The sequence below is a fragment of the Talpa occidentalis genome, unplaced genomic scaffold, assembly GCF_014898055.3.
Source record: "Talpa occidentalis isolate TD23 unplaced genomic scaffold, MPIMG_talOcc4v2.1 talOcc4.5, whole genome shotgun sequence".
Taxonomy (NCBI): Eukaryota; Metazoa; Chordata; class Mammalia; order Eulipotyphla; family Talpidae; genus Talpa; species Talpa occidentalis.
This window is the reverse complement of record NW_023604861.1, coordinates 35,557,444-35,629,532: the sequence shown is the minus strand read 5'-3', so window position 1 is coordinate 35,629,532 and position 72,089 is coordinate 35,557,444. Positions and strand designations below refer to the sequence as shown.

Below are 72,089 nucleotides of genomic sequence, written 5' to 3'. Positions count from 1 at the left end.
AAGAAAATAACAGCGATTCAGGATGCAAATAACTCAACAAATGAGATCAAGAAATAGAAAGGAAGTAATGGATGCAGAATAGACTAAATGGAAAATAAAATCAGTAACAAGGAGAGAGTAAAGCAGAGGACTGTGGTAAGAGAAGTCCACGATATAAGGTGTAAAATAAAATGAAGAAAAACTTTGAGAACTATCCAACTCCTTCAGAAAAGGATAATGATAATGAATATTCCAGAAGGGGAAGATAGAGAGAAGGGAACAGGAAATTATTCAAAGAAATAGTAGAGAACAATTTACCAAACCTGGGGAAGAAATTGAATACACCAGTCCATCAAACTCTTGGAGTATCTGATTATCTAAATGCAATGAGAACTACACTAAGACACATTATAATGAAACTATGCAGAGATCAAGACAAAGGAAGGCTATTGAAGGTGGATTGAAGAAGCAAAGCAAGTAATTTATAAAGGTACCCCCATGAAGTATTCATTGGAATTGTGAGAAGAGGCTCTACAGTTCAGTAGAGACTGACATGACTTACTCAAAATATTCAAAGATAAAAATTATCAGGCAAGAATGTGATATCCTGCAATATTCTCTCTCAGATATGAAGACAAAATCTGAAGAGGCTAGCTAACACTAGACCTCCTCAACAAGCAATGTTGGAAGGAGCTTTCCCATAAAAAATTGAAGTAAATAAAGTCCATAAATCAGATACCATGTGCACAGATATGCCTATTGTCTTCTCCTATCTTTTTCTTCCTCATCTAGCTACATTGGTTTGCCCATTCCTATTGCTATTATAGACATGAATCAAAGGTTCCTTTATAAATGTTTTAACATTCCTGTCACTAGTCTGAGGCAGGATAGGAAAAGGATGCTTCAATACATGTGACAGTATTTTTATCCATTTACTACACTCTGCTTTTAAAGGAGTAGCACCTTTTATAACAGCCCTAGAAAACACCTGTTACTTAATTACTGTAACAATTTGTTTCTGGGAATTGCAAAATGAATTATTGTCACTCAGGTTATTTCTCCAAATATCATCACATTTTATTTATAATTTCAATACAAAGAAAAATGAAAAAAACGGATTATGAATAGTAGCCATCAATTCACAGCTATGGAATGCATAATACATTTGTAAGATGTTCAGATTAATACCTTTTCCTATCTCAACGTTAATAACACATTTTAATTGAAACTTTGAAAAACTGTTTGCAAAGTGCTGACCTACAAAGAAGTCCCTAAAAATCATTTACTATGGATTTCTAATAGAACTAAACACACTTTCCTCTGTACTTGCTATCAATTTCTTGTCAGATCCAATTAAAAAATTTGAACCTGATCTTTACAACTTAAGTGAAGCAGATAAGCAGTTAGGCCCCTTACTGAATTCTGCTTTGTTTTTCCTTCATAAAGTCAGTTCTTTAAGAGCACACACACACAGTTTTTAAGTGATGCAAATAGATGAACAATTACACTATTCCTGATTAGAATACAATTTTATAATTTTGTAGAAATTTGCAAAACTGTGACTTCTCATAATGATTTATATGCTGTTTTGCCACAAGAAATTGTATAGCTCTCCTTATGTATTAAAGAATTAAAGTGATTTTTGCATAGAACTGTCTATTACAAAGAACTTTCAACATACATACTTCCATTTAATACATTTTAAATTGTCAGTTTTCACATTGCCATAAATATTCAGCATGATTCCAAATCATTTTGAGTCAAGTGAAAACTGTTCTTCTATAAAATCATACTGAATCCATATGACACCCTGTATCTATTACATATTTCCTTATCTTACAGAGATAATGTGAAAAATGGAGAACATAAATTTTATTAACTTTGAGTTCAATCACTTGCACTGGATTATGTAAGAGCAAGAGTCCATAAAATTGCATGCTAACAAGTCAAAATAATGAAGCTGCATTGATAAAATCTAGTGAGTACTTATTAGAACCAACACAAGCTACATAATTGATGAGACCATAAGCAAAATGAAAATTTGAAACCCCTTGTTAAAAAATATTAAGAATTTCAAGATGATGACAACAAATAATTAAGCGTGGAGTTGTTCTGATGGGGTTCCCTGTGTGGCCACAGATATTATGCCTAGGAAGCTAGTCTTGAGTGAGATAATTTATGTGTAATAGATGAAGATAATAAAAAATACTTGTGAAAATTATCATGTTCCAGACACAAATTGGATTTTCACATCCTTTAACACTTTTATCTCCCAGAAAACTAAAACATGAGGTGTGCTGTTGTCTTACTCTAGAGATGAATAAACTGAGACAGGATTTTGGGAATTAATCCCATGTTTTCAAGAATAAAAAATGTCTCTATACATCATATTTCTTCAAGATGAATTTTTTATTAAATTAGTGATGTAAATCATAACAAATAGGAACTTCAAAGGAGGTTAGTCATGAAATTTAAAAGAGCTGTTGAATTGTTCTGCTGAAAAAAATGTCTACAGTCACTCTTCCTATTCCCAGTTCCAGTAGTCATTTTGTGGCATTTTTAAAGGCTTTTTTCCCCATAATTTTGTATATTTCCACAGGGTTGGACATTTTTCTTTTGCTTTAAAACTTGTTTCAGGTTCTTTATTAGCTAAGTGAAAGGATATAGTATGTAAATAATTTTAGTTTTATCTATTAATGAAAGACTTGGATGAAGATTTGGTTTTCATTTCTTCTACATTTCCTATTAATGTTTCCAAAGTTTAGTGGCAAAATTTATAGTGGTCTCAACTAAAAAGATGTTACAATGTAGTGAAAACCCTGGATCTATACAATAATCCAAATGGAGTCATTTCTGGGATGGAGAAACCTTAACATTTATATTTATGTTCCTGTTGGATTTCCTACAAACAATCATGTCTTTTAATATCTACAACTTATTTTGTCCATAATCTACTTTGGAAAAAATCATATTTGTCATAATATATTATCTTGACAAGTCCTTGGTCAAGACCTCAGTTTTGCATATATGTTTAAGTTTTCTTGATTTTTCATTAGGGAAAAATCTCACAGGAGTAATTTCTGACATAAAGGTTATGTATGTTACTAAAATTAATTATAAAATATATTCCTGATGATAAATAATGTTGCAAGGTTACTTTAGACAATTAGAACCTATTTAAATTATTCAAAATCATTTCAAATTACAATAAGCAGTATTCATCTCTATTATAATTATAGCATAGATATCTTCATTTCAAACTTATTTCTTTTTTTACATCTGATATGCATGTATGTAGGAATGGGAAACACCTATAATATTAATACCTTATATGTAGTGGTTTATTGTGCTTTTCTCATTTCACCTTTTCCTTAGCTATTTTTGGGCTGAATTTGTTTGCAATTAATTTGGAGTATTTTTAATATGAATGTGATTAAGCTGTTTTCTTTTGCTTTGTAAAATTTATTGAGCACTTTGTATTTTTTGCTTTCTCCAAATTAAATTTAAAATAAAGAATCATCAGATTTGTGAAAATTTAAGAATGATCTTATCTACAATCTACAACTTTATGGAGGCAGGCTATTCTGATTCATTTAGTTTAAACATTTTAACATACATTTCATGAAAAATAATCAGCTTTGGGTATGATAAATTACCAAAATGTATTTAATATGAAATAATCTAGTTTATTATGGCTTTCAAAATTTATTAGCATAAATTTTACTAAGTAATATATGCAAGTTTTTTATATATTTCATGTCACTCTTCACTCATTTTCAGTTTTTCTAATCTAACTATAATTTTTACCACTTTTATATAAAAAATCTCTATCTGAGATATGGTTTGGTAAACTTTAAATTTTGTAATCCCTTAACCTCTACCTTTATCATTTTGGTTCTTTCACCTTCTGTTCTAACTTGCTTTTTATTTTTTCTTACTTTGGCGTTAAATGATAGATTTATTTACTCAAATTTTTATTTGCACATTAAAATATGTTTAAGCTAACTATTTTTGATATAATTAATGCAACTGATAACGTATACATTTTGAAATGTAAATTATAAAATATATTTTTGAATATTTTACTTTTAAAAATTTAATATTTTAATTTTAAAAAATTCACCCAGGTTTCCCCTGGTGGTGTAGCGGTTGAGCGCTAGGTTGCGAGGCTGCCCGCAGCCTCTGTAGCGCCAGTTTGATCCCCGACCACCGGCGAGGGTCCCACCCCCCCAAAAAAAAAAAATTCACCCATCTTATTTTAAAAATAGAATTTTATGGGCCTCCCCGGTGGCGCAGCGGTTGAGCGCTGGGTTGCGAACCTGCCCGCGGCCTCTACGGCACTGGTTCGATCCCCGTCTGCTCCCCGGCCACCAGAGGAGGGTCCCACATGGCGCGCAGACCTCTCCTGCCGCCCGCTGCTCCCCTCAGCAGTGTACTTCGGTCCTTCTGCCTGCTCTGCTCCCTTCTCTGGCTCTGGTGAATTCTCTCACCCTCCCGTGCTTCTGGCTGTACCCAGTGCATGTGTAAACAAAACAAACAAATAAATAAACATGCCTCTATAAAATAAAAAAAAAAAAAAATAGAATTTTATTTTCTTTTATAGAAAAAAAAGAACAGTGCCATGCACAGCAATCGAGAGTTTTGCTTTCATTCATGTTACTTTCATTAATGTTACATTAATCTGCTTTCATTAGTTAGAATGTTGCTATCTAGTTTAATAAATATCTAAATTCTATGGTACATCTCAAAAATTTTTCTGACATTACTGTCCATCAAGAATATTTGGTTAAATGCCCAAAAATAGATGACTGGATTAAGAAGATGTAGTACATATATACCATGGAATATTACTCAGCATTCAAAAAAGATAAACACATGCAATTTGCAGCAACATGGATGGCGCTGGAAGGGATCATGCTCAGCGAAATAAGCCAAAAAGAAAAAGAAAAATACCGGATGGTCTCACTCATAGCAGGAATCTAGAAAACTTAAATAAGGGACCAGAAAAATGAATAACTATAAGAAAGCGAAAATCAAAATCAACAAAAAACTATGAACCAGAGACACTTTTTGGGGGGTGAGGGGCGGGAGGGGAGGGATTGGGGTCAGAATGGGGGGGTTGCAATTGTATGGGGAATATAAAAATAAAATTTATTATTTAAAAAAAAATAAAAAAATAAAAAGTACTCTTAGGTCAAAAAAAAAAAAAGAATATTTGGTTAATAATTGACTTTTCTCCACTTTGTGATTTGGGAACATGATTATTCCTTTTCTTTTTCTTTTTTAAAATGGCCAAGACTCAGAATTATTCTTTTTCATGTTTCCATTCTGCAATGACATTAATGTATTACTTATATGCTTTCCATTCTTGTGTCATTTTTTTTTCATTTCAGCCTATTTTTATTTCTTTTGTGATCCATTCTTGTCATCAGTTTTTTGTTTTGTTTTGCAATTGTGTTGTAAAGAAATGATACTGCCAAAAGCCTGCAGCAAAATTATCTTTTTAAAAATATGCAAGTCTGGGTTTCACTTAAGACTTCCTAAATTACACGTCCTACATAATTAAAGTTCTCCAAGTTAATCTGACATGTCATGCTGTTTCAAAACCACTGTTGTAGAAGAAGCCCAAGATTCTACTTCATGGGTCTCCCTAGCCTTTTGGAGAAATGTTAATATGGGTCAATTTAAGATCAAACAGACTATTGAGCTACATACAGTGCTTTGGGTTGGAGCTCACTATCTGAAGAACAAAGAGCTAAAGTATCTTACATTCTCATGTTGCAAACTCTGGGCATGATCCCTTGAGTTTCTTGTCTTGAATTCTTATTACCCTGAAATTGACTCTGGTTTCTTTTAGATGCATTTCCTTTTAGAATCTTACTTGACTAGTGCTTCAAGAGGCCATTTAAGCTACCTGTGATTTTTGGAGGCAATCTCATTCTCAAGCCAAGAAATTACTAAAACCGGTTCCTGAGTAAAGGAGTTAACAGGACAGCTACTGAGTCAGATCTTATCATTGTGGCTCATATTTGGGCCATAACTGCTTACAAGACCAAATTTATTCAAAGGGATTTGAAGTTTATACTAATACATATTGTCTACTTAATCTTGCTAATTATATTAGTGAGTGTTCACTAAAGTAACAGAACCAATTGGATCTATCTATTTATCTATCTGTCTATCTATCTATCTATCTATCATTATCATCTTTTTTAAGGAATTAACTCATGTAATCGTGTGGACCTTGTATGCTCAAAAAGCAGACCGGGTCAGCTGACACAAGGAGGATTTCTGCTCCAGCCCAAAGGCAGTTTGTTGGCAGAGTTATTTCAGAAGAGATTAGTTTTTGTTCTATTAAGGTCTTCATCTGACTTCATCTGAGGTCCACCATGACTTCACTGGAGTCCAGTGACTCAAATACAAATCTCATCTAAAAAACTTTACTGGTCCTCCCTGGTGGCCCTCCCTGGTTAAGGACTGTACTGTGAAGCAATCCGCAGCCTCTGCAGCATGAGTTTGATCCCCGGCTAGCCAGGGAACAACACACATTGTGCAGCAGACCTCTCCTGGCTCGCCCACTGCTCCCCTCAGCAGTGTATTTCAGTCAGTCTGCCTGTTTTGTGCCCTGCTCTGTCTCTGGTGAATCCTCTCACCCCCTGCATCTATGGCCTGTACCCCAGCTCTTGTATGCATAAATAAATCTTTAACAAAACAAACAAACAAAAAAACTTTACAGAAACATCCAGTATAGTATTTGACCAAATACCTGGGACCCAAGTCTAGCAAAGTTGACACATAAAATTAACTATCATATCACCTAACTATATGCCCCACACCTAAAACTCTGGGAGGAAAATACTTGGTTTTCTTCTGCTATATCCATCACACCCAAAGCACAAATCAGCAAGTGCTTATTCTTCTGTTTCCTGCCATATGGCTCCTGGAACAGTCTTCTATTCTTCTCTACATTTTCATTACAATTTTTAGAGGCCTCTGACAAGGCTGACCTCTCCCAATCTTGTTTCCTTATTTTATGGGGCTTGTTCCCACATAGCATCAGTGAAGTTTTTGGGTCTCTTACACTCCACCTGAATGTGCTTTAAAGCCACTTTTCATTTAACATCAAGGACGAGTTAGACACAAATTATCAGGTTAATGATCCAAGAGGCTGTCAGGACTAGGGTCCTGACCCAACAAGATACATTTATTCTAGCATTGTGTTCTTTTAGTGAAAGTGCTGCTCTAAGATATATTTAAAATTAGTTTTCTATTTTGTCTAGGCTCTTCCACAGAGACACTTTGTGGTATAACAGAAATGATGGTAACCTCAGAAAAAGTCCCATCACCTGATGACACTCTCTTCATTGTAGTTGATATAGATTTTGTGAACCCTACAGAAGCTGTTTTCAGGTGCTGTTTATCTCACCAGGAAATGCATTCCAAGTGGAGATGCTATTTGTGCCATGACTATCTCAATTTTCATTACTTACCTTATTAAATTGTGGAAATTCTGCTACAGTTTTGCTTCAAAAAGTCTTTATAAATTTCCATTTAAAAACTATATAGTAATGCATTTCTTCAGGATAAAAGTGATTTTTTGTTCTTATTGAAGAAAAAAAGTAACAGCTCATATTTTTAGGCACTTGTTTCTATACAGCACAGCTCTCCTTTGGTATTTTTTATCTTATTCCCCTGAGATTTATGTCTATTTCTGATTCTGTTCCCCAAGCCCTCTGTGTGGATGGGAAGGCAATGAACTCATTTGATTTTTGTTTTAGCAATGCCTGTCTTTTCAGTCAGTAAATTGCTCTGGCCAGCTGTAAGAAACTCTACTCTCTCTGTCACTGACCTTTTGTTCCTTCCATGCTTGAAAAATGTCTTATTATTTGTCTTAACGTCTTCTGCAATCTTCTTTTCATTTGCCACCTTTCCTTTTCTTATCATATTTTCTTTTACACTTCAAGCTTCGAAATCATGTATATATATATTCATAGATTTTGCATGAACTTTTCCTTATACTCATTTTTGCATTTGGTGTTGGTAGTGCAAGAATTACTTCAGTGTCTATATGTTCATACAGTGCATTTAATGTAAAAAACTTAAATCCTAGTACTTGCTTATTTCTAGCTTCTCTCTCAGACAAGTAGTAAAAAGCAGTATTCATTTAATCAGTTAGTATACAAATTTATACTAAGTATCTACTGTGTTTTAATACTTGCAATTTATCATCATTAAATTCAACCTAAGGAAAAGTACATGCCCTTTGGATTTTTTAATTTAATGTGTTTTATTTTTTTATTTTTAATTTTTTTTGTGATCTGTTCAGTTTTCTGAGGTGTGTGTAGAAATTTTGAGCACTGCAAAATTTAATGGGAACATTTTCATTGTAATGGAATAAGGCAAAGCTCTCTATGTAGGAGTCTACTCTAATATAGGTAGTTGTCAAAACGATAAATGACAAAGTTTCTTAAAACAACTATTTTTCCAATGCTCTCTATTTATGCAAGAGGTGTTTATTCAGTGGGAAAGGCTCTAAAATAACTATCTTGAGGGCATGGAGCTCCTTTGTATAGAGCCGGGAAGCTGTCAAAATTGAGTCAAAACTTCCCGGCTCAGAAAGAAAAAGAAAAATAACGGATGGTCTCACTCATAGCAGGAATCTAGAAAACCTAAATAAGGGACCAGGAAAAAGAACAACTATAAGACAGAAAAAATCAAAACCAACAAACAACTATGAACCAGAGACACACTATGGGGGGGTGGGGGTGGGGAAAGGAGGGATGGGGGTCAAAATAAGGGGGTTGCAATTGTATGGGGAATATAAAATTAAAAATAAAAAACAGGGCCTCCCCAGTGCTGCAGCGGTTGAGCGCTGGGTTGCGAAGCTGCCCGCGGCCTCTGCAGCACCGGTTCGATCCCCGGCTGCTCCCCGGCCACCGGAGGAGGAGGGTCCCACATGGTGCACAGACCTCTCCTGCCGCCCGCTGCTCCCCTCAGCAGTGTACTTCGGTCCTTCTGCCTGCTCTGCTCCCCGCTCTGGCTCTGGTGAATTCTCTCACCCTCCCGCGCTTCTGACTGTACCCAGTGCTTGTATAAATAGATAAAATAAATAAAATAAATAAATAAAAATAAATCTTAAAAAAATTAAAAAAAAATAAAAAACAAACAAAACAAAATAAAAAAAAAAACCCTCCCAGCTCAGGCACTCCAGTGTCTTTAGCATCATGTGAAAACATTTTATTAATTCGAGGTAGAAGAACTCAGAAATTTACAATGTGTAAAGATGTTTATATTATGGTAGTTCTAGACCAAATAATTTCAGACTAAATAATCAAATCTTGAATTTAAAGCCAAATAGAAATGGTTATTAGCTTGACTTAGAAAAAATATTTTGCTATTTATTGAGTGCTTGCAATGTGCTAGGCACTGTCATAAGAAATTTATATGGATCGATTTGTAAAATCTTAAAAAGTAACTAGTAAGGAAAGTATTATTATTGGCTCCATTTTATAGATGAGAAAACTCAAAAATTCAGAAAACACGTATTAAATAACCTTTTAGACTAGGTTAGTATAAAAATATATGGTGATAATAAATAGTGCTACCCTATAGCATTCTGGATATTGAGTTTAACCAACACTTCATTTTAATGCTTTTGGGTATAGTTGCTCCAGGATTTAGACATGTATCCTTAACTTATTAGAGTCTCAATAAAAGCAATATTAAAATAGTCTAGATATGCTATAACCAGTTAAAAATGACATTTTTGCTTTAAACTGTTTTTTAATGAAAATTATGTAAGGAACAAATACAATCTTTAATGTATATCCACATTTCCATTTTATTAATCTCTTCTAACGAGACAAGAATTTCCATCATTTCTAATCAATGTTATTTCCTTTAGATTGAACACTGTAGTATCTCTGTTAGTGGGCAATAAATTATCTGTTCATTTTTAAATGTATGCTTTACTTTCTAATATATACTTAAACACCGTATAGTATCAACAATCTATTATCTTCTGGCCTCAATTATTTCAAACAAGAAGCTAGTCATAATGACTGTTTCTTTGTCTATATTGTGTAAATTTCTCTAGAGGTATTCAAGATTCTGTCTTTATTTTTGATTTTCAGTATTTTGACTATAATGTTCTTTAATATAGTTTGCATTTAATCTGCTTTAGTTTCACTGAGTTTTTTGGTCCTATTAGCAGTTACTTTTCTCTAAACTTTTGGAAAACTCTCAATCATTATTTCTTAAATGCATTTTTTTTTTCTGTCACATTCTCTTTCTCCTCTTTTGGTACTTCAAAAATAAACATGGGGGGGGCCTCCCGGGTGGCACAGCGGTTGAGCACTAGGTTGCGAAGCTGCCCGCAGCCTCTGCAGCGCCCGTTTGCTCCCCGCCCACCGGAGGAGGGTCCCACATGGCGCGCAGACCTCTCCTGCCGCCCGCTGCTCCCCTCAGCAGTGTGCTTCGGTCATGCCTGCTCTGCTTCCCGCTCTGGCTCTGGTGAATTCTCTCACCTTCTCTGCGCTTCTGACTGTACCCAGTGCTTGTATAAAAAAATAAACAAATAAATCTTTAAAAAAAAATAAAATAAACATGGGGCCTCCCTGGTGGCGCAGGCAGTTGAAAGCTGCGCTGTGAAGCTGTCCATGGCCTCTGCAGCGCGGGTTCGAACCCGGCCGGCCAGTGAGAATCCCACATGCCGAAGCAGACCTCTCCTGTCTCGCCTGCTACTCCCCTCAGCAGTGTGTTTTGTCAGTCTGCCTGTTCTGTGCCCAGCTCTGTCTCTGGTGAATCCTCTCACCCTCCCGTGCATCTGGCCTGTACCCTGGTTCTTGTATAAAAATAAATAAATCTTTAAAAAAAAAAAAAACATGTATAAGGCTTTTTGTCCCTGAGTTCCTATGCTTTTGTTTCATTCTTTAGATTGGACCAGTTTTATGAATTTCTCTTCAAGATCAGTAAATTTTCTTTCATCATCATGAATCTTGTGTTAAACTTGTCCAAGGAGCAATCTATTTCTGTTTGTATACTTTCAATTGTAAAAAATTCCATTTTATTATTTTTTTATACTTTTTATTTTTCTTTCCTCACTCAGATTCCTATATGTTAAATCTTAAGATTACATTTTTTTTGGAGTCATAGAACAAAATTATGCAGTTAATATCTGCTAATTCCAACATCTGGCTAACTCAAGACTTTTTTTATTGACTGCTTTTTTTTCTTTTTCTTTTTCTTTTTATGGTCTTTAATAACATACTCCTGATAGTTTCTATTGGTTTTCCTTTCTATGTTGTTTTTGTGGATGGTTTATACTATTGTTGTTTTCTTTAGAGAAACTTAATATTGATTTATTAAAGTTTTATATTTCACTACTTAAACTTGTGTTGATAATTATTTTAACCACAATAGAGTTATTCTAATTACTTTCATATTTGAAGCTGTACATTTAAGCATTTACTATCAGTTCTTAAATAATTAATACTTTGCAATACAATTTTTGATGTCACGAGGGAAAATTTATATTACTATGCAAACAATGCTAAAAACAATGCTAAGAACCACATTTTATGATAAATTAATATTGTTTCAACCAATGCTATATTTTATGAAAATATATCAGTAAAAAATTAAAACATCATCATCTTATAAATTGAATTGCCACTGATAGTTTATTTTAACTAAAATAGTTATATTTATCATTTGATTTTAAGAAACCTATTTCTTTAGGTTAGTTGAAATAGTCAAATACATTTTGGTTGACTCAATTTTCAGTAGTAGGTGGTAATTTTCACAAAGCTCCTGTTTAAAACATTTTTTCTATCTATGCAAGTGACCTGTAATTATACATTATTTTACATTATTTTCTCAAAGAACTTTATAAAATGAGCAAAATAGTAGTCAATATCAATCTATTATGTTCATTATTTTAATGATTTTTAGATATTGGCTCCCTTCTGATATTATATATGAAGTATGCCGAGTAATTTGCTTTCTAGTTACACATGAATAAACTGCCAGGCCTAACTGCCGAGCTGCTTACTACAGTGATCTGGCTTGCTCTTGTTAAGTATGAACAAGGCAGTCCCAGCTAATTGGGCAATTAAAATTAAGGAACATGTAGCACAAAGAGAGTCTCCATATTCAGCTCAACTCAGCATAAAATATTGTTAATTCAATGTTAAAATGAACTATCTTAAATAAATACTAGATTTTTTGTTGATTCTTGCTGCATCTAAGGCTATTTTTTTTAAAAAAAATCTTGCTAAATAAGAGTTTAAATTAGGTGAAGCATCATTAAATAGTAAGTTTGGGTTGTTTTCTCTACCACTAAAATGTCTACTTTTCTGGCATGCATGTACCATGTTTTTTTGGAAGGAGGGATATAGAAAATGCCAAATTCCAAAATAGGTGATATCTGTATTGGAAATTGCTTTGTTTTTCATGAACCTAGTATAAGCTTTGACTTCTCTAGTATTGTAATGTTGATACTTCTATTATTTGATTGAACAGTTTTAATGGTACATAAATTTATTATTGTATATATATGGCTTGAGTCATACTGTATCATTAAAATAATATATGTATAGTTGCAATGCTACAAAATGGCTATATATTATTTGTAAGTCATAATTCTATGATGCTGTCACTCTAAAAGAGAAATCCTTTTTGACTAACCATGGGAAAAGTTCTTTAACCTTTTGTTTCCTTTCCAGTTTTTAAATTAATTCTTTGATTCAGATAATGCTATATTTTATTGTGATAGTATTTATAATAGCTAACAACTTACATCATTTCTACCTGACAAAACCTGCAGTTTTTAGTTTCTTTCATATTATATTTATTATATTTCCACCTCCACTGGCCTTCTGGCCATCACTGGCCTTCTGGCTGGAACATTCACCTTTGGTGCCTCAGGTCTGTTATCTGAGGTCAGCGATTGTTCATTTGTAGCAAGCAATTGTATCTGCTGTATATCTCCTTTTCTGGAATGTTTCTACGAAATCTTCATAAGAAATTACTTTGACATTCTGTAGACATTCCCTTTGGTTTCCTGGGGTCATTTAATTTAAAGTGATTGTGGCTTGGATCACACTGGCATATGTGTTCCTGCATTTTGTACTTTTCTACTCCATTTTAAAAATAACCTTAGCACACTGGATAAGGATGTTGCTTTGCTTAAGGCTTCAAATGCAATGTAAAAGATAAATTGAGGACAGGGATGAAAGAAGACTTATTTGCATAGAAATTTGCCTTTGCTATTTTTGTACATAGCTAAATATGAAGATGATGGTTGAATTGTTGAAGGGCTAGCAATTACAATCAGTATGTGAGTTCATGTAATTTGCTTTCTGCACTACTCAATAATCCATATTTTTCTGAACTTATATGTAATACTTCTTGACTTTCTTTAGTATCTGTAGCCATTTTGATGGGGATGATACATTATCCAATCCATTAGCAAACACCAATGTAGAGAAATATTACTGTAGAAAATATGTAGGCACTGATATTCACATATAACCATGAAAAGGCTGCAAAACATACTAAAAAATTGATTACTGAAACTTATCATGAATCTGTACAACTGTAGAAATTACTGCAATTGAGTAAGACTTTTCATTTTTCCAGGATATACATGCAATGGGCCTGGGTAATGCATGTGTGATTTGGAGCCAAAAATCAATAGAGTCAATCTTAAAAATATACTTTACAATAGATCTACAATATGATGCTAAAATTTCCACATTGGCATTGTATTATACAATGATAGTTGAAGTTTAGAACCAAATCTTGTTTGCTACAGATATTTTGAGAAGGTGATGGAGACAGACATCAAAAGACCAAGCTGATAGTAATTTGGAGGCTTCATGCTTAACCTCATTAATGTCACTTACTGTTATGGAATCATTCTTGTGAAAATGTTCACTGGCTTCAAGGAAGAATAGTAATAAAGTTCCCAGAGGCAGAATTACAAAAAAACAAAGGTTTTGGTCACCACTTCCTCCTCTAACTTTGCTTTTGACATAGATATCAGAGCATAGTCTTCAAGTGAGGCGATGTGTAATTTCTACTATCTAATTAAACATTTTTTATAAGAAAGTCAATAGCAACTGAATTCCAATTCTGTTCCACATAGTGTGGCAGAGCTTAAAAATGCAGAATCTGAGGTCTCTCCTGTGACCCACTATATCATATTTTGCGTTTTAACAAAATGCAATTAGAATATTCTTATTCATATTCAAGTATTTCTCTAAAATGCCCTTTGTTAGCCACCAGGTAAATACTGTTTATAATGGCACAATAATTCATGTTTCTATATGTTTCAAGAAAATGGTAAGATCCAAATTTGACAAGTATTATATAAAGTGCTGAAGCATATCAAATGTATATGAATATGTGTAAAAACATGTTATGGCCTATTTTGGCTAAAATGTTCTAACTGTCCTAGATCTCTTGGAAATTCCTTTTGAGTATCCACACTGTTCATTTCTTTTTTTGAGAGCAAATGTGTATGTTGCTACCTCAAGATGCTAAGCCACATGATCTTCACAAGTTAAATTCTGATTGGTCCAGGTCTCAGTGATACCTTAAGTATAGCACAGCACCAATAATAAAAATAAAAGTTACCTTTTTCCTCTAGAGATTGAGGAAGAACTTGAAATTCGTATTACAAAATGATTTACGGTTCTTGGGAACAAATTTTATTGCAAATATGAATATGGTAGTAGAATTTCTCAGGCTTATACTTTTGAATTTCTGGTGTTTTCTTGGGAAATTGGGGGGCAGGGATGAAATGTCTGCATTATCTGTCCAACTTGTTTTGAGTTGTACTATTATTGTTTTATTTAGTAATAAACCTGGATATTTTCTGGCAAAGACATATCTCTGAGTTACCAAAAAGAAAATATTCTGCAGGATATAAAAATATTAATAACAGAAAGAGTTAATTCTATTTCTAAAAGTGTCTTGTGGAGCCTAAAAGTAGCTGAGACTATTGGGATAATCTGAGTCAATTATATTGAATTCACATAGGGTGATTATGTAGTTCTCAGCTCCTCCCTCTACCAGCTGTTCTTAATCAGTCTTGATTCCTTAGTTCAACTAATGCCCCCTACAGAGCTGAAGCAAGACTCCTCTCCTGCTCAAGCAAGACTCCTTAATAAATGCTCACTCATTTGGATCAAGTTCCCCTATCTCCCGCTTTTCTACTTTTTGCTTCCTCTCATTTATTTCTGACTTTCTTATATCAAATATTAACAATTTCTTGTTTTCTTTTAGCCAAAATGTAAAATTTCCATAAAAAGGGAAATTCACAATACCTGATTTTTTTATTTGGACATCAGAGTGGAGGTCCAGAGAAGTGTAAGAATTTCATATTTATTCACTAGTTGTGGCCAATTGTTAGACCTAAAAAATATTTAAGAAATAGATATCTATAGTCTCATTTAAAAATTATTTCTTGAACTGTGTCTGTCATCTGTGGTACTATTTCCTTACCCATCTGTCTTGAATGCTATTTAGGTCTAAGAGTGATGTATTTACTAAATGGAAATGAATAATTTGCTTATATCCATCACACATTGACTTTTTCTTAGCATCTATTTTCAGACAACTAACCCTACATCTTCTGAGACCACATTTCTGTATTTGCACAAGACATTATTTCAAACAGGGCAAAATTTAATAATTCTATGGAAGGACGGGGCCTCCCTGCTGGTGCAAGAGGTTGGGGCACAGATCTGAAGCTATCCGCAGCCACTGAAACACAAGTTTGATCCCTGGCCAGGGAGGTCACCCACATGACACAGCAGACCTCTTCTGACTTGCCTGCTGCTCCCCTCAGCAGTGTAGTTCAGTCAATCTGCGTGTTCTGTTTCCCACTCTGTCTCTGATGAATCCTCTCCGCAACTCCCCCGCCCCCGCACCTCTGGCCTGTACCTCAGTTCTTGTATGCATAAATAAATAAATCTAAAAAAAATTTTATGGAAGGACATAACTTTACTAATCATGTAATACCAAATTGCCACATGTATAGCACACATGTTACCTTACATGTAAAAATATAAGTTGTATATAATTTGATATCTCTGAATATGTCAATATAAGCCATCAACGAATACTGAATTTTCAGCTCTACTTAAAGTAGCTACTACTTGCCGTATATGATAACATATTCAAATATTTTGAAAACATTATTTAATTCAGATTATTTATTTTTTAAGTTGTATTATTTTTTATTGAGGCAAGGTTGGTTTACAATGCTGCATATGATTTAGTGGTATAGGTTTACAACTCTTCACATGTGTGTTATCACACTATGCCTACTGTGCAGTACCCTCATTTCTTCACCATTTTTCCTTGGACCCCTCAACCTTTTGCATCCCATCACTCAACCCTTTCTACTGGTAATCTCAATTCTGTAGTCATATTTGTAGGGATTTTTTTGGGGGGGGTTGTTTTTGTCTGTTTTGTTTTGTTTCTTTATATGCCTCATGGGAGTGAAATAATTTTGTATTTATCTTTCTCATTCTGACTCATTTAACTAAGATTTATTAACTAAGATTTAGTCACTCCAGTTGCATTCACTCCAGTTGCATCCAGTTGCAAATTATAGGATTTCACCTTTTTTATAGCTGAGAAGTATTCCACCATGTACATATACAACCTCTTCCTAATCCACTGATCTCTCTTTGAACCCTTAGGTTATTTCCATAACTTAGTTATTGTAATACTGTAATGAACATAAGCATGTATAAATGCTTTCTAATAATTAGGTTTTTTTTTCATTTTTTTGCTTTCTCTGGGATTAAACTTCAATAGTATTTTCCATAGGGACTAGACTAGTTGATATTTCTATCAACAGTGTACATATTACTTTTTCTCTCCACATCTTTACCAGGACTGTTGGTTCTGGAAATTTAATTCAGATTTTAATAGATTTTCAGTATAAGAATCTATAAGTCTGGTTTCCAGGTTACTGATATGCAACATAACATTCCTATATTGAATTCTCTGTTTTAATATGGATTTGCATACACTCTGAGAACAAAACGAGTCTTTCTCCATCAGTTCAATCCATTGCAGTCCAATTTCCCTACCTATATAAGAATGACATAGATGCTATGTACTCTATCAACCATGTGATGTCTTTCTTTAATCACAACTATATCCATAGACTTCCTTTATCCTGCAGTGGTTCAGTCATTTCTGCCCAGGTATTGTCACATTTTCAAAATTATGCCTTTCCATTCCCCACCTGAAAAACCCCATTTTCAGTGAATTCTTGGGAAATATTTATGGAAGCAAAATATTGATGATCTTATTATAATGTACTAATAATTCATTTAAATTGATGTTTCTCTTCCTAACATTTAGAAAGAGATGGTAAAAAAAAAGTGTTTATTTTAAGATGCTCCCAATAATGGAATTTCTAGTAATGAGAAAATGCCTTTAGGTGGGATAAACTTCTATTCTCATGTCCATGAGCAATGGTGTGCTTGCGTTGGTTTGTACCAACATGGGAGAATCTATTTTTAATGGTAAGAAATATTGTCCTCATATATATTACATTCTAATGGTAACAACAATGAAAAAAATCATAAAAATCCAACTTAAGAGGCACATGTAAAATATATATTGGATATATTAGGTCAAATTCTCACTGAGAAGTTGATTCTTATGTTGTGACTTGAAGGAATAAGAGAGTGAGGTTTATGGACACCTGGGCAGAGTATTTACAGTAGAGAGAATGGCAGGTGGGAAGACCCAAAATCAAGGGTGTGCCTGCTGTGTTTGGGGGGAAAATGTGGGCCAATGACTGGAATGAAACGAGTTGAAGAGTTGGTGATAAGAGCAGAGAAAATCAGAAGGGCCAATTATGGAGAGCCAGGTAGTTATAATTTGAGGCATTTTAAGTGAAGAAATGACATGGAAATGCATTTTTAATGGAATCTATCTGCTACTAAAAAAAAGAAAGAAAGAAAGAATAGATTGGCTGGGCCAAGAGTAGACACCTAAAGACCTATTAGGGAGTTATTATCCTATCCCAGTGACTTGGACTAGAATAGTTGCAGGAGAGATTATTAAAGACAAGTAGATTGAAAAGGCATAGCTATAAGATTTGGATTGAGAGGGAAAAGAGTATAGGCTAACTCTCAGGTTTTTACTTCAGTAACTAGATCTGAGGAATTTGCAGTGTTAGAGCTTGGAAGGGAATCATGATCTTATTTTTAGATATATTAAAAATGCTTGTTAGATTTCTAAATGAAGTGTTGAATAAGCAATTGTATATATAAGCATCTAAAGTTCAAGGAAGCTAAAGGTATAAGTTGTGTCATCACCAGAAAATAGATGGTGTTTAAAATTAAGTGGTGGGATGAGATCAATTGGGGAGAAAATACAGATAGGAAAATGTTCATTTAATAGGATAAGATTTATCCAGATTATTGTAGTTACATCACTGCTTACATAGTAGTCTCTCTTTTTCCCCTTACCTCTGCACATACACATGTGTTGTCAAAACCAACAAAATACTTATTTCATAGTCTTTAGAAAATTCTGAATCACTACTATTCACACTTTAAGATTCAGCTCAGACATCATATTCTCTATTGACCTAGAAAGTGAGTGAACTTTCGATTTAATAAAAAATAAATAAATCCACCCCCCCACATGAATCCCCCTTTATTTAGTTGATATTCCTTCAGGTCATTGACTGTTGCATCACTTTTCTTGCCAATTAGATAATAAACTTCCCAACAAAGAGCATCACATACTGCCAATGCCCAGGACTATATTTGAAAAATTGAAAACACGGTGTATTAATGAATACAATTCAAGAAACAGCAATATGAAGTGAGAGGAAAAGAATGATAAAGAGAGTTTGCAGGGTAAGCAGTGGAACGGGGTTTGGGGGAGGGAGATCAATATATATTTTATGCAGCGTGTAAGCCTGGTTCTGAAAAGCCGCATGCAATTTTTACAAACATGGAGTACATACTGTATAACTTAGCAGAACATGATTCAATTTCCTCTTCTGTGAAATGAGAGTGTTGAACTAAGTCCCTTCCAGCTTTAAAATGCAAAGGCTTTATGACTCGGATTCCCAAGTGAAATGTGATCTGTGATTCGTGCCTGTTTTTCTTCCGTGTGTTTGGTCATGCCTACTTATCTAAAACCTCTGTGCTGGCCGTGAATGCCCTCACCCCTCCTGCTTAATCTTGCTTCCTCTCAATCTACTTGGTAGACTTTAATAACCTCATTATTTTATAAGTTATTATTTACTGCTTTCAAAAATTCACGTTTGCAATATGTGTGTTTACTCAGTTGCCTCACTTTATTGTTCACGATGTAAAGAAACACAACAAAAATCCTTTTTGTAAAAATTTTTAGAGTAGACAATGAAATGATCTCTAAATCCTATAGAAAAACTGGATGGAAAGACGTGCCAGGATTTTGCAGTGATTATAATCACTCACACATGGTGCCTGAAAAAAAAAAAATTGCCATTGATTCATAATGCCATCAATCAGGAAATGTTAAGGTATTAAAATCCTATCCCAATCCTCTTGCCATCTTTTGTACTTCATTCAACATTTGCTGTTAAAATATAACCCTATGAAACATGTACATGATACAGATTTTACTATAAACTGATTCCATTAATTCAGCCTTCAATGGTGATTTGTTTCTGAAATTAGGCACTTTTTATAACAACTTCCAAAGCTCAAAATCTTCATTCTTCTTCTTAGATTATAGAAAAATCCCTTGGAGAGAAGTATTAGTTTTAGAATTCAGGTATTTATGGTAAAGTGAAATAAAGCCCCAAAGTCTAAAACTCATTAAACCAAAACATATTAGGTCAACTTTAAATCTCTTTCTTACTTAGTGCTTAAAAAATAATACAAACCCATTAGTCTCCCTGTTCTTGTCAAATACACAACCTGGAGTTGATTTTTCATTAGAGAGGAGATTAATTTTAAAAGCCAGAATAATGGAAAGTTTAAGCCATACTAAATGAACCATATCATATTTGTAACCTAAATTCTCCCTTTGCAATTGCTAAATAATTAAAGAAATCATATTTCAGTACAGTGCCTTAGCAACGATATGAATATTTGTTTTATACCAGACCTAACTTCCTACAATTAATTGTACATAGCAATTTTAACCAATCAACTGGCATGCATTTACTGAGTTTCCATAATGTGATAAATGCTATACTTGGTTCTGTAGAATAATAGCTTTCAAACTTTTTAAAGATCCACAGTTAAGAAATGCATTTTATATTGTTAACCAGCATACATGCACACATTTCAACAGGAAGAAGTTAGAAGAAACATAACTTAGATTTATATCATTGAAACTCTGATACTGTCTTTGCTTTCTACAATACTCCATTCAGTTCATTTATTCTATCTAACTAAAAATTGTTGATTGAGACCCAGCAGAGGAAAAATACTGCTCTAAAGTCCATAAGGACTATTGTCTTCAGAAGGCTACCACTAGTACAGGAGAAAAGATGGCATGAAGTGAAAGGTTCGGAGCAGTAAAGAAAAGGAGAGCCAGGCTAAATTTCTCAAAGGAAGGGAAAATTTATTGCACCTGGGGAGGACCCCAAGGTCGGGGTCCATGAAGCCTTGCCCATTGTGAGGAGAGATGTCTCTTTTATAGGGTGAGGAGAGATTAGGCAGGAAAACTGGGTTGGAAGGGGGGAAACACGTTTAGGTGGAACAAAGTTGTTTTCTCCTGTTTATGGCTTCAGTTTAGGTTTGATGGTATCGGTGGTCCTGGTGTCAGGGTCATCTTTTCTTTTTCTATGTGGGCTTCCTCATTCCTGGCCCCTGCATCGACCTTTCATGAATCAAAATATAGTTTTATATCAGAGTTAATGAAACTATCTTCAGAAAAAAATGAAAGATTTAGGAAAGACTCTGAAGAGCCAAAACAAGGTGGTCAAGTTAAGGTACACATGGAAACGGTTAACTCATGAGTGTGTTTTCAGAATAGTGATAAATGATCCTGGAATGCAAGCTGTGTTTGGACACTAGGAAATTGTAAAGCAGAGAAATAGTTTGTAATTAGATGCGTAATAACTGAGAATGAGAGAGATTTTATACCTAATATAGGATAAACTAGAGAGCAATTTAAGGAAATTTATTAGAAATTTGATGACATGATTTTTTAAGAATGACTATAATATTGAAAAAGTACACAGAATGAATTATAGCTGAATGATTCCAGAGAGAGGAAGACCCACTGTAGCAGTAATTCTGATGTTATGTAAAGAGAATTCAACTAGGTGGTAGCATCATGGATATGTGTTAAATAGTCATGGGTATTATGAACTCTGCTTATAGAGATGACACACACACACACACACACATATATATATATATATATATATATATATATATATATGAACAATCTATATATGATTGTTCCCTTTACATTTTTACCTCTCAGAAGTTATGAATTATATAAAACAATGGTACTTCACTAAACAATTAAATTAAATATATTACATTAAAGAAAGACAAGGAAGAAAGGAAGAAAAATAAAGAGAAAGAGGGGATGTATGAAAGTATGAAGTAAGGGAAGGGGAAGGTGAGATGGAGGGAGGAATGAGAAAACAAAGAAAACTAAGAAATGAAGAATTTTGTTTCCCAGGAGCTGTTAATTTGATCCAAATATCACCTGAGTCAGAATATTTAGAGATTTAACTTCAAAAAAGAAACAATTACACCGCCATCCTGTGGATCTGCTAGGCTTAAATTAAGGGCTGCTTAAGCCACCATTCTGGCTATGCAATTTGGCCTTTTCAGTACAAAGTCCATTTGGCCCAGTCAGTCAATTACCTAAACTTAAAGAATGGGAACTACCAATCCTGCAAAGGTTCCTCTCAAGTTAAATAAAAGCAGGATGCTTAATTCCCTGGGACAATGAGTCTACATCACCCGAGGCATGACCAGGAACGCCTGGGGAGCCATAGACTGATATGTAACTTTGCTTCCCAGAGACTGGTCAGCAGGGAGTGCCTCGCTGATAAGATTGGAAACCCAAATGGGGGTCTGACTTGATTTCGATCTTCAAACATGGATCATAAAATCAATCCATATCCTCAGACTTACCTCCCCCCAAAGCCTACATAACCTTAGCATAAATTCACTTCCATCACTTTTTTCTCTTTGTTCTCCTACTTTGAATAACTGACTCTGTAAAATCATTCAATCAATAGGGCCTCCCCTGGTGGCCCAGGCAGTTGAGCTCCGCCCTGTGAAGCTGTCTGCAGCCTCTGCAGTGTGGGTTCAATCCCGGCTGGCAGGTTCGATCCCAGCCTGCCTGCGAGGGTCCCACAAGGCGTGCAGACCTCTCCTGTCTCGCCTGCTGCTCCCCTCAGCAGTGTATTTCATCAGTCTGCCTGTTCTGTTCCCTGCTCTGTCTATGGTGATCTTCTCACCCTCCCGTGCATCTGGCCTGTTCCCCGTTTCTTGCATAAATAAATACACCAATAAATCTTTTAAAAAAATTCAATCAATAAAAAGGCCAGGCTTTGCCTTCTTAGCAGCATCCTGCCATAACAGCTTGCTCCACGACTCCCATTTCTTTGACAGTGTGGTATTCCCTGACACAACACCATAACAGATCTGCTTTAGGCTATTTAGGATTAACTAGGAAATCTGCATTTATAGCAAGTACCCCAAAGGACTGACACCATTTGAGAATCATTTTTATTTTTCACTTGAATACACAGAAGCTGGGGACATTAACTGATGTTCAAGGTCATACTGCAGGTGATAGAGCTAAACCTACAAGTTTTCCTGATGTTAAAAGTAAAAACAGTTTTGTATATAAACACTTCTGACTGGTTTTTGGCTCTACTCTTTTCTACTTCTATGACCCATGTCAAATGGATTAAGCTCCCTGAGCTACCAGTTCCCTTTAGGAAAAGGAATAATTATATCTACCTTAAAAAGGTTGCTTAGCTTGTTTGCAGGATTCAAGATAAAAATTTTAAGCCACCAGTGTTTGACAGTGTTCCATCGTTGATAGGTATTGTTAATCTACCGGCTTTCATGGGTTAGTAGAACAAAGGTTTAAGTGCTTGGGCTCTGGCACCAGAAGATGCATGCTCAGATCCCAGCTCTGCCCTTTACTAACTTGAGGGAAGTGCTGTGACTGACTTTTGTCAGTTTCCTTCATTGGTGAAATGGTGACAGTAATGTAACTCCCTCAAAGATTTGTAGTGAAAATTAAATGAGTTAATACAAGTCAGGAACTTAAAACAAGACATGCCAGATTCTCATACATAAGAACATATATAAATTTTAATATGCACAGAAAGAAAAAGTGAAAGTTTTGGGGGGCACATTGCTCTTGAAGCAACTGCTATATAGTCAGACAATTTCATTTAGAGAAGAGTAAATGTGAAATGTGGAGCATTTAAAAGAGGTCAGTACAAACTTAAGAGTCAGGAATGCTTGCATACCTGTTTCTCCTGAATATATCTCAAATTTAGGTAAGATCAAAGATTGGATAGACTGTGTGTTCCCCATTGGTGTCCCTGTTCTGCTGGTTATTTTTCCTGTCTTTTCCTTTTTATGACTTTTCTTCTTCTTTACTCATGATAACTTTGTATTTTCTTTGGGTTTCCAATGAGCTAGAAATGCAGTTGTTACACATGAGCATATTTTATAGCATACTGACTATAAAATATTGTGTTTACTAAAGTCACAAAATAAATTATTATTCTTAAAGAGGAGAACTCACTTTGTAGGCTTTGGATAATGTCTGTCCATTAAATAATTCAGCTCTCAGCAACTTAACTAGGTTCGTTACATAACATAATAAATTATATTAAGTAATGACTTTCATTTAGAAACATAGCTTTATTAAGATTAAGTTAAAAGAATGGGTCATATTTAAATTTGTACATAAAAGCAGGCAATCACCATTTCTGATGATTCTACTTTCAAAAATGTTCTCAGACTTTTGATTTGTGTGTCTCAGACCTCTAACACTATAGCCACCACCATATTACAGCCATATTTGACAGGGCTATTGTAACAACCTTCTAATGAGCATTTAAGTGTTTCCATATACAGCAAACAAATCTTTTGAGAGCACATATTTTTATATATTTTGGAAATTAATCCCTTGTCAGATATGTATGAATTTCTTCTCCCAGCCTGTAGTTTTCCTTTTTTTTTTCCTTGATGGTTTCTTCCTTTTAAAAAAAAAATTCATTTTATATAATTCTTAATCATTTTTCATTTTTGCACAATGTATGTATTTTCATTTTGGTTATATTCCCCATACAATTCCCACCCACCCCCCTTATTTTGGCCCTAAATTTAAATTTAAATTATCTAAATTATGGTTTCAGTTATTTATGGTTTTGGTCATTTCTCCAAGATTTTAATCCATTTTTTAAAAAAATATTTATTTATTTATTTATGCAAGCACTGGGTACAGTCAGAAGTGCGGGAGGGTGAGAGAATTCACCAGAGCCAGAGCAGGGAACAGAACAGAACAGGCAGACTGACGAAATACACTGCTGAGGGGAGCAGCGGGCAACAGGAGAGGTCTGTGCGCCATGTGCGACCCTCGCCTGCTGCTGGGAACCAACCGGTGCTGCAGAGGCTACCTGCGGCTTCGCAGCCCAGCGCTAACCACTGCGCCACCAGGGGAGGCCCGACTTTAATCCATTTTGAATCAATTTTTGTGTATGGAGTTAAGCCTAGATCTTGTTTACTTTTCTTTTGTTTTCTTTTCTTTTCTTTCTTTCTTTTTTTTTTTTTTTGCCTTTGGCTTTCTATTTTTTCCAACACCATTTGTTAATAGATGAAATTGTGCCTTTTGGGGCACAAGGGAAGGACTTTGTGGTGATTAAACTAAGTTAAACAAGTTGGAAAGTAAATGATATAATAGTTTCACTTATTTGTGAAATATAAATGACCAAACCATGTAACAGAAAAGTACAGCAAAAACAATTCTTAGACTTTGTGACAAATATACTGGTTAGCAAAGGGATTGGGGTGGTGGTGTAGGGGGAGTGCATTGACACAGGATGTTTGGTGGAGGGTGAGTGAAGCATGTGCATATATGGGAAAGAAACAAAATGTATCCCTAAAGTTATAAAGATATGGAAACAACTTACAAATTAATAAAAATAAATAAATAAAACCACTAATCTTTTCAAATTAGTCCTCGGCTCCAGCAATTCAATGACTTTCCATTAATCTTGGGATAAAGCCAAAAAGCCCTTAAAAAGACCTACATGATCTAGCATATGCTTCTTCTTGTTTTCTAACTTCTCCCTTTTGGCTTACTACGGTATCATGTCTTCTGTCCCTCCTCAGGCTTTCTGATTGGCTTAAACCATTGGACACCTTTTTCTTGCTCTCTTTATCCACCAATATATACAGAGACACAGATACAGGTTTCCTAGCCACTCTTATTCCTCAAATAAATAGTAGGTTCTAAATCTCATTTCTCTAAAGAATTTTCTCCTATTCCATACAAAATTTTAGTCTTTATTATTTTATATCTATCCATCACTTTATATTATGTTTTCATTTAATTGTCCTAATCACAAGTGAGGGTAAATAATAAATAATTTAAGATTAGTGGTCCACATTGTGCTTGTACCTCATCATGTCAGAGACCATGCGGATTTGTTCAATATTATATTACAAGTCCTGGAAAAATGTCAAATATAGAATAGAAATTGAACAAATATTTGTAAGGAGCAAATACATGAATTAATAACAAGAAGGATCTAAATTTAATCATTGGTAACATATTGCCACTAATGACAGGTGCTGATTATAATGACTTAGCAAATTTTAATTCTAACAAATTAAGGATCATGTTGGATTTTCTAACACAAATGTGCATATGACAATAATGGAATAGATCTCTATTTATTCTTAGTTTATCACCACGTTCAATTTTGCTTTATTGTGACATGCAGACCTTACTGTGACATATAAAACACATTAATTTGAATTAATGAACTCTTAAAAATAATTTGAAAATTTTGTTCATTGCTACCAAGGGGAGAACTGTTAGGATTTGGTGTGCAAAAAATCCTTTCCTTTTGAGAATAATCCTCCTCCATCCTCTGGACTATCAATCAATTGTCCCCAAAGTCTGCAACCTATGGTGGGTGTGAAAACTTTGCTAGTCATCAAGAATTTTCCATGGATGGAAGGTTGATCATGAGATAGGCACATGATTCAAGGGAATCAATCGAAGTTTAATTTGAGTGATTTATATGAACATTGAAAGTTAGATTCTTTTTCATTCTGAGATTGTGACCACTCAGTTTTCAGCTTTGAGCAGTCACCTTTCCTGTCAAACAGAGAGAGTGAAATTAAAGATAAACAAGAGTCCGAGAGCTGACAGAGAACCAGAATCACCCAGACCTAGCCATCCTTTAGGAACTAAAATCTACTTAGTGAAATAAATTACTATTTTATTGACTCAGAGTTAACTTTGGTTTCTAGGTAGAGTTCACAGAAGTAAACTTTCTTTTGACCAATTCCTTTCATGAAATGAAAGTATACTCCAGTGATACATTATTGGCAAAAATGTATTTGTGGACATGTTTCACTTAAACACAAATATTAAAGCTGAGAGAGAAATCTAGAATAATTTAAAAATTTTACTGTAGAGTTGTGTAGATCAGGACATGTAGAGAGTATTATGTATAGTATTGAGTCCATTTTAAGAAATACATTACATAATCATTGTGTACCTAGAAGAACAAACATAATGAATAAGGAATTTAGAAATCATGCTTTATCAACATAAAGGGTTTGGCTTAGGAAAAAGGAGAGTAACAGGAAATATAATTCTAATCATCAAATATTTGTAATATTTTTATGCACAAGGGAGTAGCCATGTTCCTTTTGCTATATATATGCAACATATATATTACATTCCTAAAATATTCAGGTATGTTGTTGAAGAATCACTTTAATAAATGTAAAGCAGTTGAGCATCCATTCTTGTAAGTAGTTTCCAGATACTCAGATTTTTGAGCCAACTTTAGTTAATTCACATCAGGAATGTCATAAAGAAAATATTAAATTTGGGAAAATGAAATTTATGATTTTTCACCATTGCTTAGAATAGTAAATTGCTTAGAATAGTAAATGAAAGAGAAGTGCATCACTGATATAAAAGATACAATTTTTTTCTTATTATCCTCTTTAATAGTATCTAATTGTCTTTCATTATCTTTGTCTTAATTTGTATTCTGGAATGTATGAGCACATAAAGACCTTTTCTCCCTTTTTTCTCAATATCATAATGTGTTGAGAAAATACCTGTGAGCAAATCTCAAAGTATCTATATCATTTACAGATATGTTCACCTTGAACCAGCTTAGTGATTCATGATCAGTAAGTTAACAGAAAATGCCTCAGTAGTATGGTAGAATTTGAAAGCAATAGATATCCAATAAGAATAAAGACACATAATTTCATTATAAAATGGAAAAAAACTTCATATACAAAAATAACTAAGCTTAGACATTCGTTGTAAAAATGAGTTTATATATTAATCATAAAATAATTAAAATTTTTTTTAAAGATTTGTTTATTTATGCAAGAACTGGGGTACAGGCCAGATGTGCAAGAGGGTGAGAGACAGAGACAGAGGGTGACTACCAGAAACAGAGCAGGGAACAGAACAGGCAGACTGACGAAATACACTGCTGTGGGGGAGTAGCGGGTGAAACAGGAGAGGTCTGCCTCGCCATGTGGGAATCTCCCTGGCCGGCCAGGAATCGAACCCATGCTGCAGAGGCTGCAGACAGCTTCACAGTGCTGCTCTCAACTGCCTGCACCACCAGGGAGGCCCAAATAAAATAATTAAATGTAAATATCATATTTTAATATAATGATATATTATAACAAATGATAAATGTGATGCACATTTAGAAGGCATATCCATCAAAAATGCTTCTTTCTCCCTCCAGAAAAATTGCTCTTTCTTTTATTTTTATAGATACAGACTTTTAAAAATTAAGAATAAAGTGGATAGCACAAAATATTTGTGTCCAGTTGCTAATTAGTAAATGGGGCTATTCAATAACATCTGCTTCTCTAAAATATCTTATTTTTAAAAAATATTATTTAATTTTTAAGCTGGAAGGGACTTTGTGTAAAAAAAATCTGATCTGTCCATATTTCAAGTTTTATAATGTGAAAAAACAAGACTTAGATAAAAATAGTAACAACAGTTTGTTTTAACTTTGCGTCAATCTGTGAGCTTGCCCAGATCCATTCAATAAAATTCTCTTTAAGTAAATGGAATTGGTTTTGCTACTGAAGAATTCCTAAATTATACCTCTTTATACGTGATGATCTGCTCATTGTGAATATAAAGAACTGAAATCATTTTTCCTAGTAACATCCATTAATCTAGTTTCAACTAAACACTGTTTCAGAATGAAGTTATCATCTGAATCTACTATTTGGAGTCATTCCTCAAATCATTTTGAAACTTCAAGTTATAATAGGCAGACAACAAGCAACAGAAAAACCTCACAGTCAGTTATTAACTTTTACTTTTGCTCAACAAATAGGAAAGTATTGACATGTGACTGCATGTTTATAAAGTTTGGCAAGAAGTCCACAGCAGACACCATATTCAACAGTAAGAGTGTTAAAATTTTTTCCTTAAGATCAGGACTAAGACAATCATGCCTACTCTGACACTTTGACCAAAAATGTTGAAACTAATAAATACAATAAAGTTGTAGGATACAGTATCAATATGCAGGAAGGTCAGTTCTGCTTCTATACATCAACAATGAATTATCAGAAAGAGAAATTAATAAAATAATCCATTTACAACAGAATCAGAACAATAAATTTCTTAGGAATAAATTTATTCAAATAGGTGAAAAGTATCACTGAAAACTATAAGACGTTGGTGAAAGAAATTGAAGACATGATTGCATAGAATGTTATTCAGGTTCATGGACTGGGAGAATTAATGTTACAATATCTATATTTTACTTAAAGTCACCCAGAAATTCAATTCAATCTCTATGGAAACTCTGATGCACTTTTTGCAGATGTAAGAAAAACAATCCTAAATTTTGTACGGAACCACCAAAGATCCCAAACTGTAAAGCAATCTTGAGAGAGAACAGAGCTGGAGACATCAAACTTTCTGATTTCAAGCTACAGTAAGTCTTAAAATTTTACATCTTGGAAACTGTGATTTTAAGTGAAAGGGGATATAATGAAACCAATTTTACCATAAACTGATTGATATAAATATGATTTAAGGTCCTAGAAAAATTTCTGATCACAAAAAAAAAAATCAAAATTCTAAATAAAGACTCATTATACTTCTGGTATTAAACAATAATATGCATTCATTCATTTTCCAACCTGATTATTCTAGTCAGGGTCACAGCTGGCTAAAGCCTTTCCTGGCAGCTCATGGTACAAGGCAGGAGCCAATCATGGACAGATTATCTTTATGTATCCATATCTATATCTACATCTATATCTATCTAGATACATCTCATACTCTGTATACATCTCTATCTCTACTTTTATCTCCATCTCCTACTCTTCCTCCCTCTAACTCTATCTCTATTTTACATTCTAGACATAGGCAACAGTTATTGCAAAGACTGTATTGTCAAAAAAAAAGTTGCATTATTGAATAAAGAGAAAGTGTGCATAAACAAAGTGATTAAAAAGGTGGATTTTATTGTACAAATGTGGGGAAATGACAGGTTCTAGGTCTATAGCACTTTGCAGTCAGCATATATTTCATGCACAGAGTGAAGTCAATGTCCACCTCTAAGGTAGGGAGTGATGCACTTGATACACATTTTTTAGAAGATAACTGGCATCTATGGTTTTAGTGTGTGTATAGAGGGATGTCAAGAAACCAGTTGTAATTCCGGGAAAACGAATAATGGAGAGAAATCTATGGATTCACTGTGTATTTTAAAATATACTTGAAAATATTTGCCTATAAAGTGCATGATGGGGAATAAAAAAAGAATAATCAAAGATTTGTCCTAGAGTTTTGATTTTATCAAGTAGAAATAGTGTGTAGATAATGATTTGGTTTGATGAGATGAGTAAAACTGCAGAGTAGTACTAGATGAGGAGGCAGAAATCAAGCCTTCTCTTCCAATTTTTTTTTAGTTTGAAATGTCACGTGATATATACTTAGTGTATAAAATATACTTAGTATATAGTTACTAACTGAATGACAGAATAGACTTTGATGCAAAAGTTTTGACTTCTAATAAATCAAGCTTAGTTTTGTTGTTTTTTAAAAATTAAATCTATCTTCAAATGTTCATATATGAGGCAGTACAGGTTTAAAAAGATCGTATCTGGAAAAATAATACAATAGGGAAGGAGGGAATTTTAAGAGCTCAACTAATCAAATCTTTATTCATTTTTTCCCACATAATGAAATAAGGTTCAATGGAGATAAGTGATTTCTCTATGTAAGTGCAATCAGTGACAAAAAGAACCAGAGTACATGAATTTTCCTATATCAAAGCAGTCTTTTTTCCCCCCCTGGATGCTGTCCCATTTCTCCCAGGTGTTTTCCTTACTGTATTGGAAGATAAAACCCACTGAGAATAGAGTGGGCCAAAAAAATATCTCTACATGCTCATTATTCATATAATGGAAACTTTGTGTGACAAAAACTGACAGAGGAAAGTTTCAATTAAGCATTGAGCAACCCCTGATCCTTGTAATGAATGCTGACATTTATATACTTTTAGAAATAACTATGAAAATTCCTATTATGTAGTTGTCCATATAACTAAATCATTGAGATGCTGTGAAAACAAATGGGGTATGGTTTCCTCACATTTAAGTCTTAGTTCATACTAACACTGTGTTTTAAAGCCACCATTGTTTCTTACTCTTTCACTTAGTTTACTAGTCAATTCATGATTTTCTATTTCTGAGTATTTCAGAATTCTATCACCTACTCTAAAGTGACTGATTTTTGTTATATTATGGAAATCTTCAAAATTATATTGAATTGATGCTTTTGCACATATATAATATATAATGTAACATATATTATCCTAGAAGCGCCTCATATACGCCAATAGAAAAGGATTTCAAAATTATAAATGCTTAATTGGTAAACTTTAACACCAGATCGTTTCTCTCTTTCTCTTTTACCTTTTGTAATATCTAACCCCATTTTGTCTTGCCTTTATATAAGAAACTTATTTTTGAATTAATGCTTGGCCAATAGTTAATAGTATGCAGATCATTGATATTATGGTTTCTCTTTCTTTTTCAGCTTGAAATAATATTGTATAATATTCAACTTTTATGAAATTATTATCAAAGCGCCAAAACTGCTTTTTTGTGCACTGATTTAATGTATTTTGATAAACTGGACATATCACTCCCAAATAACTTGGAACACTTGTCTACATAAGATCAGCTCTCCCAGTTACCTCTATGACATGTGCTGATAACTGTAAGCATATGCAATATTGAAAACAAAATGTGGTTTTAAGTAGAGCTTTGAAAGTTGTGTTATTAAAAATAACTTGTTAATTCTTCTAAATTAACAGATTTATTGACATTCAGTAGTTTCTAATATTCCTTTAAAATCTGAAAGACCTATCATGAGTCTTTCTTTCTTTTTTGTGTATAAATAATCCATGTCAGTAGCATGTATGTCCATATAAATTCAGAAACTGTTTATCCCAGTTTTAACCCTCAATGTTGACAATGAGGAATCCCCACCCAGAATTTAGTTTAGATGTTAGGAATGATGATTCCACACATGTACCAAGAGAAGATATTAAGTAAGGCTTATTTCTCACATAATTTGGAAACAGCGTCATGCATAGCTCAGGGATGACTTCTACCCTCGTCTGTAAATGACTCGGGCAAGCAATATAAGGACACTGGACATGAGCTTTGGGGTTTCATTGTGGTTTAACTTTCCTGCAACCACCGAAGGAAGGTTGGGTATTCTGTTACTCATATGTAGACAGAGGGAAAGGGGGGAGTTAAGGTCACTGAAATTTGTCAGTATAAATGTCCAGAGTGGAATTAGACCAGTATGCACAGCTACATCATTGTTACTTTAGAAGAAAGAGGGTAGAGAAGAATAGGTGTGAACATTATTTTGCTTGTTGTAACTTTGTTTACAAAGAAGACTCTTATAAGAATTAAAATTAAAGAAAATAGATTTTTTTTTCAGTTTTTATTTTCATTTGAAAAGGTGATCATTGGAACTCTTATATGCTTGTTTTAATTCATGATTAACATTCTGATTGTGAGATTAATTTTGAGAGTTCCAGAAAATAATTGAGCTCTGAAGTAGATAAAATTAGCCCAACTAATACAAAAATTAGGCCACATTACTCCCCCTTAATCATCAAGAGATTAGCTTGTCCCTACCTACATTTGTGACCAGATTACATATTGCTGATTCATCATCCTCCAGTTTTTTTTAATACTTATGTTTATCTAGTATGCTAAGGATTAATTGACAGTGGTTAAAGCTAACACACTTCCTTAATTTTGTTCTTAGAAAATATTTATGAAAATAACTGTTAGAAGTTTGACAAGTCATGAAAAGAGAGAGTACAGAATACTTTTAGAAAATAATTTAATTGGTACACCAATCCAACCAAATCAAAATGTAACAAAATGAATTAATAACTCAATCAATAGATATTTAATAAAATAACCACTAATTGGTAAACTATATCCCAGGAACCACAAAGAATACAAAAAAAATCAGATAAGGTTACTTCCATTAAAAATTATAATCTAGTGAATAATTAAAAGTATAATTATTAACATAATTTGCACTAAATGTAATAGATAAATATGATAAATGTTAGTAAAAGCTGTGACTATCGATGCGAATTTCATTTTGGTTGTACTTGCTTGGAAAGATAAACTAGTTAATGGTGAAAGAACTATGTTCATTTGTGTGTTTGGAGGAATGAGAAATATGAAAGATGTATTTATCACAGAAGAAGGAAAAGGCATTCCCGAAAAGATCAGAATTAACAAATGCAGAAATTGGAAAACACAGGTATATTGTTGATTAGTTAAAAATATTTTGTGGTTTGCACGATAGTACTAATTTCTCATATTGTTCCTGCAAAATAATAGTTAATAGCAGCCTCTTCTACTTAAATATGTCTAGATTTGTAAAATTAATTTTATGGTCATCATACCTATGGGGATATCTATGAGAGAGATCACAATCAGTTAAAGAGTTTAAGAGAGTGTAAGGGAGTTTAAGAGAGTGTAAGGGTCAGCAAAGAATTGGTCAAGAAACTCATCTAAGTGCTCTATATTTTCCTCTTCATTCTATTCATGATAAATTTGAAGCCAAAAAAGAAGTGACTTTTTAGAAATGTCTCAGCAAGAAAGAGGTAAAGATGACTTGTGAATCATTATCAACCTGACTGTCAACTCCATGATTTCCTAGGGAAATAAATAGAATACAGTGAAGCAGAAGCTAAGGTACAGTAATTTACAACATGAAACAGTTTATATTGAATAGGATGAGTTCTTTAAATATGGTTGTGTCCACTGACTACCTTTAAGAAGAAAGAATTAATGATATGAGAGTGCAAAGTAGAAAACCCTGTGATAAGTAACAAATCACAAAATAAAAAACTACAGGCAGCAAGTGTAAACTTTCTGATGAAAACACATTTAATAAAAGTTACAAACTCTGTTGAGAACCAGCAGATTTGAGAGAGCGATTCTTGCTTATTAGTGAAGTGAATGTTCCAGAAATCTGAAAACAAAGGAAAACCAGGAAATTGAAGGAGAGTAAGAAAATGGAAGGAAAGACAAGGGAAGAGAGGAGAGGGAAGAGGGGTGCAGGGGAGAGAAGGGGAGGAGAGGGGTGGAAAGGAAAGAAAGGAAAATAAGGGATCAGGAAAAAATAGCAATAACAACAATAATAATATAAACAAAACTAGCAGGCAACCATAAATAAGAGACATTCTTCAAGGGAGGGGGAGGAAAAGGGATCAAAACAGGGGAGAAAAGAGAACAAGGGACTATGGTGACGGGTCACAGGTAACTGGTGGTGGGAATTTTATGGGGAATACACAAAGATATAAAAGATATAAATAGAAAAATATATTATTAGAAAAAAAAGAAAATAAGAGAGAGAGGAAACAAGTTGTAGGACAAAGTTCCAAATGACCTCAAAGGTTATGGTAGGGAAAGCAAATGGAACAAATGGAAGCATGGCAGCTATAGGAAACCAGTATCCTAAGTGAATTTGTTAAACCAGGAATAAGAATGAATGACAAAAAAATTCTGTTGGGCTTATTCTTGAAATAAATTAAAAGGGCACGTTTTCTTTAAATTGAGAAAATGCCTGTCCAAGTGTAAGCAAGGTCAAAGTTATTAATGTAGTTGAAGCATTAAGTGAAAGGATCAAGAGAACTCAGCCCAGTGTTGGTATCCAGGAAGACCGGGTATCTGGCAAAGAATTAATTGGTTACCCAGCACTAATTGGAGAACAGCACAGCCAAGATCATTAAACAGTTGATTATCTAGAATGTGTCTATTCCTTCCAATTAATGTTACAAAATCTTTAGTCCTAAGATTGATTTCAATTAATCTGAAATGAATGGAAAATATTGGAATAATTTTTGAGAAACAGATTAGTTTGCTCATTTTAGTAGCTATTTTAGTTTAATGTAGACATGTTAAAGCTTAAATGTATACTTTGAAAATAATTAGTTCAATCATCTATTAAGTGCCCTAAGGAAAAAATGTTTGTGCTGAGTAGATTTTAACATTATTGGGTTAGTTGATATTTCTCATAGCAACAATAATATTTTAGTTAGGTTTTTAATCAAAAGTGGCATCAATTTACCACTATGTACATTGCTATAACTATGTGAAATTTTATTTGCAACTATATATTATTACTTTCTTGTACTAATTCCATAAATTATATTTGTCTCTGTTTATCAGGTAGTCAAACATCTGCTCAAAATAGATTTGTTAGGTTTATTATGTCTGTTTTTATAAATTTAAAAGAGTACTCCCTTTATCTCAATGGTTTCATGACTTACATTTTTAGCACAGGGTACTTATCTGTGACTCTAAATTATTATCAAACAGGAACATAAAACAACTGAGTCTTTAGCCAATACTACAATCATTTAATAATAGTATTTTTCAATGAGGTAAAATAGTTTGGAGGAAATGTCAGGAAGTCAGGAAGATCCTGGTTTAGCTCAAGTGAGATTCATAAAATACTTACTATAGGTCAGATTTGGATCTAAGAAAATAAAGAGATTTCTGCATCATGTAACTCCCAGTCTAGAGTGGGAGACATGCATGTCTCCCAAACAACTGCACTATCATAAAGTGAGATAAATATCCTCTACTATCCTAATCATACCAATTAAATGCTATAGAATCTAAAAAGGATGTGAGGCAAGATTCAGTTCGTAGAGCAGAGCCAAGGGTTTTGTTAAAGCCTTCAGAGAAGAACTGACATTTATTTATTTATTAAAAAAAAAAATTTATTTTTATTTATTTATTTATACAAGCACTGGGTACAGTCAGAAGCACAGGAGGGTGAGAGAATTCACCAGAGCCAGAGCGGGGAGCAGAACAGGCAGAAGGACCAAAGCACACTGCTGAGGGGAGCAGCGGGCAGCAGGAGAGGTCTGCGCGCCATGTGGGACCGTCCTCCAGTGGCCGGGGAGCAGCAGGGGATCGAACTGGTGCTGCAGAGGCTGCGGGCAGCTTCGCAACCCAGCGCTCAACCGCTGCGCCACCGGGGAGGTCTGAAGAACTGACATTTAAACTGGCCCTTGAAAAATTATTAGATCTCTGCCAGGTTGTGGGTGGGAAATGTGGAAAAGAAGACCACTCATTTGCAAAGCACGCATTGTGCTCATTTTGAGCATCATCAACCAAGTAGCTCAGATACTTCTTACAGTCCTGATTCTGATTGTGTACCTACCCTTGGGCATCTTGCCAACCCTACATACACCATCAGTAAAGATGAAAACCAGCAAGTTTAGCAGGAGAAAGTATATGCATCTCATGTCCGGATCTCCTGTAACTTTAAAGTTGCAGTGCAGAAATAGGAACCTTACTTCACAACTGGAGGGGCTAAAGTGAAGAAAAGTTGTAACTTTCTTAACAGACACCAGAAAAACAAGAGCCAAGCAAAACACATTGCAGTGTCTCCTTATTCCAAGTTGGCACTCCTTTCATTGGACCACACAGGTCTCCAATGGAGTTTGACCTTTGTTTGCAAATAAATTATAGGATGAATTAACTTATTAAGCATATATTTATAGGCATGTCATTAGGTCTTCCCATGGAAATTTAATAACTCTGGTTTATCTTAAAAATATAAAAGACATAATTTGACATTCATGGAATTTATATTTATGAATTCTCTAAAATTCATGTAGTAAATGTGACCTAAATAGCAGGATGAAATAATTTTTATTTAGGATTTATTGTATGACAGATTATGTGCTAGATTCTTTACACACTTTTCTCATGTTGTTTTAAATAACTATGAGACAGGAATAATGATTTTCTTGCTTTATAGATGAAAAATCTGAGAAGCAAAGTGGCAAGGCAATTTGTGGAAAGTTACATAAGCAATACTATGCTTATCTGACTCTAAAGCCCATTTTCTTTTCACAAAGCTACAGTGCAGCCATAATTGTTCAGGATAAATGACAGATTTCAATTATTTCTGCATGTTCAAAAACAATTAAAAAAATACTTCCTATTCACTGTCTACATTTTAGCCCTGTGAAGTTATTTAGAAGCAAGTGATAGAAACAGTCCTACAATGAATACGATGAAGATGATGATGAGAGTTAATAGTTATTCAGTGTTTATCTTGTCCTAGATGCTCTTCTAACGATTTTACTATGTTAGCCAATTTGATTCTCACAAAACCCCAAAGGACTAGGGTCATTTATTGTCCCTATTTTAGATTTTTTTGGGTATAAACAAAAAAGTTGAAGTTATGCATACCAGATCACACAGTTATTAAGTATTTTGATATGCAGGCAGACTGACCCTGCTGAATGTGTACTGAGCCATGTCAGATGTCATATAGGAGAAGTAAATAATATTGTGCAGGTGCCTACTATGTGCCTAGTACTTGGCTAGTTGTACTTTCTTGTATAACTCATTTAATTATCAGAAAAGCATACAAATAGTACAATGATTAAGAGGATAGGATCTAAGGTTGATGACAAAAAAGTATATATGTATGTCAGTGTGTCATTATCATCATCGTCATCATCATTCTATCTTATCTGATAACAGAATTAGCTTTGCACAGTATCATAGAGCCCATATATGATATAAGTCATCATTTTGATAAGAGTACTATGGCATTTACCCATAAATTTTAAGGCTGCACTTATAGAATAAAAAGTAAAGTAAAATTTTGTTATGTACAATTTCTTCTTATTAAACATAGACTGAACATTGAAAATTCCACCTGAAGGAGGAATATATATTTAATGAGAGAGAAACAATGCCCTTTTGATTAGAAAAAAGTTCTTCAGTTCGGAGGCCAAATTGTGATATATGATAAAATCTTTGCATTTCTGTGTTCTTGTACAGTGCCTTGTACTTGTACGAATACAAGGAAATCATACAACTCAACAAAAACCCAATTAACCCAATTAACCCAATCTAAAAATGTGCAAAAGAATAGATAGGCACTTTTCCAAAGAACACATATAGATGGCCAACAGGCACATGAAAAAATACTCATCATCACCTATCATCAGATAAATGCAAGTTAAAACCTCAGTAAGATATCATTTTACAACTGTGAGAATGACCCATATCTAAAAGACCATAAACACTAAGTGTTGGCAAGAATATGGGTAAAATGGACTTCTTGTGCACTGCTGACGAAAATGTAGACTGGTTTAGTCCCTACTGAAAACGGAATGGAGATTTCTCAAAATATTGAAAGTAGATTGATCATATAATCCAGAAATTCCACTAATATGTATCTACCCAAAGAATGCAAAAACAATAATTTGAAGGGATATAAACATGCCTATGTACATTGCAGCACTATTTACAATAGCCATGTTATGGAAACTACCTCGGCACCCACAGACAGGTGAGTAGATTAGGAAGATGTGGTTTATATATACACAATGGAATATTACTCACTATAAAAAATAAGAGTTGTTGCTATTTCTTTACTATGCTAATTAACCCGGAGAGGATAATGCTAAGCTATACGTTAGAAACAAGAAGAAAAATACAAGATGGTTTCATTTACATGTGGAATATGGAGAAATAAAACAAAGGCATCAGATAAAACCAAACTAATAACAAACCCTAGAAGTCTGTAGAATTGAGGTCACCAGAGTGGGAGGGAAAAGGAGGAGAGCAAAATGGAAAAGGGGTACAATGAACTATAGTGAAGGAATATGGGAGCCTTAGTGGTGAGTGTGGTGCTATAAGATACCTTTCATGGCTGTGATCCAATATATTTAAATCATAGAGAGTGGTATAAACCAATGTTACAGAAAATAAAAACTTTATAATTTATATCATAAAATCAAATCTACTTTAGGAAAAAATGGTGAGGAAAACAAAGACAAAAAGATGTAATCTAGTCCATGTATCATTCCCACTTAAATTAAAATTTAATTGATGTTACCCAATTGCAGATTTTGGAGATCCTTTAAAGAATCTGTTTCATCATACCATTTCATATCATATACTATTTGAGTCAATTGTTTAAGCAATTCAGGGCAATTAGATACTCATTTAACATATTAAAATAAATAGGGCAAAAATGATGCTATTATTGATGGTTTTAAACAATATTAAAATAGCTTGAAGGCATCCCCTGGTGGCGCAGGAGGTTGAGCACAGCACTGTGAAGCTGTCCTCAGCCTCTGTAGCACAGGTTTGAACCCAGCCGGCCGGCGAGATACCCATATGGTGTGGCAGACCTCACTTGTCTCGCCCACTGCTCCATTCAGCAGTGTATTTCAGTCAGTCTGCCTGTTCTGTTCCTCACTCTGTCTCTGGTGACTCCTCTCACCCTCCCGCTCCTCTGGCCTGTACCTGTACCCTGGTTCTTATATAAATAAAATAAATCTTTAAAAAAAAATAAAATAGCTTCAATCTTCAGCTTTCCTTTGCTGTTGCTGGCTTACCTACTATAGCTTATCTCTTTCTCTTCTCTCCCTCTTTCTGCCCTCCATCCTTTTTTCCTGTTTCCATAGGTACCCTAGCTTTTCTTTGTGTCCTTGGTGCCATGCAACATTGGTCATTTGGAGCTCATCAGATTTCTGGATAAGTTACAAGAATTATCTAAACAAACTGAAATTATACTTGAGATTCTGGCTCTTTTCACATTATGTCTTATTGATAACTTATAGCTGAAAACAGTATGTTCTTGATTCTTTTAAAAATAACTTTCATTTTTTTCTTGAAATTTTTAAGTTTAATTAAAATATAAGGTGATAGAGAACCAAAAATAATTTTATTTACCTAAATTAGTAAAGTACTTCCCTATAATCAGCACTATAATTCCTCATCTATGTTGTTAATATATATCATAAAGTAATATTAGTATGGCTCCTTCCTTTTGGTAATATATATATATATAACATATACCATGCTTTCATCTCTATTACATCTACATAAATATTAAGTTGTTTCTAAGAGCTATACTTTCTGTTAGTGATAAGATTTAGTACTAGATACTTGGACAAATTCCAGAAGTTTTCTTTATAATAGAATAAGACCATGTATATTGTGTTTTATTTTGGCAGGTGTATGCGGCTGTGGATAATAAATTAGCACATTGAGGAATATTCACATACTGTTAGCAATTGAAGAGTGCAATTTATAGTATTCATTTCAAGATAAAGTATAATCAACATGTGTCATTGAGGTAATTTTCCCAAAATGATTTCTTACTAAATATCCTAAAGGAAAAGAAGCGTACAAAATATTAAACCTGCAATCCTAATTATTGTGTCCGATCTCAGCAGATTTTAGAGGGGATGGTTAATGATGTTTATGTTGCTATATTAGATATCACAAACAAATTTTCTTTTTCAGGGAATGAGTCATTTTTCATCATTTTTCAGGAATGAATCATCTTTCAATTCCTATGTATTTGTTCATCAGGAAATATCTTTAATGGGCATATGGGTGCAGTCAATTGCTTCTGTAACATTGAAAATCTAGCAATCTAAACAAATCATTTTCATATGTTGCAGGTGCTGTCTATTAGAAGGAAAGATGTACTTTGATGTTCTTTTAATTAAAGTTTCAATTAAATTAGTTAGCATTCTGCTAAGAGATAATTTCATTTCCTCTGGTTATCAAACTGTCAGTTCCAGAAAGTATGAATAGCCAGTGAGTTCAGTTCTTCCAGTACTTGTGCTTTGGCAAGCACAAATAGAACTACGGAGTACTGGTTTATCTTTTAATTCAAATTTGCCTGCAACACTAAATTATACATTATATTGCAGAGTTTAGAATACTTATAAAAACTGCAATCTCACTACTGGTACTTTCAGAGTCAGGCTAAAACAAGTGTCTATTTGATAGCCATTTGCATTTTACAAGCACTAAATAATCTCTTTTTAATAAAAATAAAACATGGTTGGTATATCATATCATCATTTATCTGGATCTGTTAATACTTGTAATACAAAATAATAATGAACTAATAGTCCAAAAATCAGGACCTGTTTCTGGGCTTTTCCTCAATGGTTACAAGATCTTAGATAAATTGAGCTCAATTTCCTCATTCACAAATTCAATAAAACTGTAATTTTTAGAACTTCTGAAAGCCAGGCACTCAGCAGGCTCAGAACATCACATAATGATGAATAAGGTGCAGACTGTGTCTTGTAGCAGTTCAGATTGTTGAAATGATACCCATTGCCTTACTCAACTCTCACATTTTGTGGGTTTATAGAAGGGTCATCCTAATGAAAGTTCAAAGGAAAAGATGGAAGAAAATACTTTACTGTTACTTAAGAAAAGTGAGAATATCTATTCGTAAAACAGAAATCTGTTTCACCTAATCCATAATGGTAAATTTTATGGACTAGATAGATAATCAAAAGAGAATGAAGGAGTGTCTGAAAAATACCTTTGAAATATTTTTGAACATAAAAACAGTGAATTACATTTAGGGAAAATCATTATAATTTAATTGTAATTATATGTTTTGATATAATTATGCTGAAGTTTATGGTAACCAAAAAGTCCTTGCTGAAAGGACTCTTTTTCTATGAAGAATTTTTTTTTTTTTAACAATCTTAACATACATTTCCTGGTATTTAAAGGTAGAGAAGAATTCTCAAATATTCTAGACTGCATCTGCCCTATTATGCCAAACACTTTATGAAGAGTCCATTTGAATGATCATTTAACACATGTATCACTGCCTCCTCATAGCAACCTGTAATCAGTGTGAAGCAATCACCATAGCAGTTATAATTTAGATTATGACTTAATAGCACTGGTTGTGAAGGACTAGATTTGAGTATTTGGAATTTCCCTAACCACTGATTGTAATAAGTGAGCACAACCGAGCCAGGAGCCGAAAGCGCTTCCTTTTATTCGGGGACAGGAGAGTTAGCTGAGATTTTCTGAGATGGTTTTTATTTATGAGATGTTTTGCACACTGGTCATATATGAGACATAAAAGCTCTATCACAAAGTTTTTGCTTCAGGAATATTATAACAATTTGTCTTTTATAGGCTATTTTTGTCAAAAGTCATAACACTTTCTACCAATTTTGTTCATATTTTTCAAAAACAGTGGTAAACAGCAACCTATATTTTCCAGTTGCTATTAAGCATATCACAAATAAATTTATGTTAAATACAATATAACTATTGTTTTGATGACAGTTACAGTTAGAAAAATTATTAAGAATTTCAAACATAACACTTCTTTTAATGAAACACAAATTTGCATTATAATTTGAGAAATGGAGCTTATTTGAAAACTAAGACCCTCATATTCATCTGCCTAGTCTGTCACCAATCTAGACTTATCTGAGGATTTGGTGGAAAGGAAATTGGGGTTAAAAATTCACTGAGAAAATAAAATACATAAGACCACTCCAAAGTAATATTTTGAGGCCATGTCAAAATACCTTTAGTAACATATATTCAGCTAAGTGGAGCAAGAAAAATTATGCACATTAACCAATATTTTTCAGGAAAAAAGTTATATTTTCTGTTTTATGGAGAAATTACCTTCCTGAATTTGTAACACTTATAGATAATATTCCTGTGCTCTACCTTGTAGTGTATCATTTCAAAATTAAGTTAGTGTGATAATCACTACAATTGACATTGACTTTTTATGGGCATTTAAAGTGTGGATACTGGAATCAGATAAGTTTTTTTTAGAAGGAATTTCTTTTAGAATTTCTACACTGTTATTGATTATAGGGCTCTGAATGATATTTGGCTTCTTTCATTGTCAGTTTTTTCTTAACTATAAATCAGACTCATAGCATCCTCTGAGACTGGCAAGGTTTATGACATAATCGATACACAGTGCTTAGCATAGTGAATATAACAGTTAAGTGGCAAATAAATGGCAGTTAATTGCTATACTATTACTGTACTTATGTGTGTATGTATGCATTAAATGAGAAAACTCGGGCTTTGCTTATACTGCTCCTTTTTCTATTAATTATTTGTTCTTTAACAAACTTTTGAGCTTTTAGGCTTCTAGTCATTCTGATATCTTCAAACTTTTGCTGCTGCTTTACTGAAATTTTTCTCAGGAATAGGCATTCTGTACCTGAATATTGCTGAAAAGTCATCAAAATTCATGCCTTTTGGTTTATCTGTCCCAGAAAATGAAAAGTATTAGAAAGTGCTATGTGTGTGTATCTATGTGTGTGTTGTTGTTGCTTAGCTTGATCTCCTCTTTATACTCATAGAGGAAGGAACAGTTTTAAAAGAAGTTCAGTGTCCTCATTTTTATTTCAAACAGAGAAGTAGGGCTCAAAGTTTTTTCAGATTCACCTTGTAATATTCACTCTAGTGAATAAGCCTATAGAGCTTACTCAAATATCTTAGGGGAGACAGATTATTGCTCATAACAAAGAAAACTATTTAATTAATCCCCAGTAGGCATTTCTATCCTGCCCAAATTCTCTATTGTTATCATTCTGGGAATCTTACTCTACATCTGACCAGTCTTCTTTAATATGCAAAATCATTTCCTATGAAATATAACACGTGTCCAACCTCAGGCCAACTGCTATCCCCAGAGAACTTCTCAAAGCTTCTTTGCAACAAAGTCAGCCTTCTACTTCAAGGGAATTCAAGCACAAACTACAAAGAAGGTTAAATTCTTCTCCACATCTTATACTTCCTACGTCCTAGTAATCACTGTCAGTGACTCACATTTGAACAAGGGGCAGGGTCTATTTTAGAGGAGTTTTTAGTTTTGAAAAGATGATAGACTTGCAAAAAAGATATTACACCGTAATTTATATAAAGTGATATTCCGTTCCATATTGTAAATTCATTTTCTAAAAGACAAACATACCACCTAATGTGGTACCACAGCACAGAAAAGCATACCACTAAATTTATATGAAAAAGCAGGAAGATTTGTTAGAATAACTACTTTATGAAGTATGAGTAGAATGTCTTTAATAGAGGAAGTAGTTCAATTGAAATAAACATGAAAAAAATATAGGAAGCTATTGAGGGTCATGGAGTAAAATTAAATCAGGTAAAGTGGTTGGGTCATTACCAAAGGAATGTATGTAGTATCTGAATGATAATTAAAGGTTGACGATAAGTTTATGTGACAAGTAAGAATAGGGCCAACTAAAGCAGTTATAAAACTAAGGAACAATATTTCTATTAGGTACATAGCTAAATAACTAGTTATTTCTAACACATATTTCCAGGAGTTTGAATACTTCTTCTGGTCTACTGTCACAACCCATTCCAGAAGAAAAAAAGTGTCATTCTGAAAGTGGTCATTTATTGGTAACTTTTAATTACCAGGATAGGAAAGGATGGGAAAACTTTAGTGGGATTTAAAAGAAATGGAATTCTGGACCAAACTAATTACAAATGAAATGTGTGATGGACATGCCCTAATCTTTATCTTGCCTCCTTTCCCTCACTGTTACATAAGAATAAAATTACCAACTTTAAAGAGTTGCCATCTGGATGACACAATTTAAGTAAAAGCCTTGGAACAATTACTGTGAGTTTTTGAAAAATATTAAATATATATTTTTATTACTTAAGGAAGGTATCAAAGATTGACATCAAACAAGGAAAAGACAATAAAAGCCATCAATGGGTGAAGGGGAAAGTTGTATGTCAGCAGGAGCAAGGAGAGGATATAATTTCTCAGTCTAAAGGAGAAACTGAGAAGGGAAATAATAGCCAACAGACCAGTATTGGACAGCCCAAACTGATTTCTCAAAAATTTGTTTGAATACAGGGCAAATTTTTATTACCTAATTACTGGTACTGTTATATATGTTTTCTTCAAGGATATCTTGAAAGCAACAAAAGTGACTAATTAACCTGTAAGAATAAATGACTTATGGCTGAATTCTTTTTGGATATCTAAATATAGTGGGTCATAAATATTTAACTTAAAACAAAGGACACTGTAATAAATATCTTCTATCACTTACCCTGTAAGCTGAATTTGAAGTGGTATTTCCCTTGAAGCTGCAGATTCCCTTTTTGTCCAGGAGCAGAGATAAGAATTAACTTCACTTATTCAAAACCTTTCACTTCTGTTCTTCTTACTGTGATTTACAATAAGCCGATACCATGGCTCAGCTGGGTGGGATATGTCAAAACAAGAAAAATAGGACTTAAGCACAGATTTAAATCTACAATAGAACTGCCACTAAGACTCAGAAGAAGAATGGACATCTAAATCTGAAAACTGCAGAAACAATAAAAACTCTAGAATAAAAAATACAATTGGAGGGAATCACTGTCATTTCCAAATAAAAGTGATATTAAAATCGCCACGATTTCTGCATTCAAATAATGATGGTCAAATGTGATTTTCTCCCTGGTAAACACCATTTTTGCTTTTATAAAAGTTATATGTCCGGGCCTCCCCGGTGGCGCAGCGGTTGAGCGCTGGGTTGCGAAGCTGCCCGCAGCCTCTGCAGCGCCAGTTCGATCCCCGGCTGCTCCCCGGCCACCGGAGGAGGGTCCCACATGGCGCGCAGACCTCTCCTGCCGCCCGCTGCTCCCCTCAGCAGTGTGCTTCGGTCCTTCTGCCTGCTCTGCTCCCCGCTCTGGCTCTGGTGAATTCTCTCACCCTCCCGCGCTTCTGACTGTACCCAGTGCATGTATAAACAAAACAAACAAAGAAAGAAAGAAAGAAAGAAAGAAAACATGCCTCTCTATATAAAAAAAAAAAAAAAAAAAAAAGTTATATGTCCCTGGTAGAATAATTTTATGTGTTTTCTCTTAGAACAGTTTAAAACTGATACTTTTTTTGTCTGAATAAGTAAAAATCACATAAATTTCTCTAACAGAATACTCTCAGATCATTGTTCTAGAAAACTAGTGCTGTGTATCTATATTAACAGCTTTGAAGCTTTTTTTTTTTTGTAAAGATTTGTTTATGCATACAAGAGCTGGGGTATAGGACAGAGATGTGGGGGGTGAGAAGATTCACCAGAGACAGAGTGGGGAACAGAACAGGCAGACTGATGACATACACTGCTGAGGGGAGCAGCGGGTGAGACAGGAGAGGTCTGCTGCGCCATATGGGTTTCTTCCTGGCTGGCTGGGGATCGAACTCGTGCTGCAGAGGCTGCGGATTGCTTCATAGTGTGGTGCTTAACCCCTTGTGCCACCAAGGAAGCCCCAGCTTTGCAGCTTAATGTAGATGAATTTGATTTCTAACCATTCTCTGTGTCACCTGAAGTTTCATATCTGAAAGTTTTCAGCACCATTTATTTAAACTTTAAAAAAGAAACACTTGCTTTAAATAATAAAATGGTAATAGTAATTTTTTTTTTCTTCTTTGAGTATTGTAAGATTCCTTAGGAGCACAATGTTTCTGTCCTTCTTTCCTCCCATTTACTTACACATACATAAACATATATACTCAATAGAAATTCACTGACATAATCAAAATATATAACTGCAGTTTGGAGAAATGACTTTTCAATGAATCTGTATTATACTATAGGTACTTTTATTAAATATTAAACATATGTAGATGTCCCACGGAAAACTTGTGTAATCGTGAAGAGATTCCAGAAAATCTAAATCTTACAAATAAAAAACAAGTAGTGAATAAAGGACATGATGTTTAATGCATTTGGTAAAGTCAATATTTTCTTTTTCATTTAAAAATTTTCACATCTGCTTCTAAGTATTGAGCAATCTTGCAGTTGTCCTTGGGTGTTTATTAATTCTACCCACTGTGAGAACTGAATTCAAGATTTCATCAAGCTTTTTGAAGAGTTGACCAGCTCTTTTTTAATGTTTAATAAATTGGGTTTGTCAACCTGCAGACTCAGAAGGCAATTAAAAAAGCAAAGAGCATTTAGTCGGGATAGAAATTTATAACTTTGGGTACAAAGACTTAAGTTGAAAACTAGAGTGTGCCCCCAGGATATACAAAGTCAGGGTTTTAAGGCAGGATAAGATAAAGATAGTGGGTTAAAGAAAAGAGTTGCTTTAGGGTTAACAAGCTTAAACTATTCTTGGCTATCTGTAATTGGTTACTAGCTCTATTCTCCTGCAAAAAGGTCATAATCAGCAGTTCTTATAATCACAAAGACTTCTCAAACAATTGATTGCTTGATGGTTTCTTAAAACAATTGCTCTTCAGCCAGTCTAAAGGTCTTTGACCCACTTTAAAGGGTTTTTACCTAGCATATAGGAGACAGGTGGGCAATTTCTCCATATGGCTGACCAGCTCCATTTTTAAAATGGTTAAACAAAGGATAGTTTTTCACGTATTCTCCAGCATCCATTTTCTCTTCTTTTCCCTAAAAAATATATAAAGTATGAGTCTGTGAAGTAGAAAAATATCAGGAATCAATCTTACAGATTACCTCACAAAATGTTTGATATTGATAGATAGGCCCCCAATAGCCCTTTTAAGATTTATCATTATTTAAGGGTAAGATATAATCAGTCTTGAAGATAACATGAAAAGTATAGATTTTTGTATTGAATGAATGAATTCTAGAATAAGCATTATGAATATTTGATCATTAATAAGAACAAATAGTGGATTATATTTTTAAAAGTCCTGGGTTTAATGAATCAATAGTATTGGAAATGATACCGGAATTGTCAGGCCTAGTCTCCCAGCCAGGATCGGATTTCAGGCTGCAGGGCAGCGCTGAGCACCAGCCGCTAGACCCCCTACGGGTTGGTGTCTCACAAAGCCGCAGCAGGAACTTCGCAGACGCTCAGGCAAGCAAGCGAGAAGCGCAGGTTTGTTTAGAAGAAGAAAAAGTTTATTGAGGAGAAAAAAGAACAGAAATAAAGTGGGACTCCCAGGCCAGGGAACCAGGCCTGGGAGGGGCAAGGAAGCCAAAGTGGAATCGTGTCTCAGGGAATATATACTTTCTTTCCCTAATTATTCTAAAGTTCTACCAGTCTATTTGTGATTGGTCAGTTTTTGGCTGTCTCACTTAATTTGCTACTGAGTGGGAGATCTTCACATTCCTTATCTAACAGGTCTGTCTTTCCCCATGTTATATCTTTATCTTTATGGTCTAGCCCTCCCGGTGAGCATCTTTACACTTTATCTTATCATCTGAAGAAAACCAGGACCATCCTTAACAAGATTATCTGTGGTGCTGGGATGTTTGTTTTTCCCAGTGGAATTGGTTTCATTTCCTTGCTTGTCCTTATCTCTGAAGCCTTCCTGAATTCTTCAAAGGTCCCCTCCTGCACTGTCCTAAAACTGCCTAATAACCCTAGCTTGCCCTGTCTCAGAAGTTAATTCAGAAACTTGAGTCTATATTTGAAAATAAAAGTTTAAAATGATTACATAGGTAATAAGTAATTGGGCAATTCAGATGCTCAAAATCCTATACGTCAGACTCCCCCCAAATTTTGCCTATCATTACAAAATATCAGCAGCATCCCATGATTATCTAGAAAATAAATCAATTGGAGTGGATTTGTTTCAGTGTTAATTTATTATAGTCCTTTTAGTTACAATATTAAGAGACACTAGAATCTTACTGAATTAAAACAAAGCTGTCCTTTGTAAAACCATTACAAAATCATTAAGTAGGGTTTAAGATGTGGGAAAAAAAGCTGGTTTACTTGCCTATTCTAAATACAGAGATGGCAAATGAGTTTATTTTTATTTTTTTTTAATTTGAAACTTTATTAAATATCCATCCTGGAATCAAAGTATTATAAATGGAGCCTTAAACACATGGTCAAAATGGGCCACACTTGTGCTATTTACTACCAAGTTAGGACTTTAGCTGTGTTATTTGCATTTAACCTTAGTAACAACTCTGCTTGTATTCTTTTTATTTTTTTTAACATTTTAAAAGGATGGGTTTATTAGAAAAAGAAAAGGAGAATGTGCACAGACATAAGTGGGTGGTAAGAGCTGCTGTTGCTGCTTTGCAAAGTTAAAGGGCTTGCGAAGAGAAACACCTGCACAGTCACAGGTGGGCAGGAGAGCCATTCTGCTCGCATCCTTATCCGATTTATTATATTTTCTTCTGCAAAGAAAAGCAGTAGCTGTACCAACCTCTAGAACATAATAAAGAAGCAAATATTTCTGACAAAGCCTCTTTGAGATATTTAATTTACTCTTTGACAAAAGGAGAAAGACACCGAGTGCTCCGTCAAGAACAAAAGCAATTTTTCATACCATGAAATGCAAATGATAATTTAATCATTACTAGAAATACCATTAATACAGATTCAGGAAAATCTTATCCTATCTTTTCCTTGTAGACCTAGCATGGCTTAACCACATGAGACCTTAAAAGGATAACAATCTGTTATAGGACAGGGAGAGGGGCAGCCCAAGCCCCGCAAACCTGCCTATTCTAAATGGGTTCTGCCATCCGCCGCATCAACACAAAACATAGGAGACTTTAATGAAAAGGAACTTTAATAAAACTAGGAAACAATACAGGTAAGGCAAAGAGTCTAGTTTCTAAATGAAGCACCCAAAGTTACCCGTCCCCTCGTGGGTAAAAGTCCATCCAAATGGGATTGGCCCAGAACAAGGCCCCAAAGCCTGCTACAAGTCTAAAGCATCTTCCAGTGGGGACCCACAGAAAAGGGTCACAAACAACCGGACAAGCCCGGAAGGAAAAGAGCAGAATCAACATCAAGATAAAAGCTGCCATTGTCACCTCCCCACGGGTCTCACCCACATCTGTGTCACCTAGTCCACGACCAAAAGACAAGTGCAGTTTCTTCACGTGTCTCTAGGCTCCATGCGCCTCTTCCAGGTCTCCTGGCTCCATCCTGCTTCCTTCCTTCCTCAGTCTCTTCTGCTGCTTCTCCTCTTCCTGCTCCGCTCCACCCTTCCTTGGGTGGGGCAGGGAAGCTGGAACCTCCCCCTTTCCTGGGGACCACCCTGTTACATTCCCATTTCCTAAGAAAAACATTTAAAATTTTTATTTTAGATGGAAATCAGTTAAAGAAAAAAAAATCAATTAAAATTAAACTGGGAGTAAAGGTTAATCTTCTATCTCCCTGATGACTTTCTTCATCATTATGTATTACTATTCATTCACCCAATTTTAGAAAGACATGAATATCTTTATTAAAGATTTTTAATAACATTTCAAACCAATGCTATCTCTCTCTCTATGTATATAGATAGACACACATATATACACATGTACATATATATGTATGTACATATACACATGCAGCTCATAAAATCAACAGTTGGGTGGATTGTAGTGATTACAGAAATATTAAATGTACACTACTAATTACTAAACTGACAATGACAATAGTAAGAATAGTATAGTCTACAAAAAATGAAATGGGTAGAAAATTTGTATATTATAAATAAAAAAAGTATTTCACACTTAAGTTGCGTGCATTTTTTAATTGACGTTTTTCAGGATTAGTTTCTAGTTGAACTAGAACCTAATAAATATTAACTAATGCCGTAGGGTCCAGAAGAATCAGGATTTTCATACTTAAAAAAAAGGCAATAGTGTAGAAACCCTGTGAGTTTGACACCAGCCCCACATTGAAGGCCAGCCTATTTTGTGCAATGCTAGAGCAAAAAAGCTATGGGCTTTTAGGTTCATTCATGATGTAACATATACTTTCTTCCTTCGTAAACATACATGCTTGCATAAGCAGCTGCCTTGACATCAGCCCATCCTTACTGCCCCATGTCTCTTTTAATTTACCTCTGAAACCAATCTGGTTCTCAACCAAAAATATATCATTCTTGGATAGTTCCCCTAAATTGATCTTCTCCTTTTGTTATCATGCCATTCTACTTTATGTACGTGGAATGCCAGAAAATTCCAAGAAAACAGCCTTCTCAGCCTGTTCTGCTCAGATCTCAGAGTCTAGGAAAGTAATGAACAGATACTAAAATCCTTTCTGCTTACATTTTGTGCATAAGCCTGGTATTGATCAGAGTGGCTAAAAAATAAATCTCAACTGATTTTATTACCGAACAGAGAAGCTTAAGTTTGTGTGTCTCTACAATTCATTACTTTCCTGCAGAATGTACCACATGATTCTTGCAAAGGAATATACTTCCAACTGAAAGGTGGATCCAACTTTATCACATTGGGTGAGAGCTCAAATTATTGAGCTATGTGATATCTTTAGCAAATTTGTCTGTAGAAAATGTAATAAGATTCTTTTTGAAGTGTGAGAACATTTGAGAAAATTGACACTTTTGAAAGAGACACATTGCAAAAACAGTTCTGTGTAGTTTTCTTTGATTGGTTTTTACTATGATATTGTTTCCCTATTGTGCTCCAGAACAGAGACAGGAAGAAATGTATCTCTGGTTTTTGCTTTAGTTTGCAGAATTTATCTTTAATAATGACAAGCACTTTACAAAAACTGTGAAGGTATTTCCTTTGGCAAGCTTTTGAAAATTTTTTTTAAGTTTATATTTGTGTCCATTAATGTGTCATTTGCAACAGTGAGAATGATTCCAATTACACATTTTGAGATTTTAGTTTTGCTGTACTTAGTGAACAGAAAGACGTCAGATAGCCTGGTATACCAATTTTGTAAGCAACACTTAGCGCATTATGTGACTTTCAGTTATATTTTCAAACTGTGATTAAACTGCATCAGAGACACACAGCATCTTTTTTTTTTTAAGATGTATTTATTTATACAAGCACTGGGGTACTAGCCAGAGGCGCGGGAGGGTGAGAGAATTCACCAGAGACAGAGCAGGGAGAAGAACAGGCAGAAGGACCAAAATACACTGCTGAGGGGAGCAGCAGATGAGACAGGAGAGGTCTGCCTTGCCATGTGGGAATCTCCCTGGCCGGCTGGGAATTGAACCTGTGCTGCAGAGGCTGTGGGCAGCTTCACAGCGCTGCGCTCAACCCACTGTGCCTAACCCGCTGTGCCACCAGGGAGACCCAGCATCTTGTTCGAATTATTGAAACTACACAACTTCTGTTTTCTAAGATCTTGAAAAAGCAATAACAACAAAAATAATAATACCCGTATCACAGTAGTAATGTATTAAGTGAAATGCTTACTGTCTTTAAAGGATATAACAGTGTCTGGCATAAAATAAGGAATTGGCAATTTTGTATTAAAATCTTGTCTGTGTTTGCTTCTTTGTCCTCTTACTTTTGTTTCTTTCTTTTCTTTCAGTGGTATTCAATCAAGGACAAATGTGCCTCCAGAGAACATTTGGTTATGTCTGTTTTTCACATCTGGGTGATGGGAACTATTGACATCTAGCGAATGTTAAACAACCCACAATGCATTGAACAGGCCTCCAAAGTAGCAAATGTCTTTGTTCCAAGATAGAGAAACATTGCCTTCATCTATGTCTCCCACCTACTTACCTTATTCACATTCTTCTACTGCCATCTGCTTTTTTCTTTTGTTATTGTAATAGTTTTCTCTCCATTCTCTTATAGCAATGTTCAAGTAAGCATTGAACCCTGTGTTGTATTTTACTTTTATGTTTTCAAACAATTTCTTTGAAAAATTGACCACCTCATTTTCACACCAGGGTTGAGAGAGGAAGTGAGAGAGGCAGTTCTGGGTATCAACGAACTTCCTGCATGAGTGTGCCAGGTGGCAGAGGTTAGCCTCCCCATTTACAAGCAGTTTCCATAGCCAGTAACATAAGCCACAACTTACATCAAAGTGGCCACAGCACGTTCACTCTGCAATTGCTTGCTTCATAACTGGATAACCCATGTAATTCATAGTGCCCTTTAGCACTCAATTTGCAAGTTTCTATTTTTTCTTAGTTTTTGTTTTCATTTCAATACCATAGTCATTGATCTTAACAGGTTTATTTCATCATTGTAGTAGTCATTAATCATTATGCCTGCGAGAGCCAAGATTTTAACACAGATTTCTCTGACTCCAAAATCTATGCCCTTTACACCACATCAGGTGAGGTTACCTTGGCTTTATCCTAATCCCTTTTAACTCTTCTATGCAAACTTTTTTCAAATTGTAGATTTGCCATTACCTCTGCCTTGAATTTTAATGATCTATAGATATATAGTGGGATTTTTATTCTGGTAGGCTATAAATTCCTTAGTCTGAGTCTTACTAATCTTTAAATTTCTGTACTATAAACTAGAAAACACTACAAACATACCAGGCTCTGTATATTTAGTAAAACCATGAGGGCAATATATTTTGCCCTAAATAAGAGTTTTGAGTTGGAGTTTTGATCCATTTAGAGAGGATATTACATAAAATTATCATAAGGATGCTATTTTGAATATATCTCAATATTATACTGTAGGGTAAGGTAAAAGTATCAGGCTTTTCTGCCCTCCCGTCATTAGGATGGATGACGGACCCCTGCGGTCCTGAGTGCATGCCTGATGGCGGGCACCTGGAGTAGGGTGTGGGCATGCGTAGGTGGGTACACCTGGGCTAACAGACTGGTTTATAAGGGTGGCGCAGCAGAGTGAGGTGTGGTGGTGAGGTGTCGAGGGTGGAGGAGGGTGTACAGAGGAGTACGGCAACTACAACAACGGCGAAGAGCACGAGGCAGCTAGAACCGTGAATAAATATACCCAGAATGGGTTGGTTGCGTTACATATACATTTACATGAGGGCTCATCATTATCCAGTAAAGATTGCAGTCTCAGTCTGTGTGTCAATAGAACTATTAGAATAGTTCATCTGTTGATAAATCTTAGAAGCAAGGATGTGGTCCCCCAAAGATTGACACTGACACTCAAACCATGTAAAGAAAGTCACATTCAAATAATCAGTCTTTTCAACTAATTTTTAGGTACTACTTTTACTAACATCAGTCAGTATTTCAGTTTATCTCCCTTTTTCCTTTCCCTTCTCTACTTTCATATTTTAGTTATAGAAAATGTTATATGTCGATATGTATGTATTTGTAATCAGGGTTTTACAGCTCACTGGAGCATTCAACTGCTTTAGCGGGAGCATTGATAATTGTGACATAAGTTGAAAGGAAAAAAAACATTCAACAAAGACTGATAACAAAATTATAACTTCTTGCTTGATATTGAAATTCCTCATTTTCTTTGACTCAATATAACACAGAAAAATGAAGCATGACTCTCGACCTCATTTTGGTGTTGGTTCCATTCTCCAGGGTTGTTCATACATAAATTCTCTTTAAGAATAAATGTTTTACACTGTCCAGTGGAAAAGCTTTATTTTTTTTGAAGTCAGTGTGAATTTTTCAGCTCTGTAGGGGAAATTCTTGGGCAGTTATACTAAATCACACTTCTATCATAACTGCATACTCAGCAGCCCTTTCGCCATCATAACAGGCCATCCAGTTTAAATAAATGCAATTTTTTCAAACTTGTAACTAATTCTGAACCAGTGAATATAAAATAAATGTTTTGAATAATGTTCCTGTTGACTATAAATATTTTTTCAGCTTCAATGAGTGCTGTGCGTAACATAATAAATGGAAAATAAAATTTGTATTGCAGAGACGAGGCAAGATGGTGACAGAGTGAACTCACTGGTCTCATCCCCCCATGTACTCACAGCAAGTGTGTAACAGAACAAGGCCAGTAATTATTGCAGGAAAAACCGATGATTATAATGCTCACTAGGAGTAACATATAGAGTAGGGGGAGCCCCAGGAAAGAGTGGAACGGGTGGAGTAGGTAACCCCACTGGCAGGGGAGGTGAATCCCAAAAGGCCCTCTGAGCAGCAGAATAGAACTGAGAGGGCCCTTACACAGTAGTTCTTGGCAGAGCTCAGTACACTCCATGTTTTTGCCTGGAAGCAGACACACCACAGTAAGGCTATGGAAAAAAAAAAAAAAAAGCTGAAGGAGTTTGGTGGTGTGGAAACACCTAAACACCTGAAATCTGAGGAGCTGTGAGCCTATTCCCCTAAATCATATATAGTGTTTAAATAAATGATATTCAATAAAGAAAAAATGCATCCAAAACATTTCCATTGTATCTTCTTCAAGGACTCCTTAAGGAATCCACATGATGTAGAACTGGTTATCTCATATCCTGTAAGCTTAAGATAGGCTAAAAAAAAGACTTAAAAACTATCTTCACATAATCTGAAAATAGTGTTTGTCATTCATAAGTGCTAAATATAAAGAGTAGTATAATATTTAAATTTGCATTGAAAACAAACAGGGAAATTAATTTGCAAATGTTGCTATTCTTGTTTTAGAACACAGTGCTATATTTAATCTATTTTAAATATTCTACAATGGCATTATATGAAAGTATCTCAGAGTTTTGAAAGCTCTATGGAACTCCTGTAATTATGAGGTGCAAGGTAATGCTATATACCTTGTTATTTTTTGTACTTTGAGTTATATGCATTAAACTTCTCATTAAACTCAAACACTGGGTAACCAGATGAAAAACTCCATATTAAGGTAATCTAATACTGAATACATGGGAGAAACATTGTTTATCACAAATATTTTTAAACCATACTTTTGTCACTCTCATTGGTATCTGGTTTCCAAATTCTGCATTTGTCTAACTTTGCTTTTTTCTTTTTAAGATTTATTTATTTATTTATACAAGAACTGGGGTACAGGCCAGATGTGCGGGAGGGTGAGAGGATTCACCAGAGACAGAGCGGGGAACAGAACAGGCAGACTGACGAAATACACTGCTGAGGGGAGCAGCAGGCACGACCAGAGAGGTCTGCCGCGCCATGTGGGACCCTCATCGGCAAGCTGGGATCGAACCGGTGCTGCAGTGGCTGCTGACAGTTTCACAGCGCTGCGCTCAACCACCTGTGCCACCAGGGGAGGTCCTGTCTAACTTTGCTTTTGAAGCCATTTATTTAATTTTGTGTACTCTGCCTCATCCAGTATATTGTGGGATAAATATTCTCACATTGGCTGGAATCTTCCAGTGTTCAAATGGCTTCCTAGGAGTAAGTCAGCACTTGGGGATCTTCACTTACTTTTTCTGGTCATTAGAGTAACATTTAGCAAATTGCTATTACAGAGACTTCAATGATACCTCAGTGTTTTGAAGAAATTAATTGCAGATTCAGTAAGGCATTGCAGTAAGGCATCTAACTTACTCCCATGATCTGAATTTCAGTTTGCTTATGAGCACTGACTTGATGATACATTAATGCTCTTAACTTCTTAGAACTTATATATAATGAAGATTATTCAGTTTCACTTACCCATTTATTCTTTGGCGTATCCTCCCTCTCCAATGACAGAGGAGATAAAACCAGTTCTCTTCTTGTCTCCATTTTGGGGGAAATCTGCTTTTCAGCTATTGGCAAAGAATTTGCATTATTTTACCTTCATGACAGAAGGAAGTTGTGTCAGGTTTGAGAAAGCCATCACTATGCATGTGAGTTTTGAGGAAAAATAGGAATACTGTGCAATAACTTGATTTTTCAAATTGTTTGGTATGTTTTATATACTTCACTAATTAAATAAGTTTATATTCTACTTAGGGATGAAAGAATTCAACATATTCTATAATTTTTCTAAAATATTTCAATCAATAGAATATATAATTGAAGATAGTTCTTGTTGCTTCAATTAACTGTTATAAAGGATGAATTTTGGAAAGGGAGAAGGTCAAATGAGAAGGAATGTATCAGGGCTAATATTGTCTTTCCCTTTTCTGAATGGCATTTTGGCCTTTGAGCAATGTTAATTAACATTTTCATTTTTAACATGAGATAATTATTTTCGTCATTAGAAAATACTCTATTGAACCAAACTGAATGACAGGACTTTGAGATACCAGGCCTATGGAGAGAAAAATGTGCACACTCTTAGAACAACACCTTATGAAAAGGAGGTGTTTTCTGGAGCTAAAATGCTTGATTTTTTTTTAAAGATTAACTATTTTTAAAAAGATTTATTTATTTATCCATACAAGAGCTGGGACACAGGCCAGAGACAGAGTAGGGAACAGAACAGGCAGACTGACTGAAATCCACTGCTGAGGGGAGCAGTGGGCAAGACAGGAGAGGTCTGCTGCACCATGTGGGTAGCTCCCTGGCCAGGGATCGAACTCATGCTGCAGTGGCTGTGGTCAGCTTCATAGGTTGCATCTCAACCCCTTGCACCACTAGGGAGGCCCTACAATGCTTGATTATATCCCTAAACCTGTAGAGGCTGGCAGGCATAGGGATCTCCCCAAACCCTATTGCCTTCCTTTACATTTACGAGAAAACTGATATTTCATGAGAAATTTAAGTAGAATAATTTAATACAAATGCATATAAAATTTAAAAGAACAATAACATGCTTTATTTTGCAGGAAGATTGGATTATTTGCATTAATGTCTGCTGTGACTCTGAAATATACAACTGGTTAGCCAGAAATGCACCTAAACAAAAAAGATTGTTCATCTATCAAAGTGTATAGAACTATGAAGTTGCGTAAATCCAAAGAGCGAAAAAATGAAAAATAACTCCTGGGCTTCCCTGATTCACAGGGGTTAAAGTCTCAGCACTATCAAGCTATTGCCAGCCACAACAGCATGAGTTTGATCCCTGACCAGGAAGCTAACCTACATGGCACAGCAGACCTCTTGTGTCTCACCATCTGCAACCCTTAGCAGTGTATTTCAGTAGATCTGCCTGTTCTGCTCCCCACTCTGTCTCTAGTGAATCCTCTCACCCTCAGTACCTCTGGCCTATATCCCAGTTCTTGTGTGCATAAATACGTAAAAATAAATCTTTATAACCCCTATCCTCCATATCTACCTATATTCAGAATGTAATGGAATCTCATAACCACACACATATTTATGCACATTCATATATATATAACATAAATGTGTATGTGCATATACCCACATATACCTCTGTGTGTTTGAGTGAATGTACATGTATACTGTTATTGAATTGTGCAAACTGGGAAAAAATTGAACCCAAACAATACTATATTCATCTCAAATAAATTCTGTAGTTTAACTAAAGATGGTTGTAGAATGCTTATAATTTTTCAGAATTTATTCCTAAAACATTATTCTTCTTTAAACGTATACTTTCTTTAAAACCAGACCTTTTATATCCTGGTTAAAAAGAAATATATTGAGTTGCATTTTGGAAAGAGCAAGATCTGTCATTGCATTTTCTTGTGCCTGTCAAGAGCCTACATTTTCTTCTGTAAGATCAGTGTTTATAAATCACTTGCTTTCTAAGCAAGCACTTAACAGACATCATATCTTGAAACATCACAATATTCCTGTGAGGGTATAAAGGAGCAAATAGCATTCTTCTCACTGATCACAATCTGAGGACTTTGGTTGAATTACAAAAACACAGTGATGACTGTCTCAAATCACACCGTGAACCGATAGCAACAATTATAACCCAGGGACAGTATTATCGCTACTGTGTTTGCAACTGGTCTCCCAGTGCAGGTGAATGTCCTTTACCTTTTCCAAGGGGGTATAGGAGATGAAACATTTATGATAAAAATAGGGACATAATTCTCCTAGCAATACCCTTCCAGGTTAATGTGAGTTTCATTTGCACGCTTGAATTCCCCAGTTAGATTTAAGAGGTTCACATTCTAAACAAAAATATAACATTCACCTTATTTCTGCTTGAATTTTATTTTTTAAAAGTCCTTTTTCCTATCTGAGTCAGCTGTGACAACCTAGATGACAAATTATTTTTCTTTTGTTTGGCCACCCTCAACATATATCCTTAATCATGTACAGTTGTGCTTTTTTTTTTTTTCCCTGAAACATTATGACATTTCCATGTGATTTGCTTTCTGGGTAAAAGGACTCTTTTATTATGAAAAGGGCTGCTACCAGGGTTAGCTATATTAATGCATAATGTCATATGTGGTTGTTTGGACATTATAGTGGATGCTGCTTACAGCTGCCTAGAGTGTTTATTGTTGGCTGCGAATTAATTTGCTGTTCTAATATGACATGTTCAGTAAAATGACATGGATCATTGGCTGGTTCAAGGTCCCTGCTATAACAATATGAGACAAATAAAAAATAATTCTTTCTAGCCTAAAATGTTCCTAGACCATGGCCATATCAAAATAAATGGAGTATTGACTAACATTCCACTAACTTACATGAAATAGGGATATTTAATATTTGTTGAAGTGGATTGCCTATGACCCTCCCATATTGGGAAGAATTATCACCTTGTTAAGTTTTGTAAAAATCTGGTTTCCAGAGGAAACACTCCCCTGCAATATTTTATTGAAGCCAATTACAAATTTTATATCTTTTTCCAGAGTCCAACAGGTTGATAAGAATGTATGTGGGAACACAAATTATTTCTATTTTTCACATTTACAGATTCAATGTATATGTGAGATGTGATTTATATCCTGAACAAAGACACAGCTGATTAAGTATTAAAACTAGTTGAAGCATTGTTTTTAGAATTTAACTCAGAAGAGTTCCTTAAAAAATAAACAGGATGGAATGTGTGGCCAACTGAGCTTCACGCCTCTCCCCCTTCAGAGAAACAGCTTGGAGCTTCCTTTTTTTTTTTTTTAAAGTTTTTGTTTAATTAATTAGAAGAATTTAGAAGAAAAGGAAACAGGGCTGTAGCAGTGCCATAGAGAGATGAAGAACAATGCCAAGACAGGGGACAGGTCACTGTGTCTGTGGGTTCTCACTTCTGGGCTCAACTGCAAAAGATCACTCAGGCTCAGGGGACAATAATGGGGTTTATTTAACAAGCTGGGGAAACAAAGAGTTTCTAAGGCCCTGGGTGGCCAGCTATCTCATCCCAGAGAGTGCAATGTCCAGAAGTCCTGAACAAAAGGCTGCTCTTGCAAGATGGTACCCTTACATCAATGAGGGCCTGGAGCTCAAGGTGCACTAGCAAGAAGTGGGCCAGGGTCCAATTCACAGTGGAGCTGGAGGTGCTCACACGTGTTGCTGCTGAGATGACGCTACAGCAGCCACAGCAACACTCTGAAGGCAGGATGAGGCAGCACTGGAGGCCGTACCAGAGATTAATGGAGTCATCCTGAGCCCCAGTGAGGCCACTGATTTCTGGCAATAAAATGCCCACCTTCCACTGCGACCCGCAGCTGGTTGGGATGCCTGCAAGCAGCATGTTTCTGGGGTGGGAGTCAGGAGTCCCAGGTTGGGGTGAGGACTCTGGCAATCAAACCTGACTAGTGCCAGGGCCAGTCATCAAGCTTAGTGCACTGAGGTGGGCATCTGTGTAGCTCTTCTGCAGCCTTCTGTTGAAGGGAGGCCTAGTTGCTGTCCAGAGGTAGTGACCAGGGGGAAACTTTTGCTGCTGTCACCAGAGCCTTAGGGGCTGGACACTCAACCCAGCTTGTACAGGAAAGGGGCTGCCTGAAGGCAGTAGGCTCCAGTGGTGGGCAGTACTCCCACTGCCACTGCTGCTTTTAAAGTGGTGCACGATGGCCACTGGGGTAGCAGGCCGGGAACTGCCACTGCTACTGCCAGCCGCTTTTGGCCACCTGCACAGGCCAACCCTCTAGTCGTACTTGTTGGGGTGGAGGAGGATGGCCATCAACAAAACCAGCAAATCCTGCTCGTTAGGTGGTGAAAAGGTTTTGCTGATTTCAAAAAGTTTTGTGAATATGGGGGATAATACAGGTAAATTCAGCTCCATGAGTCCATGATGAGGGCTGTGTTACCTTCCTTAGGGCATACTGAAAAAACTGACCCCCGTTCAGAGGTTTGTTTTCATCTCTATATTTATTCTATGGGACTGATCATGCCTTTCTCTGAATGTTGCTAGAAGAACTGAGGGAGAAAGTTTTGAAATGCTTTTGCAAAATATTACCCAAAATTCTTTAAGTTTCTACTATGTGCACATGATTGCTTACTAATAAATTCAGATTGTGGGCCTCCTTGGTGGCATAGGGGTTAAAGTCTCAGCACCATCAAGTTATCACCAGCCACTGCAGCATGAGTTTGATCCCCTGCCAGAAGGCTAACTCACATGGCGCAACAGACCTCTCCTGTCTTGCCCACTGCTCCCCTCAGCAGTGTATTTCAGTATATCCGCCTGTTCTGCTCCTCACTCTGTCTGTGGTGAATCCTCTCACCCTTGCACCTCTGTGCTACACCCCAGATCTTGTATGCATAAATAAAATAAAATAAATCTTAAAAAAATTCAGATTGTGTGTAATCTGACAACAGAATTCTGTTATATAGAAGTTTGAATTTATGTAAATGATAAAGCAAGATCCTTCCAGTTGCTATTACTCATAGTATCAGAGTATTTGCCCATGTATATCCTTGAAAGTTTCCTTACCCTTCCTAAGACCCTGATTTCTCATCCATGAGGAAGGAAACATCACAATATTAACCACTGGGGTGGTTTTGGTATGAAATAAGCTGACACTTGTAAAATAAGTAGCACAGTGTCTGGCACAGCAAGTTAGCAAGTGATCAAAAATGTTTATTAGTTAGTTCTCTTATTATTTACATGCCTTCTGTTAACCTATTTGTATAGTCACCTCTGATTATTGTTTGTGTAAAAAAAGAAACTAAGCAGAACTGGAATACAAAATATGACTTTGAAAAGACCTGATCATATCGACTGTTTTTCTCTTTTTTAATTTTTTAAACTTCTGTTAAGATTATAACAAACCCATCTGAGTCATTATGATCTCATGAGAAGTATATGGGATGCTTCCATTGAAATTTCACTGAAATCTTAATGCGACCATTATGGTTCTTCCAATGAAATCGTAATCATATGTTCGGAAGCCATCATGGTGCATTGTGTCAATGCATACTAAGGGAGTCCTCGTGCACAGACCATTGACGTGATAGACTATAATGGCTCTTTCAGAGCTGCTATGGTCCACTGTGTCAGCGCATACTGAGGGAGCCCTTAACGCACTGATCCGAGCCTGCTGAGTGCTCCTCCACTATGGGAGGGGCTAGTCTGATGCATATTTTGATGAAAAGCTGGCTGCTTGATTTTCATTTTAATAAGTTTTACTGTGATTAGTGGGCATCTAAGGTGTAAATTTCAGGTTTTATTTACGAATATGTAATAGTTGCCATCTTCCCAAGACACAAGACAACTTACTTCAGAAAACAGTTGTCTGTATCAAGGACACCAGCTCCTGTGGGGTTCGTTGCTACATGCTTCATCATAGCCTTCCAATCTAATCAGCCCAGAATCATTGGCAACCACTAATGAAAGCTGCAGAAAGTCCTTTCTCATTATTTCCAAACCTTTATCTCTACTTGCAATTTATTACTGGGAATTCTGGATCACAAAAAATGAAGTTCAAAAATGAAGATATTCATTTCTAAATAGAGAAGCAAAATTGAAATATATTTTCAGGAAACTTATTTCTTTGCTAAGTAAGAAGCGAAGTGTTGGATTATAAAAATGGATTCTCATATTGTCCTGATTTTTTAAATTTGCTTGCTTAAATAAAATCTATAGCCACCTGCAAGCATTTTGTAATTAATTAAAATTATGAAGCAATTAATGAATCCAAGTTATAACTCTAAGACAAAAGGGCCAATCAAAGCTAGCGAATTAGAAAACCTACTGAAGAGATTCAAACCTTGCTTATTCTCAAGGGTGTACCTTGCCAAGTTTGACTTCACCATTTTCCACCAATACATATTTTGTTAGCTTAATTTCCTTGACATTACTTTTCTAGGTATGTGAACAATTTTCTTCACTTATTTTTGCCCTCAGCTAAATGTAAAATAATTCTTTTTAAAGTGTTAACTTATAACTGCAGTTACCTATGTATGCCTTAGAAATACAGTATTATCGGGCCTCCCCGGTGGCGCAGCGGTTGAGCGCTGGGTTGCGAAGCTGCCCGCGGCCTCTGCGGCGCCGGTTCAATCCCCGGCTGCTCCCCGGCTGCTCCCCGGCTGCTCCCCGGCTGCTCCCCGGCTGCTCCCCGGCCACCGGAGGAGGATCCCACATGGTGCGCAGACCTCTCCTGCCACCCGCTGCTCCCCTCAGCAGTGTACTTCAGTCCTTCTGCCTGCTCTGCTCTCCACTCTGGCTCTGGTGAATTCTCTCACCCTCCCGCGCTTCCTACTGTACCCAGTGCATGTATAAACAAACAAACAAACAAACAAATAAAATAAATAAATAAATAAAAAACATGCCTCTATAAAAAAAAAATAAAAAAAAGAAATGCAGTATTATCATATAGAAATAAAATCTTATAATCCTACTCTTAAACATCCCAAACAAATTAAAGTCAAAATGGACCATTTGTTTCAAGAAAACTATTTGTTATAATCAAGTCACAGAATTATTTTTATTTTTATTTCAAAGTCTATCCATGAGTAAATTCGCCACTAGCTCAAGAACAGTAGAAATAAGACTGAAAATAGATTGGTAATAATAAAATAATGATGATAGCAGCTTATCTATTATATATGTAATATACATACATATAAGCTATGATTCTTATTTTATTATATTTATAAATATATTTATGTTACTTTGTTTTATATATATATATTGTTAAATACACACACATACACAGAGTCAGTCATTCTCTATCTGCCAATCAGGTCCATTCCCTCCCCTCTTTGTTCCTCTGCCCTATGTCTTGGTGGGTTGCAACTGAAGGGTTTTTATCACTCCTGATCTTTAGTATCCAGTTGGTTGTTGTCAATGGGAGGCATAAGTAAGATGTAAGAGGAAATAAGAATGTAGTTAGCTATTGCTTCCTGTACTCCCTTCTACTCAGCAGTTTGTCAGAGACTGAGAGTTCAGGCTTCAAGAAAAATATCAGTCCTGTATGTGGAAATGACTTTCTACTTTTGCGCATCTCAACATGTGTTGCTGGTTCCCTTACACTGGGCAACAAGTATAATTGGTCCCATCATTAAAATTTTTCAGTTAACTCTTTGAGTAGAATTAACTTTCTCCTGTTGTATAATATATGGTACTCAGACTGGTCATCAAGAAAGAGGATACCCCGGGGCTATCTAGTATTGGTTATATACACCAGGGATGAGCGTAACACTCATTGTAGCATTTATGTTTGATATCCACAAATTGGTTCTAATAAGTTGCCTTGTTGGTCAACACATTTATGCACTCAAATTATATTCTAAAAGCAATACAGTTAAGTTTATATAATATCTTTGTTAGGCTACATGAAATTAAATAGAAACACTTTGAGGTAGGTAGTGGGTGCCGAACATGGCATCACAATTTTATCAGAAGACATCATCCCAGCCACTGCCTATGCATACCTCCTGCCACATGCCAGGAATAACTCCTTCATCAGGATGCTAAGAAGCACATCATTGAGAGAAGCACCAACATCAATTGAAAAATTCTGTCTTGGCTCTTCTCTGTAGTTGGAGATTATGGTGGGAAACACAGCCACAGCATTGTACTCCTTGATTTCAAAAGTTAGCATCCTACAAGAGAGGGAAGGTAGCAGAACCAAATCATATGATAAGGAGGGAATGATTATCATAATAAGCCACAGGCATCAATTGGTAATCAGAGTGGTTTGACATCCAAGGTTATTTGTAAAGAGATCCCTGAGAGGGATCTCAGCCTAAAAGTAGATTTAAGCTGAGATCATATATAAGCACTACTTCTTTTCCCAAGTTATCCTGCCTGCCTTACTCTTTTTCTCTAAAAAGTACTCAGTCCATTACATGATAAACCTTTACTCCTGTTTCTGCTTTTAAAGGACTTTCCTTAAAACTGCTTGCTTACTGGAACAACAAAAACATCATATTGCCTCCTACATAGCAAAGGATATTCTTAATTACAACCAAAAGGGCAGTTGGAAGCTGATCATTTTCATATTCTGGGAAAAATAGTGCACCTTTACTATCTTAGATACTATTCAAAGTTAAGTTTTACCTGTGACAACCAGGTAAAAACTAACTTTGACTCTGATCAAGAAACTCTCTTGTTGGTGGAAGAAATACATCAGTAGACTCATGTCCACAAATGTACTGGTCTTGTGATTAAGCCCATCAAATATGTGTATCTGGCCTGACATGGTGGTGGAATTGTTACTGAAGGCCATGCTGCAAACTAAGGGAATACATATTGTAAAACAGGCATGTTCTCCTACAAGATTCAGAGTAATTAACTAAACTGAAAGCCATATTCAGTAGTATATTCATACTCAGACAGCACAGGTCTTGGAAAAAAGGCATAGAGGGGCAAGTTCTCTCTCCCATATATATTTGTGTATATATATGTCATACCTATGTCACTGCAGCATATTTTAGTAATCCAGTTTCAATAGTAGACCATAAGTAAACTGCAGTAAGCTAGTGAGAATGGGAATAGTAAGGTTTGGGGTCCTGCAGAAATGATGGCCCAGATCACTCCTCTGTGTAGGAAGCCAGACTGCTTGAGGTGCCCAACAGAGGTTAAGGGGAACACAGAAGAGATGATGTAAGAAGGAAGCAGTGGTTATCAATTTAGATTTTGTGACCTGCTATCATAGGCAATGTTGCAGCTATATTTTATGTTCTGTTTGTTTCTTTTTGTCCTTTTCTCTGTTTTCATATATGAAAGGTACTTACTATGTCTCATGTTATAATTTATGTACTAGATGGCAATATGACTAAGTTGACATCATCCCATGCTGACACAATGGCTGACATGACCTCTCTGGGGATGAAATATATTTATTCAACTAAAGGACAAAAATAGATGCTGAATGACAAAGGAGCAGAATGTTCTTTTCATAAAATTTTATTCCCTCCTCCCCCTCCTTATATAATCATTACTCTCCTCTGTGCTCTGAGATCCAGTAGCTGCATGTTCAGTGTGGTATTATTTGAAAACCTTTTTCTGTCTTGGGTTCAGGCAATGCAGAGCACAGGGAGAAGCTAGTGGGAAAGAATAGAGAGCATTCTCTTCAACCACAGATTTGGCTCTGGGTAGACACAACATTAGTTTCTCTCTTTTCCCTTCAAACGTAGGTATAATAAATAACTCCTTATTGCCTTAGTTCATGTGTGTCTTCTTTTTTTTTTTTTAAAGATTTATTTATTTATGTGTACAAGAACTGGGGTGTAAGCCAATAGTGTGGGAGGTGAGAGGATTCACCAGAGACAGAGTGGGGAGCAGAACAGCCAGATGTACTGAAATACACTGCTGAGGGAGCAGCGGGCGAGATAGGATCGAACTCGTGCTGAAGAGGCTGACAGCAGCTTGATAGTGCTGTCTTTAATCCCTGCGCCACCAGGGAGGCCCTGCCTTCACATTCTTTATTATTTCCCTGAACTTTCCCTGTACCATTATATGCCCCTCAAATACATTATACTTTCCTCAATTTTTGCTTGTTGGACTGTGATTGTTACAATTTACTAGCCATTGATTTTCCCAAATCCCTGCATGAGCTTACTTATTCCTTGCAACTAGTTAAGAAGAAGTACTCCTCTCCCACTTTACTAATGTTAAAAATGAACCACATATGGCAAGAGTATTGCCCAAAATCACACAGATGGTTATAACCAGGTTTGAATCAGATCAATCAAACTCAACCTCATAATTTGGATGTATTAAAAAATATTTTAGGGAGCCTCCCTGGTGGCGCAGGTGATTGAGCGCAGCGCTGTGAATCTGTCCGCAGCCTCTGCAGTGCTGGTTTGATCCCCGCCAGCCTCGGAGCAACCCACATGGTGAGCAGACCTCTCCTGTCTCGTCCACTGCTCCTCTCAGCAGTGTATTAAAAAAAAAAAATTACAGATACATAGTTTTGGTGTAGGTTGAGTGTCCATAAGCAATGGGAAAGTCTGTTTGCAAACAAATAAAAATAGGCAAAGGAACAAAGTTTGCTTAGTCTGAAATTCTTTCTACCAATATGGTGGATTTACCTGGTAGACTTACCTACAGACATAAACAAACCTATTCAGCATGTAAAGGAGAAGTAACTTAGAAACCAATTTTGTATCTTTTAATCTGAGCTTCTTGATTGAATGAATTATTTTCAAGTAAATGCAGGTAACTTTTTATGGACTCAAACCTTAAAAAAGTATCCAACGTTGTTGTAAGAACTGCTCTTTTGAAAACTTATTTATATCCAGAATTGGTGATACTTTTCTTCATTCTTCTTTCCAGCTTTTCTTACTGAAACTGTATTCCCAAACCAATTCCTAACTCCATATCATAATTCAAAATTTTGTAGTTCATGATGAGTTTGGAACTTCTCTCTTCTCTTGTGCTCGGTCATTTTACTTTCATATTTTGCATAGTTTTTCTGAAAGATATATTTGTTTATAGGTCTAGTCATTAATGTAAGCAAATAGCATGGGTTTACCTGGTGGATTTGACCTGGATGTAGTCTGATAGCAGGCTTTGTATATTCACAATCTGGAATTATACAAATAATACTGGGTGAAAAAAAAAATAATACTGGGTGAGAACCCTATTAATCCATGGAAAGAGTGATATTTAAAACAAAAATAAAAACAAATCAGTAGAGCTATAAGTAAGCACCTTGATACAAACCTTTTACTAGATATACACCTGTCATATACAATTTTCTGATGATCTCCTCATCTGTAAAATGCAAAATTCCATTCATGAATTTACCCCATATATTTTAAGGTATTTTCTTGATTTTTAATTACTGATTATTTAACAAATTAAGTAATAAAAATCAGTTTTTCAAATTAGCCAGTATCCCAAGAAAAAAAGTGTTACAGTGTTCAAGAATACTGTACAACATATTGTTACTCAGAGATTTATAACTTGATAACTTGAGTAAATCAATAGTTGGTAAAAACATTTTAACTTGTGAAATGTTTAAACCAAAGAAACTTTCTTTACACAAAGAAGAAAATTGTTATAACCAGCATATTTTAACTTTGAAGAGCCATATTTTTCTGTTAAATTTTTTCTTTACACATAATATGCTGGGACTATCTAAATATTAATACAAGAAGGGTTTGAAAAATTTTAAGAATTAGTCCAGTCAAATATAACTTTTAATATATATTAATAGTAATTAATATATAATGCAGCATAGCCATGTACTTAATTCTTGAAGTAAATCCACATGGGTCATAACTTTTGTTTGCGTATATTAATGAAAACCCATAAAAAAAAGTGTTGTTTTTCTTAAGAATGAAAAGAAATGATGTTTTTCAAGAGGTCAGTTCATTGGCATGAATAACAACTCTGTTTTAAAATCTTCTGAAAATGACTATGTAGGGTTAGTGTGAGACAGAAACTATTCAGAGAAAAAAATGAGTCATAGTAATGTGACTATCCAAGTTCATTCTCTGTTGAAGCTAGACTATCACCCAAGTATTTTTGAAGCTGAATCCGTGCTAAACAATAATTTGCATCTAACATTTCTGACACATTACCCATGAATTAATCATTAGCAATAGAGTTGCATACTTGGTGCAGATTATAAGTACAAAATTCTTACTCAATTAAATGGTGACTTCATGTTGAGCCTAGAATGGCCTCCTAACAATGAGAACTGGACAAGAAGAGATGACAATACTTCAACATCAAAACCCATTTTTTTCCAACACTCCATTTATTCTTTGTTCAATCTTTAGTCTTGCCTTTATCATCCCAGCCCCTCATCTCTGTTGGCTTTAAAAAAACAAACAAACAAAAAACTTATTTCTTTTCTTAAACATCATCTGGTCTTTCTTAGCCTCTCTTCCTTACTTTTCTTTCTAACTTCTTATTTCTGGTCTCATTTCCAATCCTCAAACTTGATTTTTATTGAACATTGGAAACAGGACGAAAGACTAATTTTCAATGACATAATTGACAAATACACTTTTAAATGGGAATTTTAGGCCATATATATTAATGTTATCATAGGGATCAAAAGTTACAGGTATTCTAGGTATTTAGTAAATTAAAGTCATTTTGAGATTTTTAACATGAGGCTTACCTATTGAAAAAAAAAATGTTGGCCTGGCCAAAGAATGGGATTGAGTTTATGATGAGAGAGATGTGGCAAAGATCAGGCTGGCCTATTTCTCAGTGTTGCCCTGCCTGAGCAAATTGGCAACTCATAAATGCTTTGGTTGATGATGCACACAAAAATATATGCATGGGAAGCTGGTCTGCCTGCTGCTGTGTGTGGCCAAAGAGTTGTTCTTGCCAGCTGCTGAGTCCAGTCTCAGAACTATTCCTGGCAGATAGAGGCTTCCCTGGAGCAGGAGATTCTGAAAGTCTTCCCTGCGCATATGGAAGGGCATGTTCTAACCATCACTCTGAAAAAAATAAAGAGAATGTTTCTAATGAACTTCTTATTTAGACTCTTTACTATCTACAGGGAGAAAAGCATTCAGATTCATGTCAGGATTTGGAGCATATCCAACTGACCCCACCATACCGAAGAAATAGACTTAAAATGCTTCATAAAGGAAGTCTTGAAAAGAAAAGGAAATTTCCAAGATACAGACTGAGAGAGGTATAATATCCACGTAAGAAATCTAAGAGAGGGGCCTCCCTGGTGGTGCAGCAGTTGAGTGCTGGATTGCAAAGCTGCCCGCAGCCTCTGCAGCGCTGGTTCGATCCCTGGAGGAGGGTCCCACATGGTGCTCAGACCTCTCCTGCCTGCCGCTCGCTGCTCCCCTCAGCAGTGTACCTCGGTCCTTCTGCCTGCTCTGCTCCCTGCTCTGGCTTTGGTGAATTCTCTCACCCTCCCGCACTTTTGACTGTACCCAGTGCTTGTATAAATAAATAAAAATAAATCTTTAAAAAAAAAAAAAGGAATCTAAGAGAGAATCCTACCCTATTTGTACTGATTTTAGTGTGGATTGATAGACTGGCTTTATGTATGTAATAAGAATAGTCTTTCCCCTTAGGTACAAAGATCACTAGTAGCTCCTCTACCCCAGGTTAAACATGTTTACCCAGTTTCCTACACCCTAGCTATAACTTTGATTCTCTTTTGCACTGCTTCTCTCTTCTTTTCCTTTTCCTTCCCTTCCCTGAAAGATTCATAGCAGCTTAATTGTACTGAATATACTGGTGAAGGATGAAGCAATTTACCTAAAATATGAACTACAGAAATGGCAGTGGGGCCACTAATAGAGGTAGAATTGGTGATAAGGAAAAACATGGAAAAAATTAAAGTTTAATTCAGAGAAAATAAAGCAAGGAAATAGTAAAATGCTTTTTTGTTTTAAGTCTGGAAAAAAAAACCAAACTTTGTATATTTAGTACTTTAAAATGTTTAATTTTTAGGAGAATTTGATATTTTACAGTACCTAACAGTATCTAGCTTTGTGATTCCATTTTAATCAATTGAATAATTGATTTATATGTATACTCAAGTGAAAGATAGTAAGACTGCTATTTATTTTGTAAAAAGTAATGGAATACTTAAGTTCATCATATTTAGAATTTTAATTCAGTAGATTCATAGGATAATTTCATTTGAATAAGGATTCATTAGAAAGTTAATGTATTTTTGAAAGCAATTGGCTATTTAAGTGTATAAATACCCATTCAATATTTAAGGACATTTAGTTAACTGTGCTATGAAGAGGAAATGCAAAATACTTAGAACATTTGTTAAAATTCTAAATAAATAAAAGATGCATATGCTGAACTATAGCCTAAAGAAAATATTAGGTATAGAAAACAGACATATTCCCAAATGGGTAATGAAAAGTAAGTCCTAGAAATTTTTCATCTATATAAAATCCATCTTTATGAACCTCAGAAACCTCATTTTATGTGTTGCTGTTTAGTAGAGATTTTGGGGTGGCTCCAGGACAGAAGGATTTGCTATAGTATTCCGGGCTATAAGAACTAGAATATTGAAAGTAAGTTTGTTAGAATCTCTTGCCTTTTCTCCATTGATGGCTCTTCTCTGTTTGCTTATGTTTCTTCTTACATGATGGTCACATCTGACAAAGACAAACACGTTCCGCCACATAGCATGGCATTTGGCTGACAAATAACTTATGCTTGCATATGTCACAGGTCCAACCCCTGGCTCAACATGAAGGGAGTAACTGGAAAACCCTCAACTCCTAGCTTTTACCCACATGAGAGAGGAAAGGACAGGTTGATTATGTCCAATGCTTTAATATTTATGGGTACTATTTAGCCAACTCATTGGTTCTGTCTCCCTGTCTCAGAAAACTGATGTTGAGACACATGGGGGCAGCCACTGAGAACACAGAGGACAGTGTGGACTAGCATGAAGGTTTCAGAAGTCCTTAGAGTCTAATCAGGCTGGGGGGGTTAATGCCTCTTGTACTAGACTGATGATTGTGCTATTTTGTGTAAGGCCAGACATTAATACAAAGGTCAAAGTAAAATTAAAAAAACATGGGAAAATGTTCCCAATGAAGGAACAAGATAAATTTCTAGAAATACAACATAATGAAGCAAATGCATATGTTTTATCTGACAGAGAACTCAAAATAGCCATAATAAACTGACTCAATGAAGTCAGGAGAAAAAAATTCTGCCATTTGTGACAACATGGATGGAATAGGAGAACACTACTCTAGGAGAAATAAAGAAGAGAAAGGAAAATACCATAATACTTCATTTATATGTGGAATTAAAAGCAAAACAAAACACACACACACACACACACACACACACACACACACCCCAGGCTTATAGTGACAGAGAATACATTAGTGATTGCCAGAGGTGAGGGGTTGGAGGTGGGTGAAATGAGTAACAGGGGTCAAAAGGTGTAAATTTCCACTTATAAAATATGTAAGTCATATATATATATATAATGTATAGCATGGTGACTAGTTAATAATATTGTATGAGCAATATTGTATTAGCAAAACTGAAAGTTGCTAAGATAGTAGATCATAAAAGTTTTCATTACAAGAAAAAATGTTTTGCAACTCTGTACAGTGGTTAATGTTAAACTTACTGCAGTGATCATTTCACTGTAACATAATACATATTTCATTACAATATGAATCATTAGATTATATACCTGAAACTACTATGTTATAAATTAATTTTATACTTCAATAAAAGGAAAAGGAAATTTGACATGCTGTCCTATTTCTGAAAAGATAGAACTATGACCGATGTTTCTCAATTTACACAGCTGATTTCATCAATATATATTTCATTGATTATTTTTATACTATATTTTCCCACTTTGTGGTTATCTGAGCTAGACTAAAGGTCATGGTGGAGGTAAGGTTTCAACAGGTTATTTTTAGTTTATATCAAACTCTTGTTTTACTGTTAACATTGTTTGATTTATTAGTAAATGTTAACTTCAGATTAGTGCTATTTGTTTTTCAGGTGCCTTTATATAATATTAATAGATGGCAAATTTTGAGAATTTCCCTTATTGCTGCTTAAAGAAGCAACTATTTCCCCCTAAATTGAAGCCTGGTTTGGGAGGAGAGAAAAATAGAGTAATTATAGTAATGTACTATGGGCATATCCTAGCCTCTCCTCTCACTAACTCTAGCCAAGGCAATATATTGCAGATGTCTCCTCTCCA

At 35.2% G+C, this 72,089-nt stretch overlaps 1 long non-coding RNA gene across 1 annotated transcript; it reads right to left on the bottom strand.

The window, feature by feature from the left end:
- Positions 1-19,318: 19,318 nt before the first annotated feature.
- Positions 19,319-47,384, bottom strand: LOC129146906 (uncharacterized). The gene is made up of 4 exons (XR_008554269.1): positions 47,347-47,384; positions 46,925-47,044; positions 44,708-44,858; positions 19,319-19,478 (listed from the first exon to the last, which is right to left on the bottom strand). It is a non-coding gene; the product is annotated as an uncharacterized LOC129146906 (long non-coding RNA).
- Positions 47,385-72,089: the final 24,705 nt, after the last annotated feature.